This window comes from Nicotiana sylvestris, chromosome 9 (assembly GCF_000393655.2).
Source record: "Nicotiana sylvestris chromosome 9, ASM39365v2, whole genome shotgun sequence".
Taxonomy (NCBI): Eukaryota; Viridiplantae; Streptophyta; class Magnoliopsida; order Solanales; family Solanaceae; genus Nicotiana; species Nicotiana sylvestris.
Window position 1 is genome coordinate 1650892 of NC_091065.1, and position 72089 is coordinate 1722980.

General features: G+C 35.7%; 1 protein-coding gene and 1 non-coding gene across 4 annotated transcripts; one reads left to right on the forward strand and one right to left on the reverse strand.

The window, feature by feature from the left end:
- Nucleotides 1-25383: 25383 nt before the first annotated feature.
- Nucleotides 25384-25466, reverse strand: TRNAL-UAA (transfer RNA leucine (anticodon UAA)). Its single transcript has one exon. It is a non-coding gene; the product is annotated as a tRNA-Leu (tRNA).
- Nucleotides 25467-26574: 1108 nt separating this feature from the next.
- LOC104212034 (splicing factor U2af small subunit B-like) lies at nucleotides 26575-32050 on the forward strand. Of its 3 annotated transcripts, XR_011402296.1 has the most exons (7): nucleotides 26575-26874; nucleotides 29040-29126; nucleotides 29214-29295; nucleotides 29486-29612; nucleotides 29718-30159; nucleotides 30272-30304; nucleotides 31727-32050. XR_011402296.1 is itself a non-coding variant. In XM_009761215.2 (6 exons), exons 1-5 carry the CDS (start codon nucleotides 26638-26640, stop codon nucleotides 30139-30141), a joined length of 957 nt encoding a protein of 318 aa, XP_009759517.1. In that variant the 5' UTR covers nucleotides 26575-26637; the 3' UTR covers nucleotides 30142-30159; nucleotides 31727-32050. The 3 variants fall into 3 exon arrangements, 2 of the variants coding, with proteins under 2 accessions (XP_009759517.1, XP_009759516.1); XM_009761215.2 differs by lacking the exon at nucleotides 30272-30304; XM_009761214.2 differs by lacking the exon at nucleotides 31727-32050 and having other exon boundaries at nucleotides 30272-30665.
- The last annotated feature ends 40039 nt before the right edge of the window (nucleotides 32051-72089 follow it).

The following is a 72089-nucleotide window of genomic DNA, read 5'->3' on the forward strand; positions in this document are numbered from 1 at the left end:
TAAGTAGGCACAATCTTCGTCTCTTTGGCATCCAAATTGATCAGCTGTCACTTTGAAATATAGAAGATCTGTAAATAAATGTCATTAGTCATTTTTTCCATGTAATGTAAGAAAATTAAACTCATAGGTCACGAGTTTGATTCGTGAAACCAGCCAGTGGTACTTGCATTAGGGCAGGTTGCGTACATCACACCAAGGAGTGGTAAATGGACGGGTCGGGTGGGATATGGTTCGGGTCGAAAACGGGTAATGAAAAAATGGATCAATTATCTGACTCGACCCATATTTAATAAGGATAAAAAACGGGTTAATCGGCGGATAATATGGGTATTTTTTGCATATGATCACTTTTGGGAGAATTCTTAGTTTTCCTAACTTGAGAAACCCCCAATTTGAGGCTTTACAAATGTAAAAGTTAGACTCATTGGTTATCCATTTTCTAAATGGATAATATGGTTCTTATCCATATTTGACCCGTTTTTAAGAAGTTAATTATCCAACCCATTTTAGTGGATAATATGGGTGGTTAACTGTTTTCTTTTAATCATTTTGCTACCACTAATCACACCCTTTTGGGGATGAGACCTTTCCCTGACCCTACGTGAAAGCAAAATACTGTATGTACCGGATTACCCTTTAAGTAAGAAAATTAAAAATATAAGTCATGGGTTTGAGCCGTGGAATCAGTCATTGATGCTTCCATCAGAGTAGGTTGTCTACGTTACATCATTTGGGGATGTAATTCTTCCCGAATTCTATGTGAATGCGAAATACTTTATATATCCGATAAAGGTGAGAAAATTAGAGAGAGAGAGAGAGTTACAAACCTATTGCAACAATAAGAAGTGCCATAGTATAAACCAACTTCAAGGATGACTTCTCCATATCAAGAATGCTTATATAGTTATGTTTGCCTTTTTCACTATTGTATAAAATTTTGGACACTTTTATAGTCCAGATAATAGTCTCATTTATGAGAAACTACCTTCATATTTTGAGAAATGTGCTCTTTAATGCTCCATTTACTATTCAAAATTAAATGTAACTCCCTTTTCAGTCCATCGTACTTGTACATAATGGAGTAAAGTTGTACTCGAGGGAAATTAACGTATCATTGTACAAATGAAATTAAGAGTCCGGTTGGATTAGCTGATTATAAAAGTACGGAAACGTATTTTTAATTGCTAAAATTAATTTTTTAAATAAATATTTATGTGTTTGAATAGGAATACTGAAACTGATAATAAGTAGTTGATGCGTTTGGTAGAAAAGTGTTGATAAGTTGTTCTTTTGTTAAAAGAATAAAATATCATTAAAAACTTTTGAAAATATTATAAATTAAAAAGTTTCTTTGCAAAGAAAAGGATGAACAATGAATATGAAATGAAAAGAAAGTTAGAAAATCTATTTTGGAAAAAATATTTGTGAACTAAAAAATATTATTAACGGAAAATGCCTAAAAATGCCACTCAACTTTTAGAAAAGGCCTATCCATGCCATCCGTTAAAAAAATGCTCATTTCATGCCATTGTCGTTACACATTTGGCCCATCCATGCCATTATTGACTAACGGTAGTGGCATGAATGAGCCAAATAAAATTGAGTTGTTAGTCAATAATGGCATAGGTGAGCCATATGTGTAACAACAGTGGTATGTAATGGGCATTTTTTTAACGGATGGCATGGATAGGCCTTTTCTGAAAGTTGAGTGGCATTTTTAGACCTTTTCCGTATTATTAAGGATAAACTAGTAAAAGCCTTGGTCAAACTAAAAGTGCTTATAAGCTGAAAAAACCATAAGTTGGGGTTGATCAACTTATGACTTATGTCTGATTTTAGCTTATAAGTACTTGACTTATAAGCACTCTGGGTATTTACCAAACGTATAGATAAGCCAAAAAATACTTATAAACCAGTTTGACCAGCTTATACGCTTAACCAAACACCCTCTAAATTATAGGTTAGAATATGATTAATTCTCTAATTAAAAATAAGGAGAAAAGGTTAAAAAGAGAAAGAAAATGCTTTAGTTCAAAATCTTTGGATCTGCTTGTCCAGCTATAAGCCTTGATAGCCCAAACTATGGTTGAATAATGTTTTCATTTAAAAGTATACCCCCTCCGGTTCACAATAAGTGTCCAATTTGCTTTTAGCACGCTCATTAAGAAAATACTAAATTCTATACAAAAATACCTAATATGACTACACTACCCCTAATTAAACATTTAATGTGAGGAGTAAGAAAACTTTTTAGGGATATGAATATAGGTGTTATTTTGTAAAAATAAATTGAATTATTTCTTGATTACATAACTTGACACTCATTTTGAATCAAAATAAAAAAATAAATTGAATGTGAACCGGAGGGAGTACCAATTAAATACAAAATTGACAATCTCCCACAAAAGTAATGTGCGTGATTCTCATACACCAACGCAGTGAATTAATAAATGACAAATGGAAAATAACATTAAAAAAACACTCTTTATCGAGCAATTTTTTTCTTCCCCCTTCACTCGTCTTTTTCTTCATCGTTACCACTACAACCTATCGCCATCCTTCACAGTGGCGGATGTAGAGTATACCTACCGGGTTTCCGGGAACCCAGTAATTTTTGCGTATATTCTATATTTTTATTAAAAAATCCATCAAATATTAATAAATATATAATTGTGAACTCAATTATTATTGTATATTAATTTGATATTATAATAGGAACCCATAAATTTCAAATCCTGAATCCGCCTCTGATCCTTTATCACATGTGTTCCTCTTCTTCACTTACTATGCCCTCTAAAAAGAACTCTGCGGACGTTGCAAATATAACCCGAGTATTACGCCCAGGGTCGAATCCATAGAGAGTTAACCTATCAATCACAATCTTTAGACCCACTAAACTCTTCAGAACCAGCTTCCCAAACATTTGAATCACAAGTTGATGGTTTCTTTAGTAACTAAAATTGCAAGTAAATTAAACAGTTGTAAACTAAAATGCTAAGGTTGTAAACAATGATGAGAAAAAGCTAAGGTAAAGATTTCCCCTATTGATGGAATCCCTTCTGTTTATGCTTCATACAAATTTACCAACACACCTTCTACCAATCATGAACGCTCGTCTTACCGTAAATCTCTCCCGAGTAATCACAGTAATATACTATTGCACTCTCCCGAGATACACTAGCTAGCTTTAATTAACACAGTTCACTTAAGATTGCACCCAAGGCTTCGTTATCCCTAATCCCGCCTTTAAACCCGCAGTTATAGATTCCTCTTATACTTTAGGAGTGGTGTTATTCAACAATAACCTAAATATGCACTCTCTCCCGAGTTATGCACACTAAATAGGCACAGCTAATTGAGGATCCTGTCAATTAACTACAACCATAAGTAAGTGATTTTTAACTCATTTCTTTCACTCTTTTACTTCTTTTTACAAGATTTCATCCTAGAATCTAGGGTTTTCATGATAGAATTGGGGATTTTGGGTAGACTTAGGAATTTCGAAATTTAGGGATTTAGACCTCAAATTGAGGTCGGATTCCAAAACTAATTGTATATCCGGGCTCGGGGGTGAATGGGTAAACAGGTTTTGGTCCGAATTTCGAGTTTGGACCAAGTGGGCTCGGGTCTTGACTTTTTTTTTTAAAAAAAAAGGCCTAAATTGAATTCTTTACTATTGTGGGTAGTTCCTAAGGCTTAGATTGAATCGTTTGGTTGGTAATTTGCTAGACTCTATTGGTCCGGAGGCTTGTGTGAAGGGAAAAGTTGTGATTGTGCTTTGAGTTTGGCTATTGGAGCGAGGTAAGTGTTGGGTATAACCCTGGCTTGAGAGATTAGGTATTATTTGCCTATTTGCTACGTGTTTTGATGTTAAGTACAACGTATAGGTAAGGTGACGAGTACCTATGTGTTGTTGTCGGGTCATAGCATGCGAGTTAATCTTATTCTTGTAACTGTTGTACTCTTCGATCATATATTTTATGTTTAGACTTGTTATTCCATATGTTGATCAACTCTTATTATGTTTTATGGAGTTTGGTATTGATTGAGTATTGACTGAGAGTTGAGGCTGGTATTGTGAATTAAATATTGAGGTAATGTTGGTTTTGATATTTCTATCTCCCTATTGTTATTGTTCATTGTTTTGGTAAGGGAGAGTGTTAAAGCACGAAGGGTGATGTCGTGCAATATTTTGTGATTGAGTGATAATGCACGAAGGGTGATGTCGTGTCATACTCTGTGATTGATAATGCACGAAAGGTGATTCCGTGCCATATTCTGTGAGTGATAATGCACGAAGAGTGATGACGTGCCATGTTATGAGAGTGTTAATGCACGAAGGGTGATGCTGTGTTGCTTCTATTATTTCTTATGGTGAGGATAAAAGTAAAAGCATGAAGGGTGATGTCGTACACTTGTTTACTATGTTTATTAATTTTGTTGGTGCAAGCATGTTAGTTACTGCGTTTCTTTACTGTACTATTTTCAGGATTTCATATTCTCCTCAACATGTTTTCTCCCTTCCCGTTATTAACTGCTTAATTTCTACTTGTTTTATTTTCTCGTATATGATTTAAATGCACGGGTTCATGTTATTGTCTTGTCCTAGCCTTGTCACTACTTCACCGAGGTTAGGCTCGGCACTTACTACTACATGGGGTCGGTTGTACGGATACTGCACTCTGTATTTTCTGTGCAGATTTTGGTACCGGCCTAAGTTGATCCTGAGTCCAGCTGCTGGCTTGATCTGTTTGGAGACCCAAGGTAGTCTTTTTGGTGTCTGTAGGCCTTGGCGTCCCCTTCTATGCATTTCCTTTACTATTCATTTGTATCGAAAATAGCTATAATTCCTTCAGATACCTTACTTGTAGCTAAATCTTAGTAGTTCGTGAATTGTGACACCAGTTTCGGTAGTCATGTATAAGTATTTGGGAAATTATAAACTTCCGCACTTTATTAATTTGTGATGTTTTAAATTATTGTCATTTAGTGAATTCCTTAACGAGTTATCGTATTTAATTTCTATATGTTGGCTTGCCTAGCAACCGAAAGGTTAGGAATCATCACGATCCCAACGGTAAAAAATCCGGGTCGTGACACCAGGCTAGTCCCATTTTCGCTTCTGTGCTTAGCCAGCCGCACCTGCGGCATTGCACCTGCGATCAAAACCTTCGCAGGTGCTATCACACCAGAAGGTTCACAACTTCAAAAATGCTTTAAGTCCCATTATCAATCCATTAACCATATGAAATCAACCCGAGGTCCCCGGGACCTCAACTGAACATGCCAGTAAGTTCTAAAATACGATACGAACTTAGTTGAGGGCTCTGTTAAGTTTAGAATTTTAATAGTAATCAATAACCCTAAAGAAGCTTTGACTAAAAATATATTCTTGTATGCAGATTCCCATTCTGGTAAATAATAGCTTTGCTAATAAGAAGGATGATCTACTCAACATCTAGATAACCTGAATTGGAAAGAACATCAATCAAACCTAAGAAGAAGGAAATCAATCAGGATTGACCAAGATTCTATCAATCACAGACGACAATCAACATTGGAATGAAGATTATGTAGAAGGTCAAGAAGGAATCTATCCAACAAAATTGGAATGAATAAAACAATCAACCAAGACTGTCTAAAATCAAGGAAGATTGAAGGAGTCAATTCGTAAGGAATATAGATGAATCTAGCTATCATTCTAAGCTGGATTCACGAGGAAACCCTTGGGTAATTCTCTTAGATATATATGCCTCACAAGGAAAGGACTCCTAGAATTGCTGCAATATTATCGCAGAAGACAAGGAAGCAAAAGACTCAAAAAGGCTATAAAGGAAGAAACAGAAGAACTCAGAAGGCACGCAACTACGCAAACTATTTTCTAAGCCTTTCTAGTTTGTAGTACAAATACTGCATTCTTGAGTCTATACGTGTAACAAAAGATAGGAAGAGTTAGAACATAAAAGAGAGTTGTGTCAACATACAAATGATCATTGCTGCTGAATATCGTTGATGGTGAACGAACTAAAACCATCACAGTTGTAATCCTTTATCAAAGATCTAAGAGAACCCTTATGACCCAAGGGAACTGGACGTAGGTACCACACCGGTATTGAACCAGTATAAACATTGTTGCGCCTCCTTTACTTTTTTGTCAATTTATCTCATTCTCATTGAAGTTGTTTATTGTTCAAAACTAGTCGACTAAACTCACACTTAGTCGACTAAGATTTTAAATTGACTACAATCCCCCCCCCTCTTGTATTTTCAGCCTCAAATCACATCAAACAACATCAAAAATACGAATCCCGCCTCAATTCAAGCCTAATGAAAACTAGATAATTCTAACTTCTATAATTGATGCTGAAACCTATCAAATCAAGTCCGATTGACCTTAAATTTTGCACACAACTCATAAATGATACGACGAACCTACTCCAACTCTCGAAACCAAAATCCGAGCCCGGTAACCACAAAGTCAACCCTTGGTCAAACTTCTCAATTTCCAAAACTTCTAATTTTTCAACTTTCACCATTTCAAGCCTAAATAAACTATGGACCTCTAAATCACTATCCGGACACGCTCCTAAGTCCGAAATCATCCAACAGAGCTATTAGAATTATCAAAATTCCATTCCGGAGTCGTTTATGCATAAGTCGACATCCAGTCAATCTTTACAACTTAAGCTTCCAACCTTGAGACTAAGTGTCTCAACTCCTTCCGGAACATTTCCGGATCCGAACAAGCTACCCCGGTAAGTCAAATAGCAACAATTAAGTATGAAATAAATAGTAAATAGGGGAATGGAACTACAACACTCAAAACGACCGGCGGATCGTTCCAAGATTAAAGCAAAAGAAAAACCCAAAAACATTTAGGTAACCTATGATAGACCATGCACCAGTTAGCTTTAATTTAGGTAACCTATGATAGACCATGCACCAGTTAGCTTTAACTTTTTACAATTTTGAGAATAACTTTTAGTGAGCTTTTTATAATTTAAGTTTTCTGGGCAACTTAATTACTCATGAAATTTACACTTCCATCATGAAACTAAGAAATATAATAAAAAATACATGATATGGGAGCCTGAAGAAAATGTGTTGAACACTGTGTCATGTTAGCAGTACATATTTTATATTTAATTAAGATATTTTCAATTAATTTCCAGTGTTCAATAGGTAAAGCCTTTAAATAAGACGTTCAAAATGAAAAACAAAGGGAACAAATTTAAGAGGCCGTCTATGTATTTCACCTCCAATTAACGAGTTCTCAACTTCCAAATTCAAGTTCTGCTGTTTCAACTTTCAACTAGATGAATCATATTGCTCAAAACAAAAAAAATAAAAAAAATAAAAGGGAAAGTATTGTAACATTCTTGATATTTTTGGACAAATAATTAAAACTAAATCGAATAATATGGCAAGTGTTCGTTAATTTAGTTGAGATAGATGAAATAGAAGTAGATGAAAGTGGTACAATTAATAACTTCTCATATCAAAAAGATAAATAAATAATCTTCAAAAAGTTAAAAAATAATTTTCAATATTAATGTACATGAATTTTATATATAAAAAAATAGCCTCTTCTTAAATTTTGTTTTATTATACCATCTTTATTGCGCCGCCAATAATATTATCGTCTAATTATGGTCAAATGATATGTACTGTCACTTTAATTTTAACTATTAAAATTAAATTATTTAATATAGTGTGAGCATTGAGTGCATGTAAGTATTTATTTTTTCTCTTTCTTTTCTTTCTCATATATCTTTATCGTCTCTTTTTTCTCCTATTCCAACCTAAAAACCTATAACCCCAAAACCCTAACTCTATCCCTAAAATCACAAATCGACTACCCATTTCACATTATGAGCATTTGAAAGGGAGGCATTATGAGAGAATAATTTACGTCTGAGTGTAGTAGAATCAAACTTTCATAGATTTTTCTATACCCTTGTGTACAAAATTCAGTGAATAACAATGGAGAATATGATTATTCTCTTTGTAGAAAGATAAAGAAAACATAAGGGAAACAAAAATTAAACGGGGGATATATTTTTTTCGTCGTCTGTATTTGTAATATCATGATCTTCATCGGTATATGGATAACAATCACAAAATTCTCCCATATCACAATAAGGTCTACAATGATGACCTACGGCTAAGTAGGCACAATCTTCATGTTTTAAGCATGCTAATTCACTTGCTGTCGCTTTAAAACATAGGAAATCTGTAAAAAAAATATCGTTAGTCATATATATTCTATATATATAATTATTATATAATATTTAGTGGTTGGAAACAACAATATCGACCGACTATTTGTGTAAAGATCCCAATAAAATGAGAGTAAGAGTCCCAAACCTATTGCAACAATAAAAAGTGTCATAGTATAGACCAATTTCAAGGATGACTTCTCCATATTTAGAATGCTTATGTAATTATGTTTGCCTTTTTCACCATTGTATAAAATTTTAGACACTTTTATAGTCGAGACAATGGTCTCATTTATGAGAAACTGCCGTTATATTTTGAGAAATATGCATTTTAATGTTCCATTTACTATTCCAAATTAAATGTAACTCTCTTTTTAATCCCTCATTCTTGTACATAATGGAGTAACATTGTATCTCAAGTTTTTTCTCGGAAATTAACGTATCATGAATTAGTATGCTTTAACTCAGCAAGGAACAATTATTGTACTGATGAAATTAAATAATAGGTTAGAACAAGATTAATTCTCTAACTAAAAATAAGGGGAAAAGGTTAAAAAAAGAAAGAAAACGTTTTAATTCAAAATCTTTGGATCGAGCACGGACCTATAATGGTTTCCTAATTCTACTAGCGCAAACTATTGTTGAATAATGTCTTTATTGACCCGAGAATTTGCTCACCAAAACGATAATTTCACTAAGGAAATTAAACGAAGTTTTAATTAAATCCTATGTTTCTCAAAAATACTTTTAAAGAAAGTATTTCTCGTAGAAAGCAGTTTGTATTTTGGCTAACTAACTTGAAAAACACTTTCAAACAACGATTAGTGTTTGACCAAACTTTTAAAAAGTACTTTTAAGTGCATTTTTTTCAGAAGTACTTTCAGGAAGAAGTTACTTTTTTTAGCTTATCAGAAACTGCTTGTACTTCTACTCAAAAGTATTTTTTTCTTTCGAAAATGTGATGATCCGACAAGTCATCTAGAGTTTTAAACCTTAAATCTGTGTTTCGAAGCCTTCGATAACTTCTTTAAATTTTTCTCGATTTGCGTGTGCAGTCCGACGCCTAATTCCCACCCAAACCTCAGATTTTCGATTGGGAAATTTTTCCCCCATTTTTCAAACTTCCACCCTCAAGTTCCTCAATTAAATGAAGAATACAACAATAGATTAATGTAATATGGTCAAAATCGAGTTAGGATTAGTTACCCAATAGCTCTCCTTCAAAATCTCTCGAAAAATCGCCTTCCACCGAGCTCCAAATTGATTTTTATTATATGAAATTTCCACCCTCGAATCTGCCTTTTTCCTGTACAGGGATTTCCGCTTCTGTGTTCCTAGGACCGCATCTGCGGTCCCGCTTCAGTGACAGGGACTCCGCATCTGCGAGTTTTCATTAAAATCTAGAGTCTGCACCTGCGCTCCTTCGTCCACATCTGCGGATGCGCTTCTGCGACTATCACTGCCTCTGCGATTCCTTGTCTGCAGGTGCGAGTCCACTTCTGCGGTACCTTCACCACACCTGCGACCACTGGCTACCTAGACCAGGGCCGCATCTGCGATCTCATCCCTGCTTCTACGAGGCCGCACCTGCGAGCCTTCCATCGCAGCTGCGAAAACACCAGATGACTGATCTCTTCAATAACAACTCAACTTCAATATTTGATCTGTTAAACATCTGAAACTCACCAGAGGCCCTCGGGACATCAACCAAACATATCAACCAATTCTAACACAACATACGAACTTAGTCGAGCCCTCAAATCACCTCAAACAATGCTAAAAATACAAATCACCCTCCAACCCAAACTTTAAGAACTTGAAACTTCAAAATTCTACAACCGATGTTGAAACCAACCAAACCACGTCTGATTGACCTCAAATTTTGCACACAAGTCATATTTAACACTACGGACCTACTCCAACTTCCGGAATCGAATTGCGACCCTGATATCAAACGTTCCACTATCGGCCCGAAACTCCAAAAATTCAATTTTTGCCAATTCAAGCCTAAATAAGCTACGGACCTCCAAAACACAATCTGGATACTCCCCTAAGCCCAAAATCACCCTACGGACCTAACAGAATAGACGGAATTTCATTCCGGAGCCGTTTTTACACTGTTCCAACTATGGTCCAAATTCTAAGACTTAAGCTCTCATTTAGGAACTAAGTATCCCAAAACACTTCGAAACTCAAAACGAACCCTCCCAGCAAGACACAATAGCAGAAATAGATACGGGGGAAGCAATTAACAGGGGGATCAAGGCTTTAACTCTCAAAATGACCGGCCAAGTTGTTACACAAACGGATACGAATCCATATTTTGATAGTCCCGGTGGGTCCATATCGTGGTTTAGGACTTGGGCGTATGGCCGGAATCGAATTCGAAGGTCCCTAGCTCGAGTTATCACTTTTTGTAGAATTTTGAAATTTAAAGGCTTAATGAATTCGAAGGTTTGACCAATGTTTGACTTTGTAGATAGTGGGTCCATATTTTAGTTCTGAAACCTGGTATAGGTCCATTAGTTTATTTATGACGTGTATGTCAAATTTGGTTTGAAACGGAGTTGGTTTAACGTGATTCTGACATCCGATTATTAAAATAGCAATTCTAAAGTTTCTTGAAAAAATATCATTTGATTTGGTATCTAATTCATAGTTCTAGCTGTTATTTTGACAATTTGATTGTGTGAGCAAGTTTGTATGATGTTTTGGACTTGTATGCATATGTGGTTTGGAGCTCTGAGGGCTCGGGTGAGTTTCATATAGGTTGTAGAGTGAATTTGGACTTAGAAAGATAGGTGGTGCGCTTCAGTTCTGGTGCAAGCCTCTAATCTCGCAATTGTGAGGTCAGAGTTCGCAATTGCGAGGAACCCAGGTTTCTGTCTTGGTCACAATTGTGAAGATGGCTGGCTCACCATTGGATCGCATTTGCGATCAATGGGTCGCATTTGCGGGAAGGACACTGTTCGCAATTGCGAACAAATTATCATAACTGCAATTATAGTAGAAAATGTTGGGACTTCGCATTTACGTAGAAAAGCTTTCATTTTCGGGTTCACAATTGCGAACCCCTGGTCGCATTTGTGACATCTGCAACTTGTCAAATCTAAGTTCGACAGGATGTTCTCTCATTCTTCAAATTTTCAAAACTAGAAAACCGTAGAGGCGATTTTTCCAACATTTTTTCTTCCCTAATTCATTGGTAAGTGATTCGAACATATCTTCTTTCGATCTTCCATTACATTCTATTAGATTTTAACCTAAAATCTAGGATTTTTATGGTAGAAATTTGGGGTTTGGAAAGAATTAGGGATTTTTGTAAAAAATAAAATTTAGACCTAAAATTGAGGTCGGATTCTAAAACAAATTATATAACCGGGCTCGGGGTTGAACGGGTAATCGGGTTTTGGTCCGAATTTCGGGTTTGGACCAAGCGGGCCCGGGAGTTGACCTTTGTTGACTTTTTCAATAATGACCTAAATTGAACCTTTTCATTCGTAGGCAGTTCCTAAGGTTTATTTTGAGTCGATTGGTTGATAATTTGCTAGATTTGGTTGGTTCGGAGGCTTGTTTGAGAGGCAAAGCCATAGTTGAACTTTGAGTTGGTCTTTGGAGCGAGGTAAGTGTCGTGGTTAACTTTGAACTAAGGGATTAGGACTTGTTTGTCTATTTGCTACATGTCTAATTGTTGGGTCCAACGTATATGTGAGGTGACGAGTACTTATGCGTTGTTGGGTCAAAGCATGTAGGTGGGACTTGTTTCCTGTAAATTATTTCTTTTTTTGAACATGATATCCATGTGTTAGAAACTGTGCGTTCACCAGACTGTATAGAGAACCTGGTTCTCTATGTGTTTCCTCTGAAAATACTGATGAACCAAAGTGTATAGCGATCTGGTCCTATATCAATTTGGTACAGTGCTAAGTTTGTGTGAGTCCAACAATTAGTAGAGTACCTGGTCCTTTATGGGGTTCTACTATGAATGCTAGTAAAGTTATATATAAATAAGGCAGATGATTTTTACGTGAAAAAATCTCACACAAGGGGATCAAAAAATCACGACCTACACATGTAGTCTTTTAACTTCACTAACTTGTAATCTCCCTATTACAAGCCACTTTACAATAACCCTATGGCAAAGACTTCAACTAAATTGTGATGCTCTCATCACAAGCCACTCTATAACTATCCTAGTTATAAAGGCTTTGATTAACTTGTGATGTTTCGACCACAAGCCACTTTGTCACACTACGGTTACAAAGGCTTTGACTAACTTATGATTTTTTCACCACAAGTCATTTTGTCACACTACAGTTACAAAGGCTTTTGCTTATGACTAAACCTAGCCACAACATAAACTCAGGGAGTTTATGGATTTACAAGTTTCCTAATCAACGCTTCTAGGAAAGCTGGATAGGAGTTACAATGAAGAACACATAACAAAGACTCAACAACCCTAAGGACTTAAGATATCATCAATCTTGGATCAGGTCCTTGAGGTTGCAGCAGCTTTGTTCTTGAGAGAGGTTCTTGAGCACTTGAGAGAATTTTCATTTTTTGTATTTGCAAGTGTTGAACCTGAATGTTGTGACTTGTATGAGGTTTATACTACACAAGACATCCTTAGTGATGTCCAATCTCAATGGGAAGTGATTGTTGCACTGTCTGCTGCACTGTTGCAGGCAGTCACTTTCTGCAGTTGCTTTCTAGCTGTAGTTGACTTGTACTTCTGTCAGAGAACCCTAAGGGACCAGGTCCCTGTTGTGTTCCTCTTTGTACAGTTGCGGAGAGTCACTTTCTGCAATTGCGTTCCAGTTGTATAGTTGACTTGTACTTCTGTCAGGGAAGCACTAAGGGATCAGTTCCTAATCTGGTTCTTATGCACACTGCCCAGATTGTCTTGAGTTGAGTAACTTGAATGATGTTTTATATAAACTCATTGCAGGTACACCTTGATCACATCGCTTGAAGTGATGTGAGCACTTTAGTTGGTCAGAGAATGAGTGGGCGTTAGAAACAGTGCAGTGCGGCAGAATCTTCATTACCAGTTGTGTCCAATTGACTTTGTACTGCCGTGAGGAACCCACAAGAGTATCAAGTCCTTGTTTGGGTTCCTACCTCCTGAAGCTGTAGTAAGTTCACATTTGGCTGGAATCCATTAAATACAGTGTAATCTAAGTGAGTCAGGTTCCCTATTTGGTTCTTGACATTAAGTTTGTTAGATCATCAAAATACAAGGCAAAGATATTGAAAACCTATTAATTTCTCCCTTTTTGATGATGACAAACTTAACATTGAAAACGAGGAGTTAGAGTTCAGAGAACCAGATTGAATAACATGAGACCACAGGTTCCCCCTGACTTTATGCCCTTACTTACACATATTTCCCCATATGTTCCCCCTGACTTTTTATTATCATTCTTGGTCTTTTATCTGGTTCCATACAGAAAGTTTGTTAGATCGTCAAAACACAGATTAAAAGACCTTAAGCCCATCACCATGCTTAGACTAGTTAATTACTAAATTGATCATTCTTTTCGTATTTATGAGCTATTTGAGATAATTGAGTATTGTTTCCAAAATTGAGGTTGGTATTGTGGAATTATTATTAACGTAAGGCCTGTTCTTGCTTATTTTGTCTCCCTTTTATTATATATTTATTGTTACATGGTAAAAAAGAGTGTTAATGCACGAAGGGTGATGTCGTGCCATATGTGAGTGTTAATGCACGAAGGGTGATGTCATGTCATATGTGAATGTTAATGCACGAAGGGTGATGACGTGTCATATGTGAGTGTTAATGCACGAAGGGTAATGTCGTGATGTGTCTATTGATTTATGATGAAAGTGAGAGTAAAAGCATGAAGGGTGATGTCGTGCCGTTATTATTGTTTCATAGTAAGGTTGAGAGTAAAAGCACGAAGGACGATGCCATGTAGTTTTATTCATTATGTTTTGTTCATCTTGTTGGTTAAAGGTTTATTGATTGTCTCTTATTATCATTACTTGTTGTTGTTACCGTATCTTGCATCGCTTATCGCATATCCCCTCCCAATAGTATTTGTTAATTACTTAATTGTTGTTATGTTGCTACTATATTTTTGTCCGTACTGGTTTATTTACGTGGGTGTCATGTCATAGTCTCGTCACTACCTCGTCGAGGTTAGGCTCGACACTTACGGAGTACATTGGGTCGGTTGTACTCGTACTACACTCTACACTTCTTGTGCAGATTTTGGTACTGGCCCAGCTGTCCGTGAGGCGTTTCAGCTCGGATTTGCTTTTGGAGGCTCAAGGTAGATTTGCTAGCGTCCGTAAACTTTGAAGTCCCCTTCCACTTTTCCCTTATTTACTGTTCTTATCATTCGAGACAATTGTACTTATATCAAACTCTGTATGTAGAAACTCTAGAATCTCGTGAATTATGACTCCATATGTGGGTTTTACTTAGATATTATTGGTTTTTATGTTATTTCGCACTCAGTATTAACTTCAGTTCGACTTAATTGATTTTACTTACTGAAAATGAATAAAAATTGGCTTAAAAAACCTCTAACGTTGGCTTGCCTAGCAAGTGAAATGTTAGGCGTCATCACGGTCCCGAATGTGAAAATTCCGGGCCGTGACAGAAAAACTTGACCAAACACTTTTCTCAAAATTGAAATAAAGTCTATATAATTTCTCATAATCAGTTCCCAATTGTTTTGAGTTCTTAATAATTTGATTTTTATAATAGTTCTCAAAATCAATTTTAATTTGTGTCCCAAAAATTTGATTTTAAATGTCAGTAGATTGTGAATCACCATCCGCAGGTTCAATTCCCGTTGTTAGCTCATACTTCATAATATTAGATAAATGAATAGCTACAAAAGAATTTTTTTGATGTCGAACATTCTCAAATTCGTTCTAATTATTTGAGAAATTCTCATTGGCTAACAAAAGGAGGTGAAAAAACTACCCCTAGAACCCCAGGTGAATGCACTTTTGCATGGATATTAAAGCAAAAGAAAAACTCCAAAATGATTTCAGTAACCCATGATAGACCATGCACAAGATAGCTTTAACTTTTTACTATTTTTGAGAATAACTTTTAATGGTTTTTTTATTATATTAGCAGTACATATATTAGATTTAATTGACATACTTTCATAACCCAAAATCCTTCCGAAAGAATCGTGATGACACCTAGTCGCTAAAACTAGATAAGTCTAACATTAAACTGAAATAATGACAATGTTTACTAATATCGAACAATTTCGAAATAGAAATCTCTATGCAATTTTCAATCCCAAAACCGGTGTTACAAGTCATAAGCCTTTTCAGGAGAAATTTTACATAATGAATACTTTCACTGTTCTAGAACAAAAAGAAACAATGAAAATAAATATAATAGAAGATAACTTCGGAGCCTGCGAACGCCCATCGGATGTACCTTGAAATCTCCAGCCTCATCAAGCGTAAGTTTCAAAACCAACTCGATCTGAAGTACCTGGTTCTACACAAAAAGATATGCAGAAGTGTATCATGAATATACCACGGTGGTACCCAATAAGTATTAAGCCTAATCTCGGTAGAATAGTGGCGAGGTCAGGTCAAGATACTACCGAATACATAACCTGCAGGATATGACCTAAATCTAGCAAGAAAGGGCTATCAAAGTAATACCAATAGCAGAAGGATATCAAATTGCAAACAATATTAACGATAAGAGGAAAACACGAATGGCAACGAGAATTAATCAAGTAATTAAACAACAACATAGTTGGGGTTCGGATGAAGCATAAATGAGATCAAGTAGGGAAAACAATGTTAACTCAACCAATCAAATCGTTTATAATACACAACTCCAACAATCCCAATCCTCGTAATCGCATGTCAGAATCACAACTTCCAAAGCTTTAACACACATGGCACCTTATGCCCACATATTTCTATCTCACTTTACACGGCAAAATCTACGTGCCACTCAGTATATAATATCTGTGTCACATGCTAATTAAGGTGTCCAAGAGATTTTTTACCTATATATTATAAAATAATAGTGCAGTTTCTAGACCAAATAGAAAATCAGTGAGAAAGAAGAGTTTATTTTAGAAATCATTTAAGTGAAGAAAAATAACATTGACAAATAAAATACAACATCGAATAAGCTATTGAATTTAATATAGAGTTTATTAAATTAATACATAATAAAGGTTCCTTTTTAAGTGAAATAAAAACTTCAGACAGGTTAAGAATATTAAGTTGAGAAATCAATTGAAATAAAATATAACAACTATTAAAAATATTAAATGTTGAAATATACGGCGAGTCTTAACCTAGAAGTCACACGATGTGGCATGATATTAATTCTTTTATTTTAAATTACTATATTACTAACAACTCAACAGGGCAAGAGATAATGACTCAACGTAGTAAAATTTCACTTTGAAAATCAATTCACCAGAATAATAGTATTAGGAAAAGAGCTCAAGAAATAATGGCGAGGCAATAAGTCAATGATAATAACTCGATCCTCAGAACGCAATGAAAACCAAAAGTACAGATAATCAGAGTCTCGTACGAAGGAACTGAAACCACTACAATAAAACAGGGGATACCAAAATACAAGATATGTTGCGGCACAACCGGATCCCACCATATAATATCAATATCATAAATCACTCTTATTCCACCATATCAATTCACCCTTATTTCACCTATTGCGGCGTGCAACCCGATCCCGCCGTACAATATTAATGTCATAACAATAAACATATATATGTTGCGGCGCGCAACCTGATCCCACCATATAATATCAATATCATAATTCACCCTTATTTCACTATAATAACCACCCTTATTTCACCTGTTGCGGCATGCAACCCGATCCCACCGTACAATAACAATATCACAATAAGAATATCCTCCCTTATTCCACCACCTCCCTTATTTCACCTGTTGCGGCGTGTAACCCAATCCCCCGTACAACAATTTAAATCAACAACAACAATTCAATAACTAAATTTACCAAAATTTCTACCATCAAGGGTATGAGTATACAGCAACAAGGGAACCACATAAAATCAAAAGAATACAGCAACCTTTACAAAATGACAAGACATGTAAGGCATGTGATAACTAAGAAGAAAATCACAACAATTTGGACAAGTAGCAGATATACACATACTCATAGAAGAACTCAACAATTAAGAGGTAACAAGACAATAAAGAATGCAATGACTTCAACCAAGTCTTATAAGGGCCAAATAACGAGTAAGAGGTAAGTAAGTGCTGACAATATCATATAGAGCATATAAGAGTAATCTAACAACGAGATACCATATATTATGACAATTTAATCAAAAGCATGGAAAGAGACTAGACAATCTAAACCGGTCAATACCACATATAGATTGTGTACCGACTCGTCACCTTGTGCCCACTGCTTTCACATAATAAAATAACAAAATTAACTCAATTCCTAAGGAGTGGTTCCCCCCCCCCCCTCACAAAGTTAGACAAGACACTTACCTCAATTCGGCCAACTCAGTACTCAATTTAGTTTTTCCTTTACCAATTCACCAACGCTCGTCTCAATATAGCCAAAGACGACTTAAATATATCAAATAATGCAAGAGAAAATAATTTCAATTAACAAAGCTATGATCCTTATAAAATTTGTAAAAAGTCAACAAAAGTCAACCCTCCGGGCCCGCACCTCGGAACCCGACAAAATTTATAAAGCCTGAATATACATTCCGATACGAGTTCAACTATACAAAAATTATCAAGTTCTGATACCAATTCGTCCTTCAAATTATCATTTTACATTTTTGAAAGGTTTTACAATTTTTCCCAAATTTTCCTTTAGATTATCATAAAATTGATATTAAATCTAAGGTATAATCACAAAATATAATTAAAAATTGATTAGAGGTACTTACCCAATGATTTGATATGAATATCCTCTCTCAAAATAGCTCACTCTCGGACCTAGGGTTCAAAATATGATAAAATGAAGCTAAAACTCAGAATGCCCAGCTATTAGCAAGTTGCAGATGTTGCATTTGCGACATGGGGTTCGCAAATACGAGCCCTGCAAAAGCGTCCATTACTTCGCAAAAGCGAAAATTGAATTGCCCTGCCTCTATCGCAAATGCGATGAAACAAACCGCAAATGCGAAAATGGGGCCTTTACAAAAAACGGCCCAAACATTCGCATAAGCGAACTTCCACTGCCCAGTTCACCATCGCATTTGCAAGGTTGGCTCCGCAAATGCGAAGCCTACCAATCCCCAGCCTCTTTTCAAATGCAATCCCACGTCCGCAAAAGCGTTGGTCGCAAATGTGACCCTCAACTCACAAATGAGAGATCAGACATCAACAGTTCTGAGCCTTCTTCCAAACACTCCGAAACACGTACGACATTCATTCGAATCCTCGGGTCTCCAAACCAAACACCCATAGAAGTCTGAAAACATAATACGAACTCGCTCACGTGACCGAAATACCAAAATAACCTCTAGAACCATGAATCGGATGCAAAAACACATGAAAATTACCATGAACTTCAAGAACTTCTAGAATCGCAACCAAACGTCTAAACCATATCAAATCAACTCCAAATGACACCAAATTTTGCAGGCAAGTCCCAAATGACATAACGGATCTGTTCCAACTCTCGGAATCGCATTCCGACCCCGATATCACCAAAGTCAACTCTCGTTCGAACTTCTCAATCTTCCAAAACTTCAACTTTCCAATTTTCGCTAAAATGCTTCAAATTACCCTACGGACCTCCAAATCCAAATATGAATGCAAATCTAAGTCCAAAATCACCACCCGATCCTATCGGAACCATCAAAACTCCAATCCGGTATCAATTACTCAAAAGTCAAACCTTGGTCAATTCTTCCAGTTTCGAGCTTCTCAAATGAGAGTCACTCCTAAAAGACCTTTCCGAAACATTCAAAAATACGAATCGATGATGCACGCAAGTCATAATACACTGTGTGAAGCTACTTGTGACTTCAAACTGCCAAACCGGACACAATTGTTCAAAACGACCAGTCAGGTCGTTACACATACTTTTGATTAACTTCAAATGTTCAACAGGTAAAGCCTTTAAATAAGATGTCCAAATGAAAAAAAAAAACCGAACGAATTCAAGTTCTGTTGTTTTAATTTTCTTCTTTTAATTGGATTTTTTGTTCTTTAAAAATTTTATTTTGCTGATATACATGGTTTTTTGTTATATGTTAGTATATATAAATATGTTAACTAGATGAATCTTATTGGTCACAACTAAAAAAATTATTAAAGGAAAAGTATTGTCACATTCTTGATATTTTTTGGAAAATAATAAAAACTAAATCGAACAATATTATGGCAAGTGTTAGTTAAATGAACAAGTTTTTAATTTAGTTGAGATAGATGAAAAAAGATTATTAGATGAAACTGGTTATAAAAAATTAATTAATCAATTTACATTTCAAAAGTTAAAAAAATAATTTTCAAATATTAATCTACATGAATTTTATTTTTTAAAAAAAATCTAAAAGCCTCTTATTAAAATTTTGTTTTAATCTACCATCATTGTTGAGCCGCTCATGATGTTATTATTTAATCATGATCAATTGATATATATTGTTACTTTAATTTTAACTACTAAAATTAAATTACCCATTGAAAATGAGGCGTTGAGACTTGGGAGAGAATAATTTACATCTGAGTGTAGCAGAACCAAATTTTCATAAATTTTTATGTCCCTTGTATACAAAATTCAGTGAATAACAATGGAGAATATGATTATTCTCTTTTTAGAAAGATAAAGAAAACATAAGGGAAACAAAAATTAAACGGGGGATATATTTTTTTCGTCGTCTATATTTGTAATATCATGATCTTCATCGGTATATGGATAACAATCACAAAATTCTCCCATATCACAATAAGGTCTACAATGATGACCTACGGCTAAGTAGGCACAATCTTCATGTTTTAAGCATGCTAATTCACTTGTTGTCGCTTTAAAACATAGGAAATCTGTAAAAAAAAAAAATATCGTTAGTCATATATATTCTATATATAAAATTATTATATAATATTTAGTGGTTGGAAACAGCAATATCGACCGGCTATTTATGTAAAGATCCCAATAAAATGAGAGTAAGAGTCCCAAACCTATTGCAACAATAAAAAGTGTCATAGTATAGACCAATTTCAAGGATGACTTCTCCATATTTAGAATGCTTATGTAATTATGTTTGCCTTTTTCACCATTGTATAAAATTTTAGACACTTTTATAGTCGAGACAATGGTCTCATTTATGAGAAACTGCCGTTATATTTTGAGAAATATGCACTTTAATGTTCCATTTACTATTCCAAATTAATGTAACTCCTTTTTTAATCCCTCATACTTTTGCATAATGGAATAACGTTTTCTTTCTTTCTTGAAAATTACCTATCATGAATTGTATATTTGTTTAACCAAAAAATAAATTTTAAAATAAACAATTGAATTTATATATAAAGCTACTAGCAAAATGTGACTGTATTGAAATAGACTACAGCCCCAGTAAGAGATAAATTGTTATATGTGATAAAATGAACGAAAGAGATAAAATTTTGTTGTCATCATTAGTGGCGAAACCAGAAATATTTTTTAGGGTATTCAAATTTAAAAGAGCTAAAAAAAATTCCCGACAAAAGGGTATTTAATAGATATTTTATACATCTAAAATCAGTATTTTATTTATATATAGTGTGAAATTTTTCTTCAACGCTCTTTAAGTTTTAACGCAACACTCAAGAGGCCACTGTTACAGTGTCCAGCAATCAAAGTATTATAAGACATAACTCATGTATATGAGTCCTAAATTTTGATTGGTTGACAAAGTTTTTTTTATGCCTTAACAGTGTGTTTAGTAAAACCCAATTCCGCTTATTAATAATAGCAAGTAATTTAGATTTTGGTTTTTAAGTCATGTAGTGCCATTTATGACTGAAGTACGATGGCATCGATAATTGGCAATCGTGTAGTATTAGATTAAAAAAAATCCAATTCGTTTCTGGATTCAAGAACCAATCCTAATAGATATGGTTTGCGAGTCTAATTTCTTTTAGGTTCAAGTATTTAGGTTAGAGGGGTTGCTCTAATGATAAACAAGCCCCACTACGAGAAAAATACAAATTTCTCAAGGAAATTTTCCACAAATATATTATCAGTGACAATTCCCACAAAAAAAAATCAGTGGGAAATGGAAATGATTTCTTTTACCCTTTTTTTAAAAACGTTCCCACAGACTATAGGTGGGAACTAATTGGTGCAAAAAAAAATGCGTAATTTGTTTTCCACCAAATGTCACGACCCCAAATCGGACCCGGCCGTGATGGCGTCTATCGTGAAACAAGGCCAACTGACACAAACCCTCAATCTAATTAACAGTTATAATAATTTATAATTAAGTCATTAGTAGGTGATAAATCCCAAAATAGAGTGAAATAGAACAAATGCGGAAACAAACACAACCCGACATCGGGGTGTCACCAGTCATGAGCATCTAAAATCCGTCTAAGAGTATGAAAAGACAAGATAGTCTAATACAAATCTAGAACAAAGTGAAATAAAGATAGGAAGGAGAAGCACTGGGCTGCGAACGCCGAGCAACTACCTAGTCAACTCCGATCAAGCCTGCTGGAAAGCAAATCGACACTTGTTAGCGTGACCCGAGACTCCTGGATCTGCACACAGGGTGCAATAAGTAATGTGAGTACGCTAACTCAGTAAATAATAAAAGTAAAGGCAGTTGAGCGATAAGAAAACACGTAAAATACAACAAAATGCTACAAAGAGACAGTATAAAACCAGAACAAGGAAATAATCAGTGAAAACTCATAGAATCACCTTACTACAGTAAAAACCACTTTAAAACATCTTTTAGCAGTTCAAACGAGTGAACGAAAATAGGGAGAAAAGATAGAAACATAAATCAACCCCTCGGGCTATCTCACAATGACTCGTATCAGCCCCTCGGGCAATAATATGAAACAACATCAGCCCCTCAAGCTATATCACATCTCACACTAGGTATCCGCGCTCACTCGGGGTGTACAGACTCCGATAGGGGCCCCTTACGGCCCAAGCGCAATAACAAGCCATCTCGTGGCATAATCAAACAGGCTCTCGCCCTCATATCAAGCCACTTCGTGGCGCAACAAAATAGGCCCTCTACCTCATCATCATGAATCAGTACCACACTGCTACGGCGCGCAGCCCGATCCCAAAATATCCTCACAACACAAGCCCTCGGCCTCACTCAGTCAGAAATCTCTCAAGCCACTCGGGCAACAGTAAAACATGATTCTCAACCCAAAATATTATTTAAAATATCAAAACGGAGTAAATTTTGACCTGAAATTCCAAATTCCGCTTTTGATCAAAAAGTCTGTCAAACCACATCCGAATGACCTGAAATTTTGTACACACATCCCAAACGATACAAAGGACCTACTGCAACTCCCAGAATTCCATTCTGACCCCTATATCAAAATCTCACCTATCAACCGGAAAACGCCAAAATTTCAACTTCGCCAATTCAAGCATAAATCTACTCTGGACCTCCAAAACACATTCTGATCACGCTCTTAAGTCCCAAATCAACTCCCGAAGCTATCTGAACCATCGAAATTCACATCTGAGCCCTTTTCCACATAAGTCAATATCTGGTTGACTTTTCCAACTTAGGTTCACTCAAAAGAGACTAATGTCTCAAACCTTACCAAAACCTTTTCGAACTCGAGCCAACTAACCCGATAACCCATAACACAGATGAACAAAGCAATAAGAAGCTGAAATAGGAGAAACGGAGTGATAACTCATGAAACGGCTGGCCGGGTCTTTACATCCTCCCCTCTTAAATAAACATTCGTCCTAGAACAAGTCAAGAAACATACTTGAAGCCTCAAATAGGTGGAGATATTTGCTCCGCATCTCCCGCTCGATCTCCCAAGTAACCTCAACTTTCATTGAAGCTATATCCTTTGACCTCAACTTTCGAACTTGATGCTCCAAAATAGTTACCGACTACACATTATAAGTCAAATCATCATCTAACTGAACCGTGCTGAAGTCCAAAACATGAGACGGATCACCAATATACTTCCGGAGCATAGAAACATGAAATACCGAATGCACACTCGACAAGTTAGGTGGCAAAGCAAGCTCATAAGCCACCTCCTCAATCCTCTGAAGTACCTCAAAAGGCCCAATAAATCGAGAACTCAATTTACCTTTCTTCCCAAATCTCATAACACCCTTCATGGGTAAAACCTTTAATAGAACCTTCTCACCAACCATGTAGGACACATCCCGAACCTTTCTGTTAGCATAACTCTTTTGTCTCGACTACGCTGTACGAAGCCTCTCTTGAATCACATTCACCTTATCTAAAGCACCATGCACCAAGTTTGTACCCAATAGCCGAGCCTCACCCGGCTCAAACCAACCAACTGGAGATCTATACCGCCTCACATATAAAGCCTCATATGGAGCCATCCGAATACTCGACTGGTAACTATTCTTATAAACAAACTCTGTGAGCGGTAGGAACCGATCCCATGACCCTCCAAAATCAAGGACACAAGCGCGCAACATGTCCTCCAATATCTGAATAGTGCGTTCGGATTGTCCGTCTGAGGGTGAAAAACTGTGCTCAGCTCCACCTGAGTACCCAAATCTCTCTGCCCGGCTCTCCAAAACTGCGAAGTAAACTGAGTATCTCTATCTGAAATGATGGAAACTGGGACACCATGCAAACGAACAATCTCCCGGATATAGATCTCTGCCAACCGCTCTGAAGAATAGGTAGTACATACAGGAATGAAATGTGCGAACTTGGTCAGCCAATCAACAATCACCCAAATAACATTGAACTTCTTCAAAGTCTGTGGGAGCCCAACTACAAAGTCCATGGTGATCCGCTCCCACTTCCACTCTGGAATATCTAACCGCTGAAGCAAGTCATCCCATCTTTGATGCTCATATTTCACATACTGACAATTGAGACACCGAGCTACAAATTCCACAATATATTTCTTCATTCTCCTCCACTAATAATGTTGTCTTAAATCCTGATACATCTTCGCGGCACCCAGATGAATGGAATACCGCGAGCTATAGGCCTCCTCTAGAATCAACTCCCGAAGCCCATCTACATTGGGCACCCATATCCGGCCCTGCAATCTCAATACCCCATCATCACCAATAGTCACATCTCTGGCATCGTCATGTTGAACTCTGTCCTTAAGGACAAGCAAATGAGGATCATCATATTGGTGCTCTCTGATGCGATCAACTAAAGAAGACCGAAAAATTACACAAGCCAATACCTAACTGGGTTCCGAAATACCCAACTGGAAGAATAGAAATGGGCTGAGTGTCCGGAACCTTTTTCTCTAATATAAGAAAAATAAGGTGAAAAGGTTAAAGAAAGAAAGAAGAGGTAACTGCATTTTCGGGCTATGAAAGAGACGTCACATCACCTCTTTTATGGATCAAATTAATATACTAGGTAAATATTCAGATGGTAATGCTTAAGAGTAATTCTTTTGTTTAATATATCAAGAAAAGAAAAGAAACAAAAGGGTAAATATTTTCTTTACAGTTTCCCTAGAAACTAAATTTTAATTTATAATTTTTTTTCTTAATCCCATATTATTAAGTTAGTAATCAATTTATCTTAAGTAGGGCGTTTACGGAGAATACTTTTTCATAGCCACCTAGTAAAACAGCAAAAGATTTTACTAGAAAAATATTTAAATATGATTTTGTAAAGATTATGTTAATATATAGCAAAATAAAAAATTCTTTCAATTATATATGCAGAAAGTTTAGACAACGCAAAAATTTCCGCACATACCAATTGTATGGGAGTTTCCTATTGGCACCACTAGACTGTAAACTTTAATGGTATAATTGTAAACTTTTTAGAATAATAGTATTAAAATAATATTAGAATTATACGAGTTAAAAATAAAAGTGTACCTGGAATTATCTTAGATATAGAGGGATCAAATAATTCTCTTAGGTTAATTAAAAAATTGCCTAAAATAAATAAATAAAAAAATAAAATAAAAAAGAGAGGAGCAAAAATGAAACAAAATATAATGGAGGAAATGGTGGCTGTGGGGTTCGAACCCACGCGCACTTATGTGCAGAAGATCTTAAGTCTTCCCCCTTAACCACTCGGGCAAACCACCTGATGGTTTGTAAGCCTGCAATTTAGCTTTAATATCTTATTAATGTTATTTTTATAAAAACAAAAACCCTTTTTTCAGCTCAAATAGACTTTAATATTGGTATGGGTTCAAAGTTCGAGGTTCAACATATTTAATTTTTAAAAAATGGATTAAGGGTGTTTTTAATATGAACGAAAATGAGTTCATGAGTAAAATATTTTTTTTAAAAGAAAATCTAAAATATTATTTGTTTGTGAAATATGATCATGTTTTAGAAAGAAAAAAAATCAAAAATTTTCAAGTTCCCAAAAGCTAGTTTAGGGCAGTTTTTGGGCGAAAAATTTTCTTCCGCTCATAAAACTTTAACTTTTCTTCAAATAAAATGCATGTCCAAATACAACTTTAACTTTCAAGAATTATTTTTTCACATAATTTCAAAAACTCTCTTTTCAAGTTTCAATCAAATCTATGTCCAAACGCTAGTTATAGTTTTTGAAAACTATTCTCCTTATGAACTTATTTTCTGTTTAAATGAATGGAAAAATATTTTTCAAAACTCTTTCTGACTTTTCCAGTTCTATTCTCTATCTTACAACCCCTTACCCCACCCCAGCCATCCCTCACTCTCTCTAACATTGCCATGACACTCTGATCCCTAGACCCCTACCTCTCCGCACCCTTACTCATATAGTCTTATATAGTATTTCTTTAACTTACATATTTTAAAAATATTTTCTGAACAAGAGGGGTTGCTCTGATGGTAAGCAACCCCCACTTCCAACCAAGATGTTGTGAGTTCGAGTCACCCCATGAGCAAGGTGGGAAATTTTTGGTGGGAAGGATGCCGAGGGTCTATTTGGAAACAGCCTCTCTACCCATGGTAAGGGTAAGGTCTGCGTATACACTACCTTCCCCAGACCCCACTAGTGGAATTATACTAGATTGTTGTTGTACCTAATCAAACATTGAAAATTTAAAATAAAAAAGAAAATTACTTATTATTCAAGAAAACAATTTCTTTGTGCCAAACACACCCCAACAGGAATAACAGCTCAGCGCTGTAGAACTATCCAGAAGGAGCAGATACCGAAACTTTCTTCATTCCATATAAATTCTCCTCCTCCTCCATTTTATCCCATTTTGATACCAAAAAACCCTAGAAGAAGAGACTTAACAATCCAATTCTGTAATAATGGCGGAGCACTTAGCATCGATTTTCGGTACAGAGAAAGACAGGGTGAATTGTCCATTTTACTTTAAAATTGGTGCATGTAGACATGGAGATCGTTGTTCTAGACTTCATACAAAGCCCAGTATTAGCCCAACGCTTCTCCTTTCGAATATGTATCAAAGGCCCGATATGATTACTCCTGGTGTTGATGTTCATGGTCAGCCCATTGATCCTCGCAAAATGCAGGAACATTTTGAGGTAAAAAAAATTATGAAATTTTTTACTACTTGTTTGTAGATTTTATTGAGTTATTTTGTGGTTTATTGAAATGGAGGCGTGGTTGATGAGTTGATATGTAGTGATCTTATTGTTTTTAGAACTAGCAAAATGTCTGCTCGTTTGCGTATTTGATTTTGAATTATTTGCTATGCTTTAGCAAAATGTGGTCGAATAGAGGGACAATTATAAACAATTTATATAGTCTACCTCAACTAATTTGATTGATATGCTATGATCTATATGTTTTTAAAACTTGTGAATTGTTCTGCTTGTTAGTGAATTTCGTTTTACTTTATGATTCAGTAGAAAATATAGCGAACTTCTACTACTTTCTATTTTTATTTTTATAATATTAGCCTGAAATGAGTTTATATGGAGTACTATGTTCAATGAGGATTCATATACCCGAATCTGACTTGTTTGTGGTTGAGGCATAGTTGTTGTTGGTTTGAATAGAAGGGAATGATGCAGCGGATTTATGTAGTCGACTTAAACTAGCCTCTGGATTTAGACATAGCTGGTTAATTAAATGGTCAATTTTTTGTGGTTTTACTATGATCAGCAAATCATGCTGGATTTGATTGAGATGTTTTATGAACTAGTTTCTGGGCACGTGCATTGTCCGTGTAACCCCAAATGATATTATAAAATTTGCTATCTAAAAGTAGTAATTTCTTCACTGCATATATATTTTTTCTTTAAAACATTTAGGAGTTATAAGATATAAAAGACACAAATTTAGTTAGGAGTTATAAGATATAAAAGACACAAATTTAGTACAATGTTGCGTATTTATTAGATATCTGATGGATGATGTGAGGAGTATCTGGTTTTTATTTAGACTTTTGTATGTCTTTTGCATGAATCATCACATATATCCCTGTTAATTGGTATCCATTTTATTTTATTTTTTGCATTTTTTCATGTTAGTTTCTGTACAATTATCAAAAGGAATTTGGTCTTTACTAAATCTTTAAATGTGACTTCTCATATTCTTCCCTTTTTAAGAGTACCAAATAGGAGAGGGCCTACTTTTAGTTTTGCAGGTTTGTATATTAAGAAATAAATACTTGTTAAAGGGCATAATAGTCTATTAATCTACATGGGTATTTTAGTCTTTCAAATTCTCACTTTGTGCTTCAGACTTATAATATAGTATGATTAGTGAAATGGGTAACAGACGAGGGATATATAGGATTTATATGGTTAAGCTCAATTAGTTTGGAATTGCAATGCTGCTGATATAATTAATCATTGATTATTTATGATTGGCCCCTTTGCGAGCTGTTTTGGATTCATTGAGTTTTTGGTAGTGATACAGGTCCAAATTAAGAGGAACAGATATAGAGGATTTATATGGTTGAACTGAGTTAGTTTGGGTTGAGGTTTAGTTGTTTGTGATATTTTAAGGATTGGATATTTCAATTCTGGAATATTTTGAAGTAAAGCTAGGAAATCTATTTGGTCATTTCTGGATTTCTTTCAGTTAAATTATGATTTAGTGAAACGGGTCTGTATAATACAACAACAACAACAACGACCCAGTATAATCCCACAAGTGGGGTCTGGGGAGGGTAATATGTACGCAGACCTTACCCCTACCCCGAGGTGTAGAGAGGTTGTTTCCAGGAGAGAAACGGGTCTGTATAATGTGGAATGGAATATAGGATTATTGACATACTTGGCTTCAACTACTTTGGTTACTTGAGTGATCAATTGATGTTTGATGATTTGGACGTTTTTTGGTATTGGAGTTACAGAATCCCCAGAAAACTAGCTTAATATTTCTGCTTATCTGTCAATTTAAGTTAGTTATTTTAAGAATTAGTGAAATCTCCCCGAATGGAGTGAAACAGATGCAGAATGTTTATATCTAAAGATCCCAAGTGGTTTGGGACTCGGATGGTGTTGATTAATTGATTGAGTAATGATTTCTGTTTGGATGTTTCTAGGGCTTGGAGTTGCATAATCCCTAGAGAACTAGCAAGTATTTCTGTTTGTTTTTTCTCCAAAATTCTATTAAGTATTAGATAAAAAAGACTAACTTTGTGAGCTGGTTCATGCTTCATGTGTTGGTAAGTGTTTTATCGGTTGGTCATTAGTCGGAAGTTTCGAGGCATATGCTTATTATGGTGTTGTTGCAGGATTTTTATGAAGATTTATTTGAAGAACTGAACAAGTACGGAGAGATTGAGAGCCTGAATGTTTGTGACAATCTGGCGGACCACATGGTAAGCTTTCTGTGCTTTAGTTGAATTTATTCCACTGATTTAGATTATTGGTTGGTATTTTAATTTTTGCATTATGTGTGCATGCAGGTGGGCAATGTCTATGTTCAGTTTAGAGAAGAAGAGCAGGCTTCAAATGCTCTTAAGAATCTTACAGGGAGATTTTATGCTGGTAACTTTCTCGTTTAACTAATGCGTTCCTTGTTGAAGTTTTGGACTTTAAGTGGGATTTCTTAAGGGCTGAGAACCAGTTTGTCTGTATTATGGTTAATGGGCTTGTCAATACCTATTATTTGTTTTTTCCCTGGTTTAGATATTTCAAAGTATGATCCTCAAACTTCTGCTGGTAATAAACACTGCAGGGAGGCCCATCATTGTTGATTTCTCTCCTGTAACTGATTTTCGTGAAGCCACCTGTAGACAGTACGAAGAGAATAGCTGCAACCGCGGTGGATACTGTAACTTTATGCATCTTAAGAGGATCGGCAGGTTACTGCTATTCATTTTATTTGGAGAACTTGTTAACCATTTGTTCAGTAAGTCTTACAAATTGAATTGTTGCTGACTTATTTTTTTTATGCTGACAATTTTTAGGGAGCTAAGACGCCAGTTGTTTGGGCGGTATAGGAGAAGGCACAGCCGAAGTAGAAGTCGAAGTCCTTACCGGCATCGTAGCTATGAAGAGCGCTCTCACAGGAGTCATAGTAGAAAGTATGATGATAGAGATTATTATCATGAAAGCCGGAGTAGGAGGCATACTACAAGTCCTGGACATAGGAGGGGTAGGAGCAGGAGCCCTCATGGCAGGAGTGATCGAAGTCCAACTCGGGATAGTAGTGAAGAGAGGCGTGCAAGAATAGAGCAGTGGAACAGGGAAAAAGAAGAGGCAGAACTTACTAACAAGACCAATGCAGTTGGTATTAGTTACAACGACGAAAGCAACGAGCATGGATATGCACAAAATGGTAATGGGTATAATGATCAGCAGCCATCACAACAGGATGGTTATGGAAACTAATGAGTATATTCTGGATAGGTTGGTTCCTAGTTTCTTATGGTTGATCTTTTGATTTATCCCAAAAGTCATTGTCTTTTAAGAAAGGCCACCTGCCATGAGATATACCTTACTACCATTTTCCACTGTGCAGGTGGTGCAGGTTTTCAATTCTGTGCTATCAAATGTGAAATTTCAACCCTTGTTTTATGCTTTTCTGGTTCTCACATGTTGTTCTGTGCATCATGCATTTTATCTGTCATATCGTTATCCTTGTAACCTTTCTGCCACTTCTCCTGTCAAAATTTTATTTTGGTCGTCCTTCCTTCAGTTCATTACTTCGCCCTATGAAGCTCTTTGCTTGTTCATGTCTTTTGACAAACTTGTCCTTTTTTTTTTTTTTAACACGGTGACTATACCTGCTTTGTGGCTGTCTGGAACAGTTTTTTGGTTATTAATTCTGATCTGTTGAGAGTTCAGTAATAAGTATTCTTCAAGGTCTAAGAGTAACATTTCTGATCTGACATTATAGTGGTCATAAATTAAAATCACATTAGAGTTCTGTTATATTTCTGGCCCATTCTGATTCTCACCATCCATCTTCATTATTATGTGACGAGAAGATGTTTTATATGGTTTTATTATTGGAAGAACATTTTAAAATTACAGAATAATAGTATGAGCGTAGTAAGTCTACGTGTACCTCATAGTATACTGGTTAATACTAAGTACTAACCATAATTTATATATTTTTGTCAAATACACATAATGATATTACTCTCTGGGTACTTGAGATGCTTATTTGTTGTAGGTTCTTTCGGTCAGCCTATCACTTATATGTGCTGCCACGCTACTGTAACCTTATCCAGTTGAGTCAATACTTGTTCCCCGATGTTAAGTCCTGGAAGTGTCTGTATTTTCCCCTAGTAGGAAAATACATTGTAATGTTTTGCTCTTTAAGAGCTTTATCTTTTACTCCCTTTGTTTCATTTACTCGGTGTTTGATTGAGCGCGGAGTTTAGAAAATAAATAAGGACTATTGGTATATACCAAAGGTACCCCTTAGAAAGGTGCCGGTCTTTCTGTAACAGACTAAAATGAAAGAAGTGTTACATCAAATGGAACCAACGGAGTAAATTATTCTAAGCCTACCATTTTCACCTCACACTTTTCCATGATTATTAGGACTTTCTGGTCAGATTGCCATTGCTGTTGTATATCACTGAATTGACTCACTTTTGTGCCAATCTTAAAGTTTGTTTGTCCCGGTCTTTTTCTAGGTTGTCCCTCCCAAGTGTTTCTTTCATCTTCTTGGGGGTTGTCCTCTCTTTTTGATTTTGGGGTCTGTTTAAGAATGTCTTATAATGAGAACCGCATGCATCTATAATATGTTAAAATTATCTTGCAAATGTGTTAATGCTTGTATATGCAGTCAGGTTCTTTGACCAGAGCACATCCAGGCTAGTTGCTTTCCCAACTATTCTTTGTTTTGAAATTTGCTTATGGAAGTTAGTCTTACAGGTTTTATGAGTTTTGCAGGTCCAGGTTTCCCTGCATATAAGGACTAAGAGCATGATTTTAATTACAACTTACCATGAACTGTATACAGGTGGTTGGAGCCGCCAACTCAAAGGATTTGTCCCAACAGGTTTGCTTTAACAGGCATTTGCAGGAAAGAGATGGAAGAACTTTTAAAGGCTTCTCCTAAGTGAGACTATTATAATTCTTCTTATGTCTAATTTTGGAGTAATGCAGCTTAGAAATAGGCCATTGCGGGTATTGCGTCGTCTATATGACTCTTGTTGGATGTAGCTGTGGATCTTGGTAAACTTGTTCTTTCTAGAAGACTTCTGTTAGCTTTGATAAGTGTTGTTCGACTTGTTGGAGACACTCTTGAAGTTTTAGCAATGTAGTTTGTAACTTTTTGTTTTTAGTATCTTGATCTTTAGTCGTTTCATCTATTTTACAATGATGCGGTCTATTATTAGTAATGTAATGTCCATTTTGTCTCTTCTGGGGTAGGGGTAAGGTGTGCGTACACTCTACTCTCCCTAGACCTACTCTACTCTCCCTAGACCTACTTATGAGATTTTACTGGGTTGCTGTTTTAATGTCCATTTTGTGTTTGAAAGTTTTGCTTGCTTGGTGCATGAGTACCTCTTGTGTTCAGACTTTAGATCCACATATGTAGTTCAGTTTTGCCCTGTCATGCATCTATAAGGAATTGTTAATTGTGATTAGTGAGCTAAAATGTTTGCTGTTTATTTTTTATTATATTCATCATGAGGACATGGCCGTTAGGTTTTCTCTATAGTAAGTTTTATCAGTATGAGGATAAACAATGCATTGGCTAACTTGTACATGCACTTGAACCGAAGTCATATAGGCTATAGAGATTGTTTAGTATGGTGTTTGGATGTTGGATATTCCATATTTGCACATAGAGGGGCAAGTGCATATATATGCTACTCCCTCTGGTCCATAATAAGTGATCAATTTGCTTTGGACACACCCATTAAGAAAATATTAAATTCTAGATTAAAATAGTTAGTGTGATTAAATTACACTTCATTAAATGTTGCACAATAGTTATAGTAGTACTTACTTCTCTCCTCAAAGGTGAGGAGTAAATGACTTTTTAGAGATACATAAGGGTAATTTTGGAAAAATAAATTGAATTTTTTTTATTATATAAATGGACATTTATTTTGGACTAAAATAAAAAAGTAAATTCGTTACTTATTATGGACTGGAGGGAGTATTTTGGAGCCACCATTAAAGTCATGTTTGCGGTGTATAAAAATTAACAAGTTTACATGCTTTGGAATACACTTCAAATATACGGAACTGAAGTAACAAAATTCGTATATGAAGTTTGGGAAACTTCAGACATCTGTTGCTTCAAATGTGGCCTTATCAAGGTCAAACTTCGGATATGATCCACTTCAGAGATTTTTTTACTGAAATTTTGGCCTTGACAAAGCCTAACTTCAGACATTGCTTACTAAAGTTGTGGCTTTGGCAAGATCAAACTTCATACATTTCCACATCTGAAGTAAGCTTGTCAAAGCCTAACTTCAAACATACATCTTGTCTTTATCGTATTGTGCACTTCAAATATATAAATGGGCAACCATAGCACCAAGACAAGCCATTACCAATGGCTTATTCAACATAATTGATATAAAAATTTGAGAAATGCATATTTTTAATTGTTCCCAAAAATAATAGTAGCATATATATATATATTTGCTCTGATGGTAAGCAACCCCCACTTCCAACCGAGAGGTTGTGAGTTCGAGTCTCCCCAAGAGCAAGGTGGGAAGTTCTTGGAGGGAAGGATGTCGGGGGTCTATTTGGAAACAGTCTCTCTACCCTAAGGTAGGGGTAAGGTCTGCGTACACACTACCCTCCCCAGACCCCACTAAGTGGGATTATACTGGGTTGTTGTTGTTGTTGTATATATATATATATATATATGAATACAATTAGTTTCGACCGATCGGCCAATTTTGTATTCTTCCCTAAAAAGAATAATCCCTCCGTTTCAGTTTATGTGAATCCATTTGACTGGGTACGGAGTTTAAGAAAAGAGAGAAGATTTTTGAACTTGTAGTGTAAAATGAAGCACATATATTTTATGTGGCTATAAATCATTGCATAAAGGTAAATTGTTTCCAAATAGGGAAAGAGGTCATTCTTTTTTGCACGGACTAAAAAGGAAATAGGTTCACATAAATTGAAACGGAGGAGTATGAATTTTGGTGGCTTAGGAGAGAAGAAGTGGAAGAAGTGAAATGACTAAATAGGAGAAGCAGAAGAAAAAAAGAAAAGAGAAAAGCGTGCATTTGTCTGAAATTTTTAATATTAGGTACCACTTAAACAATTTTAATACATTGAGTACAAGTTAAATGACTTGCGCCGTGAAATTTTTACCACGAAGAGTCAGTTTCACGCTAAGAAAAATAATGAGATTTCTCTATTCTTGTTTGTTTAGGAGGTCTTAATTTTACATTCCTATGTCACATAGGAAACTATATTACCCTCAATATTTAAGGTTTGATATAATTACATTTAGTATACCTAATTACTAATTCTATATCATAATGTGTTTTAATGCTACATTAATTGTATTGTATATCACTTCTAAATTAATGGTACCATATATTCCTCCAAATCATCCCCACGATTTCCTCTTCTAAAACCGCCGAAAATTTGTAACCCTCCACCATTGACAACCATTAAAAAGTTTTGAAGCTTTGAATTCGAATTTGGGTTTTCAAAAGACATTGTTTGTGGGGATTGGATGTTGTTGCAAAGAATTGAGAATACTCTCTACGTTTCTCTTTATCTCTGAATCCCAAATTTCAGTAATATAAGAGGAAAGGAAAAGAGAGCAGCAATTTCACTATTGACAGCCATTAAAAAGTTTTGAAGCTTTGAATTCGAATTTAGGTTTTCAAAAATCATTATTTGTTTGGATTGGGTGTTGTTGCAAATAATTGGGAATATGGTTTGGAGTTTATATCTCAATTTTGAGGGGTTTTGGTGAAGATTAGACTTGATTTTGGCTGAATTTCATATTGAAACTCGATGAAGAAGAAGAAGACATGACATACATTATATTGCAGAAATTGTAGATAAATTGTAGAAAAAATGTATTCTGTTGTTTATTTATTTTTGAGCTTTGCGCTTTTGTGTTAAAAGTTTTGATGGGAACTTGTTATTCCACTTCGTCTGTCTTGGAGCTAACTTGTGCAGAGGAGAAGATGTTTTTTAAGTTATATATATTTCTATACCTTTAAATTCAAGAAAATATGATTGTATTGTATTTAAAGAGGCGTGAATTTGTAGAATAGGTTGAATGTGAGGAATGAGTCAAATAAGACTCACAATGGATTGTTTTCTACATTTATTCTACAATAAAACTACATATCATTTGAAATATATGAAAATATAGAATTTCAATGTTTCTACAAATTATCTACAAACTGTTCATAACAGAATTTATCTTTATTTTCATGCAAGTTCGTTTAGAACACTAAAGTTACTCGATATGCCAACATCTCCCGTTATAGAGGAATACAATTTATCTACAATTTTCTACAACTTTCACATATTATTTCCATCTAGTTAAATACAACTACAATAACATAAAACTTACATACAAAATTTATACAATATATCTTTTGTATATTTTGTATCTAATTTATACATAGTAAATATAATTTTCATACAACTAATTATATATTATACAACTTATCTACAAATTATCTACAATTTTCGTACATTATTTCTACGGAGTTATATACAACTACAATATAATACCACTTGTAAGCACGTGATTTTTGCCCTATATGAGAATTACTCCCAAAAATTCAAAATAAAATGATTTTCCTTGGTGTGAAATTTTGTGAGATTTTGTGATATTTTGGATAATTATTTGTATTTGTCTGTGTTTGTTTATTTGTTAAATTAATAAAAAATTACAAAAATATGTCGCATTTGCATGTAGGATTTAATTCTATAATTGTTACTAATTAAATTTGTTTACAAAAAATGAAAATTACAAAAATAGGCATCTTTTGCATTTTTAGCATTTAATGCCCAAATATACAATTTTATGCTTAATTATTACTTAATTGTGCGTTAATTGTTATTTGGAGTTAATTTGCACTTTTATAACTTAATTTAGTTCTTAATAATAGTTTAAGTATTTTTATAATTTAGTTTTAGAGAAATAAAAGAAGAAAAGAGAGCGAAAATATAAAGAAAGTCGGAATTGGGCCTCGTCTTCGATTTCAAGCCATAGGCCCAAAAAATGGCCCAATCTTCCCTACGACCCAGTCCATTTCGAACTGGGTCAACCCAGTCCATAACCCAAAAGACCCAATACCCCTATCTTGCATTTCAAAGACACAAAACAAAAAAAAAACCAAAAAAAAAACCAAAAACCCTAAAAAATGACCTAACTCATCCGCCCCCCCTCTCATTTTTTTTCATCTTCTTCTCCAAACCTTCCAAACCCCACCTCCCATGGCTGCCCTTCATCCTCACCATGGACGACCCAGCTGCGCCTTCAGCTTCACCAATGTTCATGCCTACTCCTCCTCCTTCGTTCTTCGTCAAGCTCGAGCTTGAGCTCGACGTTCATGGCTACTCCTCCTCCATTTTGTTTCTTTTGCTTCTGCTACGACCAAATGACCCTTCTACTTCCATCTTCTCCGTCCAAGAAACCAAACGACCCAGCTGCGTCATCCATGGACGACCACTGCTTCTCTAGCAGCCATGGCTGCATTCCTCGAGCACCCGAACCACCACCAAACGACCATCGTTGTCATGCCCCTTACTGCTGTGCCGTGCTACTGCTTTTGCTTCCTTCGTCGAGTTGATGCCGCCCGTTTCTGCCACTGCTGGGACGTCGCCGCTGCTGCCTCGTCGCAACAGTGACGCTGCCGCTGCTACTCCTTCCTCCGCCGTTGCTTCTGCTTCTCGACGTCGTGCCGCTGCCCGTCACGGCAGTAGCTGCGGCTGCTTCTACTTTTTCTTCGTCTTCGTCGTCCTTCGTTCAAGCTTTTGGTCGAGGCTCGGACAGATTTGCTTACAATAAAAGTGCGTCGTTGGTTCATCTCCGGTTAGTAGATTTTTGAATTTTATTTTGTCCGTATTTTGTTTTGATATTTTTCGAATCTAAAATCGGCGAATGTTTGTTTTATTCATGTCTATGGTTAGATATTTGATTTTTTGGTTTTGTTCATGTTCATGTTGATTGTTAAATTAATTTTCAGATTTTAAAATGGAAGTTTAATTAGTTGTTTTCATGTTTATTTCATGTTTGTATTATTGTTTAAGTAAGTATTTGTTAGTTTGATGTTTGTTAGATTCAAATTGAAATTTAATCAACTATTTCTTCAATTTGTTTCATGTGTTTATGTATTGTTAGAAATTGTTAATATTGTTAAGTTCGAGTTTAAGTTCATAATTGTTTCTTCGTCGATCTTGTTATTTGTTTAAAGAATTTAATTGTATTAAAGGAATATATTGTTTTAATCGTTTAATCCGTCATGTTTGTTGTCTTAAAATAGATTCATTCATGTTCATACTTTGTTTGGATGATCTTGAATCCGAATTTTGTATAGTTTGATTTCTTGTTTACCATTTATGATTATTGCTTGAATTGTTCTCATAATCTTGTTTTAAGTTTAATATAAGAATTGTTTGTTGTAATGTTGTTAGAGTTGATTTTAAGTTCAATATGATTGAATTAGAAATGTTCATACTTTGTTTGTTGTTGTTGTTGAATCCGAAAATAGGATTGTTGTTGCTAAAATATTGTTCAATCAAATTTTAGTTGTTCTTTGTTGTTCAATTCGTGTTCATGTGATTTGTTGTTGAAATGTTGTTAAAATCGTGTTCATGTGATATTGTTGTTATGATGTTCATCCATGTTCATATTGTTGTTTGAACATTGTTAGAGATTGATCATATTGTCTATATTTTGGTTATGTTTGATTAAATGATGTGTTATAGCTGATGGGTAATTTGGTAAATTTGTAGTACGTTCAGGGGTAGTTTGGTAATTTCAGTAAGGTCGGAAGGGGTAGTTTAGGAATTGTACATTTTGAAATTGTTTATTTGAAGCATGGGGGACAAAATGAAATGGGGTGGGTTGTGATATGATTATTTAATATAAAGGGGGGACAAGATTTAAATTAAAGGGGAATCTTGCATTATTTTAAATAAAGCATGGGGGACAAAATATAATGGGGTGGTGTGATATGTTTATTTAATGTAATGGGGATGAGTGGAAAGATAATGGGTTGGGTAGAGAAAAAGTATTGATTTAATTGATTAAAAGGTTTATGGGATGTGTTATATATATGTGAAGTCTTGAACACAAATAGGAAGAAGAATACAGACAGAGAGAAAAAAAAACGGACAGAGAATAGAAGAGAGAAAAATTCCGAAAAATATTTAAGTTTTCAAAATAAGAATAAAACTAAAAAAAATCTATTGCTTTCTTTCTTTGTTAGAAATTAGTATTAATGGTTGTTGTTTCATTTAAAGCTTAAAGCTTTTGTTTTTGGGATTACTACTCCACTGGTCTGTTACTGGGTTGTTACTGTTGCTGGGCAGTTGTTGCTATTGTACTGTTATTATTGCTGCTGATTCTCATCATCATTTTCTTTTGCTTCCAATATCAGGTACATATCTGAAAATTCATGTCATGAAAAGCTTCAACATGGCAAGTAAATGAAGTTTGATTATAAGGATGTCTTCTACTCATTTAAATTTTATTAGTTTAAGTTTCAGTTTTGTTTTAGTTGGTTAATATAGTATTAAATCAATTGGTAGATTAGTTCTCTTTCTTAATAACAAATGGCTTAGTTATTTTAGGAACGCGATCAACTCATTTCTTTTAATATATGAAATAATGTCAATGATTTTTTACAAAATATAGAGTTAGTGTTTGCAAATATTCGCATAGGCAGAATATAAGAATTGGTTTATTTATCTCAAACCCAATCTTCGTAAGCAAAATTAACCAAACAATTATAACTTTGGACTAAAAACAAGTATATGAGAAGGATATGGGATTTACAAGCACGAATTGCAACATTTTATGTCAAGGATATGTAGAAATAGAATTCGCATTAAATGTAACAATAAAAGTTCTGCAGAAACTATTAATTTGTTTATCAAATTAATTCTTTTTCCAGTTTTATATGCGATTCAATTTTTGGATATGTTAATGTTGTATCCACGATAAAAATGGTAGTATTTTTAGTTACATGTTGTTTGTTTCTTTTTCATATCATTAATTCTTTAAAATTTGAATAGTTTTGAGGTATATAATTCATACGCGTAAAATAAGACTTGTAGCAACGCCTAATAAATTTTGAATTCTTTGTCAAGAAATTTGGTGGCATCCCAATCGGTAATTCTCCACGATTCTTACATTTAAAAATAGATAGATGCAATAAACATTTATGGAAAATCTATACTACTATTAAGAATCTTTTGCGTGATTAGGGATGCGTTCGCGTAACCTGATTATATTTCTAAAAGCAATTCGGATTATGCGTTCGCGCAACTTCGAACGAACATTTAATAAAAAGGGGGCTCTTCGGAGAATATCAATATTAATTTCATATAACTCGAGATGTGCGGTTCAATATTTAATTATACAAGAGCGACGAACGTTCTTAATTTTATTTTTAGCACAATTTCGAACTTAAGTCTTCTTTTTTATATAATAAAAAATTTCGAAAAAAAAATAAAAATAAATAAATAATAATTATTATATTGTGTATACGTACGCGTGACACGATTTTCACGTTAAAAAATATTAATATATAAAACGAATACACGTACGCGTGATTCGATTCGAAGAAGGGTCTTTAATTATAAACAATTTAAATAGAAGCGGTAACAATAAAATCATGCAATAAAAATGTATTTAATAAATCAAAATAATCAAGCCAAATATAACAGTTGAGCGACCGTGCTAGAACCACGGAACTCGGGAATGCCTAACACCTTCTCCCGGGTTAACAGAATTCCTTATCCGGATTTCTGGTTCGCAGAATAATAAACAGAGTCATATTCTCCTCGATTCAGGGATTAAAATTGGTGACTTGGGACGCCTTAAAATTCCCAGGTGGCGACTCTGAAACAAATAAATAAATCTCGTTTCGACTGTCCTTTAATTGGAGAAAACTCCCCACGCGCCCCGCGGGCGCGGCAAAAAGGAGGTGCGACAGCTCTGGCGACTCTGCTGGGGAAATAACCCAGAACCACTGGTTCAGGGTTCAAGAATTCGAGCTTAAAATAATTGTTATAGTTGACTTTATTTATTATCTGATTTTTTTTCTACATGATATATGCCCAATGTGCTAAATGACAATTTTACCGCTTTAATATTATTTAAATTATGAATATATACAACTGCTACGAAACCCCCTTCTTTCTGAGTCTTCTAAATTTATGGTGCACACGTGCGCGTGGCCCACCTTTCTGTTAAAGTCATACCAAATAAGACGAAGTTGGGACAAGTAACTAGGCCGGGTAGACTTTCGTGCTCCCGGTACGTTGCCCCCGCTTCGGCTCAAACTGTCCGTTTGGGTAAGCCAGGGCTAGATCAATATGCCTCAGGTTTTTTCACTTAGAATAACTCAGCTTCATGCCGGATCCCTAGTAGGAGCGATTGTTTGCATCACGTGCATTTAACTTTGGAGATTCAACACAGGGGTTGGGTCTGTCTAGGACAGGTGTACCAAAAATAATGACCATCCTGATGCATCTTACTTGCTGCTACTTGCGCATTTATTTGATCCGGATTTGTGTGTTGACTGACTTTTGAATATCATGAATAATATTTTAAAATTGAAAAAAAAAAGAAATAGCGGTTAGGGAATTGACTGTTTATTTTTGAAAAAAAAACCAATGCCCAAATACTGTCAAAACTCTGCCGAAATTTTGAGAAAATGAAAAAAAAATGTTTTATTTTTGTTTTATTAAAACCAAAGAAAAAATAGAAAAAAAAATCGTTGTTCTGTCTTATTTTTCAAAAAATTAAAATAATATATATATATATATATATATATATATATAAAGGAAAATAGTTTGTCTTCCCCTGAAAATGACAATGAAAAAGAGTCTTACTTTTAAAATAGTTTTTTTTATTCGTTTCTGAAAAATTCAAAATAATAAAATAAAAAGAGTCGCGTTGAAGGTGGTTATTTGTTGAAAATATATATATATATAAAAATCCAAAAAGTTTTTCTTTATTTCCAAAAAATGTATATATATCTTTATTTGATGCAAAAAATATTTGTCCTGCCCAAAAAGTCTGGAAAAGTTTTTTTTAGACTTCCAATTTTCAAAACAAAAAAAAAATCCAAAAATATTTTTCATTGACTTCTTTAGAAAGTCTTTTTAATTATTAAAAAAAATATATATTATAAAATAAAACAAATTCGAAAATATTTTCCTTCTTCTTTAAAAATTGAAAAGAAAATTCAAAATTCAAGAAATATTTTTTTTAGAAAGCATTTCTTTTATTAAAGGTAAAATTCAAAAAAAATATATATATATTTTCTTTCTTCTTTAGAATAAGAGAAAACAAATGAAAATTCAAACAAAAAAAATATCTTCATTTTACTTTTGAAATTCTCAAAGTTCGAATCAAAAGAAAAGGAATTCTTAGAAGTCTTTCTTTCAAAAAGAAAATCAATCAAAAATCCAAAAAAAATAAAATATATATATATACTTCCTTTCTTCTTTTAAAGCAGTTCTTTTACAAATTCAAAAATAATCATAATTTAAAATCAGTTTATTTACTTTATTCATGACTGGTCCGAACTACGCAAGGTCTGATTCATGCGGGGTCATGATACGTAGGCAATCTCTATAAGATTCGACCACCACTGAAAAAGAAAAAAAAAGGGAAGAAAGAAAAATAAAGGAAAGCGCAAGTGCATCGCATTTCTGATAGAACAGTTTAACTGCTTAGGTGCATTGCATCTCTAATATATGATTATCTGTCAAATGCCCTGACACTAATGTGCTGGCTTCCTTTTGTTGTGTTCATATATAGAAAAGTGGTTGGTTGTGGTAACTCCTCCCTGCAAAGCAAATGACACAGAACATCAAAACAGGATGGGTCGGTACTGATGACCGACAACAATTGGTCGAACAGAACAACGGGTTGGTAGAAGAAGTGAAAATGCTTAGACAACATGTGGCAGACATGTATCAGGCATGGATAACTGGGAAAGCACCACCCCCACCACCGCCAAGCTTTTCAAACTCTGGCATTACCCATCCCCCATACTCTCCATCCCAACCCACTTATGACAGCTTTCCTAGCTACCCGAGTAGCTCCATCACTCGTCCACGCTACTCCCCTCCCCAATGCTACTTCTCTCCACGAGGTTCCCAAAGATGGGCTTCACTTTCCAAATACCCAGCTCCACAGAAGGCCTATCCACCCTCACAAGCCTACCGGAAGCCCCCTGGATCAGGTTTCCGGCCCAATCAAGCATTTAGGAACGAAAGGTTGCTGAAACGAGGAAAGGCTCTCACCCCTATCGGAGTATCTTATGCAAGTCTGTTTGAAAGGCTAAAGCATGCTGGCTTGATTGAGCCGCTCCCCGCATATACTCCAGATCCACATGCAAGAAAACTTTGATCCGGCAGCGCAATGCGCGTACCACTCCAATGTCATAGGGCACAACATTGAGAGTTGTCGTAATTTGAAAAGGGAAGTAGAGAAAATGATTCAAGAAGGGCGGATTGTGATCGATAACAGTAACATGGAGCACTCAAACCCTATCGAGAACTTGTTGACGGAGGTTGATAATATGGAAGCTGATAATGGTCTTGGCAATACTAATGCAAAGCTTAGTGGCTAAGATGCCAATTTTGATAAAATGGGAGGACACTCCGTTCCTTGGTTAGCAAGAGAGAATTTGTTGGTGGTTTATTTTGTTGTCATTTCTGTTATCCGGATTATTCTTAGGGTTGTAATCCGAATATTGTCTTGTGTCAAACCTTCTTATCTTTCCATTTTTGTCGTATTAGTTTGTTTAAGTCTCGTTGATGTTGTGTTAAGATTTTATTCTGGTTGTTTTGTTTGATTTTCTAACCATTTCGCCGGAAGTCAAATACAAAAGCCGGTCTTTTATTATTTCCAGTCATCTTTTTATTTAGTCCTTTTGTCATTTTCGTTCAATGCCGATTCTAGGGACATGACATGCGCACACAGTTTGGGCCTAGTCTTTAAAGTTAATCATAAAACCCTGGAGAGGTGATCAAAGCATTTAAGGGAAATAAGAACAGTTTGATATTATTTGAAACCCGAGCCATGTGGAACTGGGGCAAGTAAAACATAAAGAAAACCGTTAAATGCAAGATTCGCCAAATTGGCATGAGGGTCGTGCATGAGAGTGAGAGTGTCGCCCAGCAGTGCTTTAGAAATGACAAATGAAAAAGCAAGTGTTTAACATAATTGTCAAGTCCAGCACCATCGGAAGAGACTATAAATCTATGTTCAATTGTGTTGTTTGCACTTGGCATGTTTTGAAGACTGGAATGACGAAGGCATTTTGTTCTGCTACCTAAACACTTTATCCTTCGTTACCCCTTTTGAGCCTTATTTATTTTCTTTCATACCCCTCGTTCGGAATCAATAGCAATGACTAGGAAATACGAGCCTGGAAGGTAAAGAAAAAATCAAAAAAAAAAAAAAACGAAAAAGAAAAATGAAAAAAAAAGAAGAAGAAAGAAAGTCAAATGAAAAAGAGGAATTGGGAACTACGTTTGACCTGATTCCTCAAAGAGGATACGTAGGCGCCTCACGGCTCGGTCATGGTGTAAAAAGAAATTAAAAATAATAAATAAATAATCCCCAAGCAAGAAACTGGGGCAAGAGTTGTACTCGTTGTAAGCAAAATTGGTTCCGAAGGTTGTAATTTTAAAACCCCAAATTTATTTTGTTTGTGAGCCTTTAATACCCTTTCTTTTTAAGCCTATCCAAAAAAATCCACATTACGGTCCAAAGAAAGACCTTCTGATCAGTCTGCAAAAGATGCCAAGTCAGACAAATGAGAATCTTACCGACGAACATAACATTCTGTTCCACAGCAGAAAGGACTCTAATCTCCAGCAGAGAGAGTCATACCGGCAACACTCCAAATCCCCAGCTGGAAAGCGATACAAATGAGAGAGTCTTATCGGTGAAAATTTTTACGGACACCATAAGGCGACGCAAGCTGAGAGAAAAACCAAAATGAGAGAGGCTTGATAGTGAAAACTCTTCGGGCACTACAGGTCGAATAAGATTGGGAATCAGAGGGGGGATAGTAAAGGGAAGACCTCGAAAGACGATTGATGACAAAGGATAGGCCACATATGCATGTCATGACCATTAGAGTTAGTGTTTTCGTTTGATAGATTTTTATTTATAGTTTCTTTTGTTAAAGAGTCATTTTTTTTCCTTTGTCTTTTATTCTGTTCCCTTTTATCTTTTCCTTTCATAGAAATTTCCCCAGTAGAGTCTGTTTGGTCAAGACCAGTGGGAAATGACTTCAAAGTAGACCATCAGCTTTCCAAGATAAGATCTGACTAGTACATCCAAGTGATATAGTCAGGAAGGAACAAGCGCGAGGCCAGTGTCAAGAAAGATATCCCCAGCAAAAGGATTGACGAGTGTCAAGAGGGATATCCTTGCCGAAATCAAAGGTTATTAAACCTCAAGACCAGAGCCCGTGGACAAAACAAGAAAAACAATAAGCATGATTTGGGAAATTCATGCGAGACTAAAAGGTCGGGAAAATGCAAGTTTCCGAGCCATGCCACGAAAGAAGAGGGATATCCCCAGCAGAAAAGGATTATCCCCAGCAAATAATATCATCCCCAACAAGTTGTGGAACGCAGAGCAAGGAAGGGAAAAGGGAAAACCATCCCAGTGGGAGTATCACAACCAACCACCGCGTTTTAAACTAACAAATTTTGTTTAAATTGAAACAGGTAAAGGAAGTGGCATTGATGACAGAGATGCAGGCCATAAGGGAGACTGTCAAACTGGGGCAGAAAATTTTCCTTTCATTTGGAAAATTTTCTGGAAGTCAGATACCCATTCAGGGTAAAATGAATATAGCATCAGTCTCAAGGGAAGTGGTCTTTGAACCAGTTTTACCCCCAGCATAACAAGTTTTAATAAAAGAAGTTGTTCCCCAGCAAACAGAACAAAGGGATGACATTTGTGCTCAGAAAAGCAAACACCATTATCATCCTCAGCAGCTTCCAGAAGAATGAAGCATCGATTTGAAGGGATAAAATTTCCCAGCAGCATTATCCTCAACAACGTTATCCCAAGAAGATAACACTTTTATCCCCAACAGTGTTGGAAAAAAAAAAAATGAATTTGAAGGAGGGGAAGAAAGGAGACTCCCACAGTGGTATTATCCCCAGCAAGCAAGAACAAAGTAGAGCGAAGGAAAAAGAAAAGAAAAGAAGAAGTCAGGCGTCCACCTGGAGAATGAGGATGAAAAAATTGAAGAAGAAATCAGGCGTCCACCTGGAGAATGAGGATGAAGAATTTAAGAAGAAATCAGGCGTCCACATGGAGAATGAGGATGACGAATTAAAGAAGAAGTCAGGCGTCCACCTGGAGAATGAGGATGAAGAATTTAAGAAGAAGTCAGGCGTCCACCTGGAGAATGAGGATGAAGAATTTAAGAAGAAGTCAGGCGTCCACCTGGAGAATGAGGATGAAGAATTTAAGAAGAAGTCAGGAGCCCCCCTGAAGAACAGAATGACGATATATTGGTTGAAGTCAGGAGCCCGCCTGAAGAGAGGAATGGCGATTATTTTCAAAGTTGTTGTCAGGAGCCCGCCTGAAGAGAGGAAAGGCGTTTTAAAAAGTTGTTGAAATCTTGCCAACCTAAAGAAAGGAATGACGATGTATGGTTTGAAGTCAGGAGCCCGCCTGAAGAGAGGAAAGGCGTTTTAAAAGAGTTGTTGAAATCTTGCCAACCTAAATAAAGGAATGGCGATGTATTGTTTGAAGTCAGGAGCCCGCCTGAAGAGAGGAATGACGATTATTTTCAAAGTTGTTGTCAGGAGCCCGCCTGAAGAGAGGAAAGGCGTTTTCAAAAGTTGTTGAAATCTTGCCAGCCTAAAGAAAGGAATGGCGATGTATTGTTTGAAGTCAGGAGCCCGCCTGAAGAGAGGAATGGCGATTATTTTCAAAGTTGTTGTCAGGAGCCCGCCTGAAGAGAGGAAAGGCGTTTTAAAAGAGTTGTCGAAATCTTGCCAACCTAAAGAAAGGAATGGCGATGTATGGTTTGAAGTCAGGAGCCCGCCTGAAGAGAGGAATGACGATTATTTTCAAAGTTGTTGTCAGGAGCCCGCCTGAAGAGAGGAAAGGCGTTGTCAAAAGTTGTTGAAATCTTGCCAACCTAAAGAAAGGAATGGCGATGTATGATTTGAAGTCAGGAGCCCGCCTGAAGAGAGGAATGGCGATTATTTTCAAAGTTGTTGTCAGGAGCCCGCCTGAAGAGAGGAAAGGCGTTGTCAAAAGTTGTTGAAATCTTGCCAACCTAAAGAAAGGAATGGCGATGTATGATTTGAAGTCAGGAGCCCGCCTGAAGAGAGGAATGGCGATTATTTTCAAAGTTGTTGTCAGGAGCCCGCCTGAAGAGAGGAATGGCGATTATTTTCAAAGTTGTTGTCAGGAGCCCGCCTGAAGAGAGGAAAGGCGTTTTTAAAAGTTGTTGAAATCTTGCCAACCTAAAGAAAGGAATGGCGATGTATTGGTGGAAGTTAGGAGCCCGCCTGAAGAGAGGAATGGCGAATTATTTTCAAAGTTGTTGTTGAAGTCAGGAGCCCGCCTGAAGAGAGGAATGGCATTCATTTTTGTTGTTAAAGTTGGGAGCCCGCCAATAGAACAGAGGCATACATTTCAGTCTTTAATTTTCAAGCATTGAACTTGGGAGCCCGCCCAGATAACAGAGGCATACATTTCAAGATCAAGTCAAAGAACAATAAAACAGAGGGTTACAATAGGAATCCCCAGCAGGAAACAATAAAATTCCCCGGCACCGGGAAACAGAAGGTTGCAACAAGAGGTCACAACACAAACTCAAGTGCATATGTCAAAAGAAGAAAAAGTACCGGAAGAAATGCAAGCAGACAAGGAAGCAAGGCAACAAAAACAAATTGCAGTATAGCTTAGCTTCTTGTTTTCTTTTAAGCACGGTGTAACAAGGAGATCGGTAAGCAGTAGTAATAGCATGCAACAACAGTAACATTGCAGTCCAACGGTAGTCCCAGCTACCAAAATTTCCCGAACTACATTGACCTGATTCCTGTTTAGCCCAGGATATGTAGGAAACCTTTGAAGCAAAGGTTCGGTCAAATCTTTTTCAAAAAATGCTTCAACGGAGTACTCGGATGGGCAAAAATCGCTCGCTTTATCTTTGCACGAAAACCCTTCGTGTCTCCGGGCAAAGAGGGGCAGCTGTAAGCACGTGATTTTTGCCCTATATGAGAATTACTCCCAAAAATTCAAAATAAAATGATTTTCCTTGGTGTGAAATTTTGTGAGATTTTGTGATATTTTGGATAATTATTTGTATTTGTCTGTGTTTGTTTATTTGTTAAATTAATAAAAAATTACAAAAATATGTCGCATTTGCATGTAGGATTTAATTCTATAATTGTTACTAATTAAATTTGTTTACAAAAAATGAAAATTACAAAAATAGGCATCTTTTGCATTTTTAGCATTTAATGCCCAAATATACAATTTTATGCTTAATTATTACTTAATTGTGCGTTAATTGTTATTTGGAGTTAATTTGCACTTTTATAACTTAATTTAGTTCTTAATAATAGTTTAAGTATTTTTATAATTTAGTTTTAGAGAAATAAAAGAAGAAAAGAGAGCGAAAATATAAAGAAAGTCGGAATTGGGCCTCGTCTTCGATTTCAAGCCATAGGCCCAAAAAATGGCCCAATCTTCCCTACGACCCAGTCCATTTCGAACTGGGTCAACCCAGTCCATAACCCAAAAGACCCAATACCCCTATCTTGCATTTCAAAGACACAAAACAAAAAAAAAACCAAAAAAAAAACCAAAAACCCTAAAAAATGACCTAACTCATCCGCCCCCCCCCTCTCATTTTTTTTCATCTTCTTCTCCAAACCTTCCAAACCCCACCTCCCATGGCTGCCCTTCATCCTCACCATGGACGACCCAGCTGCGCCTTCAGCTTCACCAACGTTCATGCCTACTCCTCCTCCTTCGTTCTTCGTCAAGCTCGAGCTTGAGCTCGACGTTCATGGCTACTCCTCCTCCATTTTGTTTCTTTTGCTTCTGCTACGACCAAATGACCCTTCTACTTCCATCTTCTCCGTCCAAGAAACCAAACGACCCAGCTGCGTCATCCATGGACGACCACTGCTTCTCTAGCAGCCATGGCTGCATTCCTCGAGCACCCGAACCACCACCAAACGACCATCGTTGTCATGCCCGTTACTGCTATGCCGTGCTACTGCTTTTCCTTCGTCGAGTTGATGCCGCCCGTTTCTGCCACTGCTGGGACGTCGCCGCTGCTTCCTCGTCGCAACAGTGACGCTGCCGCTGCTACTCCTTCCTCCGCCGTTGCTTCTGCTTCTCGACGTCGTGCCGCTGCCCGTCACGGCAGTAGCTGCGGCTGCTTCTACTTTTTCTTCGTCTTCGTCGTCCTTCGTTCAAGCTTTTGGTCGAGGCTCGGACAGATTTGCTTACAATAAAAGTGCGTCGTTGGTTCATCTCCGGTTAGTAGATTTTTGAATTTTATTTTGTCCGTATTTTGTTTTGATATTTTTCGAATCTAAAATCGGCGAATGTTTGTTTTATTCATGTCTATGGTTAGATATTTGATTTTTTGGTTTTGTTCATGTTCATGTTGATTGTTAAATTAATTTTCAGATTTTAAAATGGAAGTTTAATTAGTTGTTTTCATGTTTATTTCATGTTTGTATTATTGTTTAAGTAAGTATTTGTTAGTTTGATGTTTGTTAGATTCAAATTGAAATTTAATCAACTATTTCTTCAATTTGTTTCATGTGTTTATGTATTGTTAGAAATTGTTAATATTGTTAAGTTCGAGTTTAAGTTCATAATTGTTTCTTCGTCGATCTTGTTATTTGTTTAAAGAATTTAATTGTATTAAAGGAATATATTGTTTTAATCGTTTAATCCGTCATGTTTGTTGTCTTAAAATAGATTCATTCATGTTCATACTTTGTTTGGATGATCTTGAATCCGAATTTTGTATAGTTTGATTTCTTGTTTACCATTTATGATTATTGCTTGAATTGTTCTCATAATCTTGTTTTAAGTTTAATATAAGAATTGTTTGTTGTAATGTTGTTAGAGTTGATTTTAAGTTCAATATGATTGAATTAGAAATGTTCATACTTTGTTTGTTGTTGTTGTTGAATCCGAAAATAGGATTGTTGTTGCTAAAATATTGTTCAATCAAATTTTAGTTGTTCTTTGTTGTTCAATTCGTGTTCATGTGATTTGTTGTTGAAATGTTGTTAAAATCGTGTTCATGTGATATTGTTGTTATGATGTTCATCCATGTTCATATTGTTGTTTGAACATTGTTAGAGATTGATCATATTGTCTATATTTTGGTTATGTTTGATTAAATGATGTGTTATAGCTGATGGGTAATTTGGTAAATTTGTAGTACGTTCAGGGGTAGTTTGGTAATTTCAGTAAGGTCGGAAGGGGTAGTTTAGGAATTGTACATTTTGAAATTGTTTATTTGAAGCATGGGGGACAAAATGAAATGGGGTGGGTTGTGATATGATTATTTAATATAAAGGGGGGACAAGATTTAAATTAAAGGGGAATCTTGCATTATTTTAAATAAAGCATGGGGGACAAAATATAATGGGGTGGTGTGATATGTTTATTTAATGTAATGGGGATGAGTGGAAAGATAATGGGTTGGGTAGAGAAAAAGTATTGATTTAATTGATTAAAAGGTTTATGGGATGTGTTATATATATGTGAAGTCTTGAACACAAATAGGAAGAAGAATACAGACAGAGAGAAAAAAAAACGGACAGAGAATAGAAGAGAGAAAAATTCCGAAAAATATTTAAGTTTTCAAAATAAGAATAAAACTAAAAAAAATCTACTGCTTTCTTTCTTTGTTAGAAATTAGTATTAATGGTTGTTGTTTCATTTAAAGCTTAAAGCTTTTGTTTTTGGGATTACTACTCCACTGGTCTGTTACTGGGTTGTTACTGTTGCTGGGCAGTTGTTGCTATTGTACTGTTATTATTGCTGCTGATTCTCATCATCATTTTCTTTTGCTTCCAATATCAGGTACATATCTGAAAATTCATGTCATGAAAAGCTTCAACATGGCAAGTAAATGAAGTTTGATTATAAGGATGTCTTCTACTCATTTAAATTTTATTAGTTTAAGTTTCAGTTTTGTTTTAGTTGGTTAATATAGTATTAAATCAATTGGTAGATTAGTTCTCTTTCTTAATAACAAATGGCTTAGTTATTTTAGGAACGCGATCAACTCATTTCTTTTAATATATGAAATAATGTCAATGATTTTTTACAAAATATAGAGTTAGTGTTTGCAAATATTCGCATAGGCAGAATATAAGAATTGGTTTATTTATCTCAAACCCAATCTTCGTAAGCAAAATTAACCAAACAATTATAACTTTGGACTAAAAACAAGTATATGAGAAGGATATGGGATTTACAAGCACGAATTGCAACATTTTATGTCAAGGATATGTAGAAATAGAATTCGCATTAAATGTAACAATAAAAGTTCTGCAGAAACTATTAATTTGTTTATCAAATTAATTCTTTTTCCAGTTTTATATGCGATTCAATTTTTGGATATGTTAATGTTGTATCCACGATAAAAATGGTAGTATTTTTAGTTACATGTTGTTTGTTTCTTTTTCATATCATTAATTCTTTAAAATTTGAATAGTTTTGAGGTATATAATTCATACGCGTAAAATAAGACTTGTAGCAACGCCTAATAAATTTTGAATTCTTTGTCAAGAAATTTGGTGGCATCCCAATCGGTAATTCTCCACGATTCTTACATTTAAAAATAGATAGATGCAATAAACATTTATGGAAAATCTATACTACTATTAAGAATCTTTTGCGTGATTAGGGATGCGTTCGCGTAACCTGATTATATTTCTAAAAGCAATTCGGATTATGCGTTCGCGCAACTTCGAACGAACATTTAATAAAAAGGGGGCTCTTCGGAGAATATCAATATTAATTTCATATAACTCGAGATGTGCGGTTCAATATTTAATTATACAAGAGCGACGAACGTTCTTAATTTTATTTTTAGCACAATTTCGAACTTAAGTCTTCTTTTTTATATAATAAAAAATTTCGAAAAAAAAATAAAAATAAATAAATAATAATTATTATATTGTGTATACGTACGCGTGACACGATTTTCACGTTAAAAAATATTAATATATAAAACGAATACACGTACGCGTGATTCGATTCGAAGAAGGGTCTTTAATTATAAACAATTTAAATAGAAGCGGTAACAATAAAATCATGCAATAAAAATGTATTTAATAAATCAAAATAATCAAGCCAAATATAACAGTTGAGCGACCGTGCTAGAACCACGGAACTCGGGAATGCCTAACACCTTCTCCCGGGTTAACAGAATTCCTTATCCGGATTTCTGGTTCGCAGAATAATAAACAGAGTCATATTCTCCTCGATTCAGGGATTAAAATTGGTGACTTGGGACGCCTTAAAATTCCCAGGTGGCGACTCTGAAACAAACAAACAAATCCCGTTTCGACTGTCCTTTAATTGGAGAAAACTCCCTTGCACCCTCGCGGGGGCGGAAAAAGGAGGTGCGACAGCTCTGGCGACTCTGCTGGGGAAATAACCCAGAACCACTGGTTCAGGGTTCAAGAATTCGAGCTTAAAATAATTGTTATAGTTGGCTTTATTTATTATCTGATTTTTTTTACATGATATATGCCCAATGTGCTAAATGACACTTTTACCGCTTTAATATTATTTGAATTATGAATATATACAACTGCTACGAAACCCCCTTCTTTCTGAGTCTTCTAAATTTATGGTGCACACGTGCGCGTGGCCCACCTTTCTGTTAAAGTCATACCAAATAAGACGAAGTTGGGACAAGTAACTAGGCCGGGTAGACTTTCGTGCTCCCGGTACGTTGCCCCCGCTTCGGCTCAAACTGTCCGTTTGGGTAAGCCAGGGCTAGATCAATATGCCTCAGGTTTTTTCACTTAGAATAACTCAGCTTCATGCCGGATCCCTAGTAGGAGCGATTGTTTGCATCACGTGCATTTGACTTTGGAGACTCAACACAGGGGTTGGGTCTGTCTAGGACAGGTGTACCAAAAATAATGACCATCCTGATGCATCTTACTTGCTGCTACTTGCGCATTTATTTGATCCGGATTTGTGTGTTGACTGACTTTTGAATATCATGAATAATATTTTAAAATTGAAAAAAAAGAAATAGCGGTTAGGGAATTGACTGTTTATTTTTGAAAAAAAAACCAATGCCCAAATACTGTCAAAACTCTGCCGAAATTTTGAGAAAATGAAAAAAAAATGTTTTATTTTTGTTTTATTAAAACCAAAGAAAAAATAGAAAAAAAAATCGTTGTTCTGTCTTATTTTTCAAAAAATTAAAATAATATATATATATATATATATATATATATATAAAGGAAAATAGTTTGTCTTCCCCTGAAAATGACAATGAAAAAGAGTCTTACTTTTAAAATAGTTTTTTTATTCGTTTCTGAAAAATTCAAAATAATAAAATAAAAAGAGTCGCGTTGAAAGTGGTTTTATTATTTGTTGCAAATATATATATATATATATAAAAATCCAAAAAGTTTTTCTTTATTTCCAAAAAATGTATATATATCTTTATTTGATGCAAAAAATATTTGTCCTGCCCAAAAAGTCTGGAAAAGTTTTTTTTTAGACTCCCAATTTTCAAAACAAAAAAAAAATCCAAAAATATTTTTCATTGACTTCTTTAGAAAGTCTTTTTAATTATTAAAAAAAAATATATATTATAAAATAAAACAAATTCGAAAATATTTTCCTTCTTCTTTAAAAATTGAAAAGAAAATTCAAAATTCAAGAAATATTTTTTTAGAAAGCATTTCTTTTATTAAAGGTAAAATTCAAAAAAAAAATATAATATATATATATATATATATATATATATTTTCTTTCTTCTTTAGAATAAGAGAAAACAAATGAAAATTCAAACAAAAAAAATATCTTCATTTTACTTTTGAAATTCTCAAAGTTCGAATCAAAAGAAAAGGAATTCTTAGAAGTCTTTCTTTCAAAAAGAAAATCAATCAAAAATCCAAAAAAAATAAAATATATATATATACTTCCTTTCTTCTTTTAAAGCAGTTCTTTTACAAATTCAAAAATAATCATAATTTAAAATCAGTTTATTTACTTTATTCATGACTGGTCCGAACTACGCAAGGTCTGATTCATGCGGGGTCATGATACGTAGGCAATCTCTATAAGATTCGACCACCACTGAAAAAGAAAAAAAAAGGGAAGAAAGAAAAATAAAGGAAAGCGCAAGTGCATCGCATTTCTGATAGAACAGTTTAACTGCTTAGGTGCATTGCATCTCTAATATATGATTATCTGTCAAATGCCCTGACACTAATGTGCTGGCTTCCTTTTGTTGTGTTCATATATAGAAAAGTGGTTGGTTGTGGTAACTCCTCCCTGCAAAGCAAATGACACAGAACATCAAAACAGGATGGGTCGGTACTGATGACCGACAACAATTGGTCGAACAGAACAACGGGTTGGTAGAAGAAGTGAAAATGCTTAGACAACATGTGGCAGACATGTATCAGGCATGGATAACTGGGAAAGCACCACCCCCACCACCGCCAAGCTTTTCAAACTCTGGCATTACCCATCCCCCATACTCTCCATCCCAACCCACTTATGACAGCTTTCCTAGCTACCCGAGTAGCTCCATCACTCGTCCACGCTACTCCCCTCCCCAATGCTACTTCTCTCCACGAGGTTCCCAAAGATGGGCTTCACTTTCCAAATACCCAGCTCCACAGAAGGCCTATCCACCCTCACAAGCCTACCGGAAGCCCCCTGGATCAGGTTTCCGGCCCAATCAAGCATTTAGGAACGAAAGGTTGCTGAAACGAGGAAAGGCTCTCACCCCTATCGGAGTATCTTATGCAAGTCTGTTTGAAAGGCTAAAGCATGCTGGCTTGATTGAGCCGCTCCCCGCATATACTCCAGATCCACATGCAAGAAACTTTGATCCGGCAGCGCAATGCGCGTACCACTCCAATGTCATAGGGCACAACATTGAGAGTTGTCGTAATTTGAAAAGGGAAGTAGAGAAAATGATCCAAGAAGGGCGGATTGTGATCGATAACAGTAACATGGAGCACTCAAACCCTATCGAGAACTTGTTGACGGAGGTTGATGATATGGAAGCTGATAATGGTCTTGGCAATACTAATGCAAAGCTTAGTGGCTAAGATGCCAATTTTGATAAAATGGGAGGACGCTCCGTTCCTTGGTTAGCAAGAGAGAAGCTGTTGGTGGTTTATTTTGTTGTCATTTCTGTTATCCGGATTATTCTTAGGGTTGTAATCCGAATATTGTCTTGTGTCAAACCTTCTTATCTTTCCATTTTTGTCGTATTAGTTTGTTTAAGTCTCGTTGATGTTGTGTTAAGATTTTATTCTGGTTCTTTTGTTTGTTTTTCTAACCATTTCGCCGGAAGTCAAATACAAAAGCCGGTCTTTTATTATTTCCAGTCATCTTTTTATTTAGTCCTTTTGTCATTTTCGTTCAATGCCGATTCTAGGGACATGACATGCGCACACAGTTTGGGCCTAGTCTTTAAAGTTAATCATAAAACCCTGGAGAGGTGATCAAAGCATTTAAGGGAAATAAGAACAGTTTGATATTATTTGAAACCCGAGCCATGTGGAACTGGGGCAAGTAAAACATAAAGAAAACCGTTAAATGCAAGATTCGCCAAATTGGCATGAGGGTCGTGCATGAGAGTGAGAGTGTCGCCCAGCAGTGCTTTAGAAATGACAAATGAAAAAGCAAGTGTTTAACATAATTGTCAAGTCCAGCACCATCGGAAGAGACTATAAATCTATGTTCAATTGTGTTGTTTGCACTTGGCATGTTTTGAAGACTGGAATGACGAAGGCATTTTGTTCTGCTACCTAAACACTTTATCCTTCGTTACCCCTTTTGAGCCTTATTTATTTTCTTTCATACCCCTCGTTCGGAATCAATAGCAATGACTAGGAAATACGAGCCTGGAAGGTAAAGAAAAAATCAAAAAAAAAAAAACGAAAAAGAAAAATGAAAAAAAGAAAGAAGAAAGAAAGTCAAATGAAAAAGAGGAATTGGGAACTACGTTTGACCTGATTCCTCAAAGAGGATACGTAGGCGCCTCACGGCTCGGTCATGGTGTAAAAAGAAATTAAAAATAATAAATAAATAATCCCCAAGCAAGAAACTGGGGCAAGAGTTGTACTCGTTGTAAGCAAAATTGGTTCCGAAGGTTGTAATTTTAAAACCCCAAATTTATTTTGTTTGTGAGCCTTTAATACCCTTTCTTTTTAAGCCTATCCAAAAAAATCCACATTACGGTCCAAAGAAAGACCTTCTGATCAGTCTGCAAAAGATGCCAAGTCAGACAAATGAGAATCTTACCGACGAACATAACATTCTGTTCCACAGCAGAAAGGACTCTAATCTCCAGCAGAGAGAGTCATACCGGCAACACTCCAAATCCCCAGCTGGAAAGCGATACAAATGAGAGAGTCTTATCGGTGAAAATTTTTACGGACACCATAAGGCGACGCAAGCTGAGAGAAAAACCAAAATGAGAGAGGCTTGATAGTGAAAACTCTTCGGGCACTACAGGTCGAATAAGATTGGGAATCAAAGGGGGGATAGTAAAGGGAAGACCTCGAAAGACGATTGATGACAAAGGATAGGCCACATATGCATGTCATGACCATTAGAGTCAGTGTTTTCGTTTGATAGATTTTTATTTATAGTTTCTTTTGTTAAAGAGTCATTTTTTTCCTTTGTCTTTTATTCTGTTCCCTTTTATCTTTTCCTTTCATAGAAATTTCCCCAGTAGAGTCTGTTTGGTCAAGACCAGTGGGAAATGACTTCAAAGTAGACCATCAGCTTTCCAAGATAAGATCTGACTAGTACATCCAAGTGATATAGTCAGGAAGGAACAAGCGCGAGGCCAGTGTCAAGAAAGATATCCCCAGCAAAAGGATTGACGAGTGTCAAGAGGGATATCCTTGCCGAAATCAAAGGTTATTAAACCTCAAGACCAGAGCCCGTGGACAAAACAAGAAAAACAATAAGCATGATTTGGGAAATTCATGCGAGACTAAAAGGTCGGGAAAATGCAAGTTTCCGAGCCATGCCACGAAAGAAGAGGGATATCCCCAGCAGAAAAGGATTATCCCCAGCAAATAATATCATCCCCAACAAGTTGTGGAACGCAGAGCAAGGAAGGGAAAAGGGAAAACCATCCCAGTGGGAGTATCACAACCAACCACCGCGTTTTAAACTAACAAATTTTGTTTAAATTGAAACAGGTAAAGGAAGTGGCATTGATGACAGAGATGCAGGCCATAAGGGAGACTGTCAAACTGGGGCAGAAAATTTTCCTTTCATTTGGAAAATTTTCTGGAAGTCAGATACCCATTCAGGGTAAAATGAATATAGCATCAGTCTCAAGGGAAGTGGTCTTTGAACCAGTTTTACCCCCAGCATAACAAGTTTTAATAAAAGAAGTTGTTCCCCAGCAGACAGAACAAAGGGATGACATTTGTGCTCAGAAAAGCAAAAACCATTATCATCCTCAGCAGCTTCCAGAAGAATGAAGCATCGATTTGAAGGGATAAAATTCCCCAGCAGCATTATCCTCAACAACGTTATCCCAAGAAGATAACACTTTTATCCCTAGCAGTGTTGAGCGAAAAAAAAAAAAAAAAAAAAATGAATTTGAAGGAGGGGAAGAAAGGAGACTCCCACAGTGGTATTATCCCCAGCAAGCAAGAACAAAGCAGAGCGAAGGAAAAAGAAAAGAAAAGAAGAAGTCAGGCGTCCACCTGGAGAATGAGGATGAAAAAATTGAAGAAGAAATCAGGCGTCCACCTGGAGAATGAGGATGAAAAAATTGAAGAAGAAATCAGGCGTCCACATGGAGAATGAGGATGACGAATTAAAGAAGAAGTCAGGCGTCCACCTGGAGAATGAGGATGAAGAATTTAAGAAGAAGTCAGGCGTCCACCTGGAGAATGAGGATGAAGAATTTAAGAAGAAGTCAGGCGTCCACCTGGAGAACGAGGATGAAGAATTTAAGAAGAAGTCAGGAGCCCCCCTGAAGAACAGAATGACGATATATTGGTTGAAGTCAGGAGCCCGCCTGAAGAGAGGAATGGCGATTATTTTCAAAGTTGTTGTCAGGAGCCCGCCTGAAGAGAGGAAAGGCATTTTAAAAAATTGTTGAAATCTTGCCAACCTAAAGAAAGGAATGGCGATGTATGGTTTGAAGTCAGGAGCCCGCCTGAAGAGAGGAATGGCGATTATTTTCAAAATTGTTGTCAGGAGCCCGCCTGAAGAGAGGAAAGGCGTTTTAAAAGAGTTGTTGAAATCTTGCCAACCTAAAGAAAGGAATGGCGATGTATTGTTTGAAATCAGGAGCCCGCCTGAAGAGAGGAATGACGATTATTTTCAAAGTTGTTGTCAGGAGCCCGCCTGAAGAGAGGAAAGGCATTTTCAAAAGTTGTTGAAATCTTGCCAGCCTAAAGAAAGGAATGGCGATGTATTGTTTGAAGTCAGGAGCCCGCCTGAAGAGAGGAATGGCGATTATTTTCAAAGTTGTTGTCAGGAGCCCGCCTGAAGAGAGGAAAGGCGTTTTAAAAGAGTTGTCGAAATCTTGCCAACCTAAAGAAAGGAATGGCGATGTATGGTTTGAAGTCAGGAGCCCGCCTGAAGAGAGGAATGGCGATTATTTTCAAAGTTGTTGTCAGGAGCCCGCCTGAAGAGAGGAAAGGCGTTGTCAAAAGTTGTTGAAATCTTGCCAACCTAAAGAAAGGAATGGCGATGTATGATTTGAAGTCAGGAGCCCGCCTGAAGAGAGGAATGGCGATTATTTTCAAAGTTGTTGTCAGGAGCCCGCCTGAAGAGAGGAAAGGCGTTGTCAAAAGTTGTTGAAATCTTGCCAACCTAAAGAAAGGAATGGCGATGTATGATTTGAAGTCAGGAGCCCGCCTGAAGAGAGGAATGGCGATTATTTTCAAAGTTGTTGTCAGGAGCCCGCCTGAAGAGAGGAATGGCGATTATTTTCAAAGTTGTTGTCAGGAGCCCGCCTGAAGAGAGGAAAGGCGTTTTTAAAAGTTGTTGAAATCTTGCCAACCTAAAGAAAGGAATGGCGATGTATTGGTGGAAGTTAGGAGCCCGCCTGAAGAGAGGAATGGCAAATTATTTTCAAAGTTGTTGTTGAAGTCAGGAGCCCGCCTGAAGAGAGGAATGGCATTCATTTTTGTTGTTAAAGTTGGGAGCCCGCCAATAGAACAGAGGCATACATTTCAGTCTTTAATTTTCAAGCATTGAACTTGGGAGCCCGCCCAGATAACAGAGGCATACATTTCAAGATCAAGTCAAAGAACAATAAAACAGAGGGTTACAATAGGAATCCCCAGCAGGAAACAATAAAATTCCCCGGCACCGGGAAACAGAAGGTTGCAACAAGAGGTCACAACACAAACTCAAGTGCATATGTCAAAAGAAGAAAAAGTACCGGAAGAAATGCAAGCAGACAAGGAAGCAAGGCAACAAAAACAAATTGCAGTATAGCTTAGCTTCTTGTTTTCTTTTAAGCACGGTGTAACAAGGAGATCGGTAAGCAGTAGTAATAGCATGCAACAACAGTAACATTGCAGTCCAACGGTAGTCCCAGCTACCAAAATTTCCCGAACTACATTGACCTGATTCCTGTTTAGCCCAGGATATGTAGGAAACCTTTGAAGCAAAGGTTCGGTCAAATCTTTTTCAAAAAATGCTTCAACGGAGTACTCGGATGGGCAAAAATCGCTCGCTTTATCTTTGCACGAAAACCCTTCGTGTCTCCGGGCAAAGAGGGGCAGCTGTAAGCACGTGATTTTTGCCCTATATGAGAATTACTCCCAAAAATTCAAAATAAAATGATTTTCCTTGGTGTGAAATTTTGTGAGATTTTGTGATATTTTGGATAATTATTTGTATTTGTCTGTGTTTGTTTATTTGTTAAATTAATAAAAAATTACAAAAATATGTCGCATTTGCATGTAGGATTTAATTCTATAATTGTTACTAATTAAATTTGTTTACAAAAAATGAAAATTACAAAAATAGGCATCTTTTGCATTTTTAGCATTTAATGCCCAAATATACAATTTTATGCTTAATTATTACTTAATTGTGCGTTAATTGTTATTTGGAGTTAATTTGCACTTTTATAACTTAATTTAGTTCTTAATAATAGTTTAAGTATTTTTATAATTTAGTTTTAGAGAAATAAAAGAAGAAAAGAGAGCGAAAATATAAAGAAAGTCGGAATTGGGCCTCGTCTTCGATTTCAAGCCATAGGCCCAAAAAATGGCCCAATCTTCCCTACGACCCAGTCCATTTCGAACTGGGTCAACCCAGTCCATAACCCAAAAGACCCAATACCCCTATCTTGCATTTCAAAGACACAAAACAAAAAAAAAACCAAAAAAAAAACCAAAAACCCTAAAAAATGACCTAACTCATCCGCCCCCCCCCTCTCATTTTTTTTCATCTTCTTCTCCAAACCTTCCAAACCCCACCTCCCATGGCTGCCCTTCATCCTCACCATGGACGACCCAGCTGCGCCTTCAGCTTCACCAATGTTCATGCCTACTCCTCCTCCTTCGTTCTTCGTCAAGCTCGAGCTTGAGCTCGACGTTCATGGCTACTCCTCCTCCATTTTGTTTCTTTTGCTTCTGCTACGACCAAATGACCCTTCTACTTCCATCTTCTCCGTCCAAGAAACCAAACGACCCAGCTGCGTCATCCATGGACGACCACTGCTTCTCTAGCAGCCATGGCTGCATTCCTCGAGCACCCGAACCACCACCAAACGACCATCGTTGTCATGCCCGTTACTGCTGTGCCGTGCTACTGCTTTTGCTTCCTTCGTCGAGTTGATGCCGCCCGTTTCTGCCACTGCTGGGACGTCGCCGCTGCTGCCTCGTCGCAACAGTGACGCTGCCGCTGCTACTCCTTCCTCCGCCGTTGCTTCTGCTTCTCGACGTCGTGCCGCTGCCCGTCACGGCAGTAGCTGCGGCTGCTTCTACTTTTTCTTCGTCTTCGTCGTCCTTCGTTCAAGCTTTTGGTCGAGGCTCGGACAGATTTGCTTACAATAAAAGTGCGTCGTTGGTTCATCTCCGGTTAGTAGATTTTTGAATTTTATTTTGTCCGTATTTTGTTTTGATATTTTTCGAATCTAAAATCGGCGAATGTTTGTTTTATTCATGTCTATGGTTAGATATTTGATTTTTTGGTTTTGTTCATGTTCATGTTGATTGTTAAATTAATTTTCAGATTTTAAAATGGAAGTTTAATTAGTTGTTTTCATGTTTATTTCATGTTTGTATTATTGTTTAAGTAAGTATTTGTTAGTTTGATGTTTGTTAGATTCAAATTGAAATTTAATCAACTATTTCTTCAATTTGTTTCATGTGTTTATGTATTGTTAGAAATTGTTAATATTGTTAAGTTCGAGTTTAAGTTCATAATTGTTTCTTCGTCGATCTTGTTATTTGTTTAAAGAATTTAATTGTATTAAAGGAATATATTGTTTTAATCGTTTAATCCGTCATGTTTGTTGTCTTAAAATAGATTCATTCATGTTCATACTTTGTTTGGATGATCTTGAATCCGAATTTTGTATAGTTTGATTTCTTGTTTACCATTTATGATTATTGCTTGAATTGTTCTCATAATCTTGTTTTAAGTTTAATATAAGAATTGTTTGTTGTAATGTTGTTAGAGTTGATTTTAAGTTCAATATGATTGAATTAGAAATGTTCATACTTTGTTTGTTGTTGTTGTTGAATCCGAAAATAGGATTGTTGTTGCTAAAATATTGTTCAATCAAATTTTAGTTGTTCTTTGTTGTTCAATTCGTGTTCATGTGATTTGTTGTTGAAATGTTGTTAAAATCGTGTTCATGTGATATTGTTGTTATGATGTTCATCCATGTTCATATTGTTGTTTGAACATTGTTAGAGATTGATCATATTGTCTATATTTTGGTTATGTTTGATTAAATGATGTGTTATAGCTGATGGGTAATTTGGTAAATTTGTAGTACGTTCAGGGGTAGTTTGGTAATTTCAGTAAGGTCGGAAGGGGTAGTTTAGGAATTGTACATTTTGAAATTGTTTATTTGAAGCATGGGGGACAAAATGAAATGGGGTGGGTTGTGATATGATTATTTAATATAAAGGGGGGACAAGATTTAAATTAAAGGGGAATCTTGCATTATTTTAAATAAAGCATGGGGGACAAAATATAATGGGGTGGTGTGATATGTTTATTTAATGTAATGGGGATGAGTGGAAAGATAATGGGTTGGGTAGAGAAAAAGTATTGATTTAATTGATTAAAAGGTTTATGGGATGTGTTATATATATGTGAAGTCTTGAACACAAATAGGAAGAAGAATACAGACAGAGAGAAAAAAAAACGGACAGAGAATAGAAGAGAGAAAAATTCCGAAAAATATTTAAGTTTTCAAAATAAGAATAAAACTAAAAAAAATCTACTGCTTTCTTTCTTTGTTAGAAATTAGTATTAATGGTTGTTGTTTCATTTAAAGCTTAAAGCTTTTGTTTTTGGGATTACTACTCCACTGGTCTGTTACTGGGTTGTTACTGTTGCTGGGCAGTTGTTGCTATTGTACTGTTATTATTGCTGCTGATTCTCATCATCATTTTCTTTTGCTTCCAATATCAGGTACATATCTGAAAATTCATGTCATGAAAAGCTTCAACATGGCAAGTAAATGAAGTTTGATTATAAGGATGTCTTCTACTCATTTAAATTTTATTAGTTTAAGTTTCAGTTTTGTTTTAGTTGGTTAATATAGTATTAAATCAATTGGTAGATTAGTTCTCTTTCTTAATAACAAATGGCTTAGTTATTTTAGGAACGCGATCAACTCATTTCTTTTAATATATGAAATAATGTCAATGATTTTTTACAAAATATAGAGTTAGTGTTTGCAAATATTCGCATAGGCAGAATATAAGAATTGGTTTATTTATCTCAAACCCAATCTTCGTAAGCAAAATTAACCAAACAATTATAACTTTGGACTAAAAACAAGTATATGAGAAGGATATGGGATTTACAAGCACGAATTGCAACATTTTATGTCAAGGATATGTAGAAATAGAATTCGCATTAAATGTAACAATAAAAGTTCTGCAGAAACTATTAATTTGTTTATCAAATTAATTCTTTTTCCAGTTTTATATGCGATTCAATTTTTGGATATGTTAATGTTGTATCCACGATAAAAATGGTAGTATTTTTAGTTACATGTTGTTTGTTTCTTTTTCATATCATTAATTCTTTAAAATTTGAATAGTTTTGAGGTATATAATTCATACGCGTAAAATAAGACTTGTAGCAACGCCTAATAAATTTTGAATTCTTTGTCAAGAAATTTGGTGGCATCCCAATCGGTAATTCTCCACGATTCTTACATTTAAAAATAGATAGATGCAATAAACATTTATGGAAAATCTATACTACTATTAAGAATCTTTTGCGTGATTAGGGATGCGTTCGCGTAACCTGATTATATTTCTAAAAGCAATTCGGATTATGCGTTCGCGCAACTTCGAACGAACATTTAATAAAAAGGGGGCTCTTCGGAGAATATCAATATTAATTTCATATAACTCGAGATGTGCGGTTCAATATTTAATTATACAAGAGCGACGAACGTTCTTAATTTTATTTTTAGCACAATTTCGAACTTAAGTCTTCTTTTTTATATAATAAAAAATTTCGAAAAAAAAATAAAAATAAATAAATAATAATTATTATATTGTGTATACGTACGCGTGACACGATTTTCACGTTAAAAAATATTAATATATAAAACGAATACACGTACGCGTGATTCGATTCGAAGAAGGGTCTTTAATTATAAACAATTTAAATAGAAGCGGTAACAATAAAATCATGCAATAAAAATGTATTTAATAAATCAAAATAATCAAGCCAAATATAACAGTTGAGCGACCGTGCTAGAACCACGGAACTCGGGAATGCCTAACACCTTCTCCCGGGTTAACAGAATTCCTTATCCGGATTTCTGGTTCGCAGAATAATAAACAGAGTCATATTCTCCTCGATTCAGGGATTAAAATTGGTGACTTGGGACGCCTTAAAATTCCCAGGTGGCGACTCTGAAACAAATAAATAAATCTCGTTTCGACTGTCCTTTAATTGGAGAAAACTCCTCACGCGCCCCGCGGGCGCGGCAAAAAGGAGGTGCGACAGCTCTGGCGACTCTGCTGGGGAAATAACCCAGAACCACTGGTTCAGGGTTCAAGAATTCGAGCTTAAAATAATTGTTATAGTTGACTTTATTTATTATCTGATTTTTTTTCTACATGATATATGCCCAATGTGCTAAATGACAATTTTACCGCTTTAATATTATTTAAATTATGAATATATACAACTGCTACGAAACCCCCTTCTTTCTGAGTCTTCTAAATTTATGGTGCACACGTGCGCGTGGCCCACCTTTCTGTTAAAGTCATCCTCTTCCTCTTCTTCCTCTTCTTCCTCTTCCTCTTCTTCCTCTTCCTCCTCCTCTTCCTCTTCCTCTTCTTCCTCTTCCTCGTTCTTCCTCTTCCTCTTCTTCCTCCTCCTCCTCCTCTTCTCCTCCTCCTCTCCTCCTCCTCTCCTCCTCTTCTTCTGCTTCTTCTTCTTCCTCCTCTTCTTCCTCTTCCTCGTTCTTCCTCTTCCTCCTCCTCCTCCTCCTCCTCCTCCTCCTCCTCTTCTTCTTCTTCTTCCTCCTCCTCTTCCTCTTCCTCTTCTTCCTCTTCCTCATTCTTCCTCCTCCTCCTCCTCCTCTTCTTCTTCTTCTTCGAGTTTCAATCTGAAATTCAGTCAAAACCAAATCTAATCTTCATCAAAACCCCTCAAAATTGAGATATAAACTCCAAACATATTCCCAATTATTTTCAATAACACTCAATCCAAACAAATAATGATTTTTGAAAATCCAAATTTGAATTCAAAGCTTCAAAACTTTTTAATGGTTGTCAATGGTGGAATTGCTGCTCTCTTTTCCTTTGCTTTGTATTACTGAAATTTGGGATTGAGAGATAGAGAGAGACGTAAAGAGAATTCTGGAAACAGAGTGTATCGCAAAACAGAGTATGGAAAATTTGAACCGAAGCAGGCGATAATTATGAATGTACGTGATTTGCGTTGTGAAAGATCTGGAAGAATATTTAATTCCCCAATTTTAGCACGCATAAATAAGGAATCCTACAGCTACACTAATTCCTTATTTAATGCATTGTCTATATTTTGTAAAAATACTATTAGCATGAACGATAATATGCAAACTATGAACATATTTGATAATATAGCTTCTTATATGGTATAGGAACGAAAATTTCCCATTAAATATAGTCAATGTATTTCCATATTCCATTTTGAAAGATTTTGTTTGAAAATTTTAAGAGAAAGAATGTTATTATATCAATGGATGCATTTAGATGTCAACTCGTATACTCTTATTCAGATTTCTGAGTATCTTCTGTTGGACTAACACTTGACTTTCTTGACAACCTACCTTTTAGCCACTTTAATTTCTACGTTTCTCATTGAAAAGGAACGTCGAAACAATTTCTTTTATTTCTTATAAAATTTTAGTAATTTATAATTCCAAAATGGTTCACATGTAAGTCGTTTGGTAGAATGCATTAGATAAGCTAATATATGCATTGACTTTGTATATTAATAATATATTGTTTGATAGATATTTTGAACTTATGCATTAGTTATGCCGACATTAGTTATACATCCTATTTGGTATTATCCTATGCATAACAATACATAGAAAACAATGGTATTAGCAATGCAATGGATTTTAATGAGTCTCTTTTGGGTGTTCCATGTACCTGCTAACAAGACTAACAAAATATATTATGTCAGGTCTGGTGACTGTTGCATACATTAAACATTCCATGATCTGCTTATAAATAGTGTTGTCAATTTACTTTCTTATAGAATTCTTCTCCAATTTCAGTCCCAATTCTGCTGGTGTAGTGACAGAATTGCAACTTTGCAATTTGAACCTTTCTAATGTTTCTGGGACATATTTCTTTTGTGAAATAAAAATTCCACGGTCAGATTGCTTAACTTCAATACCGAGAAAATAGTGCATCAAGCCAAGATCAGACATATCAAACTCAATCATTATTGATTGCTTAAATTTTCAAGTAATACAGAATCATTCCCAGTATAAACCAAATCATCTACATATAGACATACAATAACAATCTTTTAACGCTCAGGGGTTGGCCTGGTGACAATTGACTTGAGTCTCGGGGTTTGCTCCCTTTCAAGGTCTCAAGTTCGAAACCCACTGGGTGCAAACAATTTCTGAGGGCCATCGGACTGGGTAAAACCTGAATTAACCGTGGTGCACTCGTGGGAAACTCGTTGCCGAAGGCCTGTGCACCCCCGGGATTAGTCGAGGCTCGAAGAGACTCGGACACCCGGTCCAAATAAAAAATTCCATATTGAAATAAGCGTCAATGCGGCTGTACCAAGTTCGGGGACCTTGTTTTAGCCCATATAATATATTTTTCAATCTATAGACCTTATGTTCACTTCCATGCTTCATATAACCAGGAGGTTGATCAACATATACCTTTTCTTATAACTCTCCATGTAGAAATGCTTATTTGACTTCCATTTAATAAATTGGCCATTTGTTTTGAGCTGCCAATGCCAACACCAATTTGATGGTATCAAGTCGGACTAACGGAGCAAAGACCTCCTTATAATCCACACTATACTCTTGCTTGTATTCTTTGGCCACCAAGCGAGCCTTATACTTGTCAACTTCACCATTCTCATTGAGTTTGGTTTTATAAACTTATTTGACTCCAAGCGACTTTTGCCCTTCTGGAAGATCAATAAGTTCCCAAGTATTATTCTTTTCGATCGATGCAATTTCAACATCCACTGCTTTCTGCCACTTCAAATCTTTTTAGGCATCCTCAACTTGTTACGTGTTTGCCATAATTTTCTTACTATATTTAGTTTTCCTATTTGTTGGATGAAAGGGCAATATAATTACCTTAATTGAGTTTTTCCTTTTTGTAGAAGGAAATTATAATTCTCCTAGTCATTTTTCTTGTAGGAAAAGGTTTGGAGTTATATAAATTGAAGACTCATCCTTCTCATTCAGTAGCATCCACAATGAAGCTATAGAGGGCTTGAGAGTCGTGTTTAGGGAGAGAACTTTATGGGACAAGTGTTCGTGTGTCACTTGTATTTGCCTCTTTGTGAGGTTGTTCTCTCGATATTTTGTACTCTATTTTTATATAGTGGATTGCTGATCTCCGTGGTGGACGTAGGTCAGTTGACCGAACCACGTTAAATATTTGTGTCTCTTTTGATATATTTCTCCTTTATTGTATGATTTATCGTCGCTCAAGATTTGCTTTGCTAGCTTCCGTATGACACTTTATTTTTACGGTCCTGACACAAATCTTACTAGATCACAATCAGAAAATAAAGCTACACAGGTAAGCGAATCTTCATTTTCAGATTGATGAATTCCACTAACCTCATAATTTGCTATCCATGCTGGTATTCTTCGATCTCGTTGAAGTCGGGAATTAATGCCTTCTTGAAACCTTCATTTTCAGTCACTGTTTGCTCTTGCTCCTTGATTCCATCATCAAGATCCAAAGAAAGTTGTTGGTTGCTTGAATTTTCTTTCCATGGCCAGAAATTATCTTCGTCAAATACCATATCATGATTGATAATTAGCTTCTTGCTAACTGGATTGTACAACTTGTAGGCTTTTGACTCCTTGCTAACACCAAGAAGAACACAATTGTTGGCTATATCATCTAGCTTTGTTCTTTTTTTATCTAAAATATGATCAAATGCAGCGCAACCAAACACTTTAAAGTGTTGAACATTTGGTTGTTGGAATATCAAAATCAGGAAGACCAGAAACTATCTTGTTCTGCTGCAACAGTTTTAGTCCACCAAAATTTAGATGTCAATATCCGTAATGTCATGCTTGACTATCCAACTTTGTTGAAAAACAAAAATTGGTAGAGCCAAACATAAAGCAGGAAAAGTTTATTTTCAGTCATCTTAGCTTCAGCAATCAACCCAAGATTAGAATCTATGATTCTATAAATTCTATACGTGATAGACACTTCATAGTCGTTCTCTTGAAGTTGATCCACGCTAATAAGGATTTTCTTTAAATCCAGTACAAAGAACACATCAGAAATAACATGCACAAATGAAGATTTTGTTTGAACTTTTACCTTCCCTTTTCCTTCGACAGCAAGTCGGGAATTGTCACATAACTTGACTGTTGTGTGAAAAGTTTCATCCAATTCAGAAAATGCAGTTTTGTCTCCACACATATAGTTGCTACAACTTGAATCTAAATACCATAAATCTGTGTGGCGTTCTTCTGTCGATTGAGACACCATTAACAAAGAGACCTCCTCAATTGTCTCAGTCACTTCTGTAAAATTAGAGTTTTCTCCACGTACATTTTTCAAATTTGTTCGATATTCAGAACGATAATAGCCATACCTGTGACACCTATAACACTCAATGTGGGACTTATCTGCAGACTTTGGCTTCCCATTTGACGAGTGTTGTTGATCTATGTTGACCATTCTTTCTGTGAGTTCCCTCTTCAGCTTTGTTTAAGTTTATTCCCTTCTACTTGTTCATTCGACAAACAGCATCTTTGGAAGTTGTGACTGCTTGCAAGGTTTGCTCCTCCGTATCTTGCTGAATAATTTTCTGCTCATGAACCATCAAAGAATTTTGTAGTTCATCAAGCGAAAGAGTATCAAGATCTTTCGACTCTTCAATGGAGTAGATAACAAAATTAAATCTAGGCAACATGGACTGCAGGATCTTCTCGACGATGGTAACATCTGCAAGCCTCTCTCCATGAATCTGCATCTTGTTTGCAATCTCCATTGTGAAGGATTGCGTATAGGTGTTCGTAGCACGCACCGAAAGACAATAACAATCCTAGGTAGATCTTTTCGTGTTTAAAATTTATTTACATGTCAATAGATCGGATCTAAGACGTACATGTTAAAGAAAGTCTCGTTTCAAATTCTTCGATAGTGCGAAGACTTTATGCGTATCCACACCGAGACCGATCCTTGCCGCGAACAAATTGAACAAAAAATATTGTGTTGAAATTTTCTCAAAAATCTCAACTCAATATTAGAAGAACAAGAAACACTTTTCTTGTAATTGTATTTTCTCTCTTGGCTTTGTATTGTACTCTTACTTTCACAAAGTGGTTTTCTTCTCAAGAATTAATAATATGAAAATTTTTCTCCTCACCCTTTGTATAGTAATAATTTACTTAGGTTAAAAGTTATTCCAAAATAAACTTCGTAGAATTTTTCTAAAAAGAAATCGAAAACATTCTTAGGAAGTTTGAATCTGCCTAATTTTTACATGGACTTTTCCATGAAGTCCAACGTAAAGTTGGATTGTAATAGTGACAAATCCAATTCAATATTGGATTTTCCTTATAAGTCATTAATTATATTTTGCTAAAAACAAAGTTCAAATCCCATAACAAATAGATTTGGTGATGTAGACGTCTCTTATGGGATTTACAATCCAATTTCAAATTGGATACTTTATTAATATTTATAGATCTCCTATATATAAATAAATATCAATTATGACTACTTAATATATATCATATATATTCAACCAAGAGATAATTTAATTTTCTATTCTAAATAGAAAACTTTAATTTGTTCACCATATTAATTATATTGTCTGTGCTAGCAAAGAATATAATAATATTTCATTCGGACTAATAACTAAATTTATTTGACTAATTAAATTCTTTAATTTAATTATCAAATACTAAAGTAATTAATCCTTTAGCAAATATCAGAACACTCGTTAGTGTGCGACCCCATAGGTTCAATACTAAGCCGGTAATAAATTGACCACATCAATATACTAATCAAGGGTGGCGTCTAGCAACACCCCTTAACGACCAGATAGCATGAAGTATACAATTTACTCTCAAGAACTAGTAGAAGAATAATGTAGTAATTCCTTCTGTCTTTATAGCTCTGGATCACCCTAGGATATGGTTCAACTGTCAAATCCTAATAGGCGACTAACTATGTGTTCATGTCAAATATAATCGACCACTGAATGACCTAAGAAACTCATTTCTTCTTTCATTCAATTGCCCTGACCAAGGTCTTAGTTTGGTCGTTTATAATTCATGACAACATGGAGCTTAAACTCATTACCAAGAGTTAACATATTCCATATTGATCCATCACTAATTCTACAAGTATTTAATAATACCCAATATCCTTTCAACTATCGCCCTAGGGCCATATGTGTCTAGTATCAAAGCACAATAAATAATTTATCAATTACTATGACGATCTCAGTTCAAAGGAAACTCTTACATCATATTCTTCAAGAGAATATCCTATTGACAGTTTATGATAATTCTGACCATTAGGAATTATCCAATGAGTCGGTTCAATGACCATATCTCTATATGCATCATCTATCTATGTAATTTAGTTAATGAGATCAACTAATCTTTATCCCATAAAGACGATCACATAAATATTGTTCTAACTGGATTACTAATGTCCAAATTAATAATCCTACGATCAAGAACAAATCTAGATTAAATTGTAAGAGACTTTGCTCTCATTATCATGATCTCTATCACGATGACAAGTCTCAAAATTTAATCAAGAACCTTATCAAGTTAATCAAACAATTAAAACTAACTATGATAAAAGAATATCTAATGCCATATATTTCTATATCAAATAATGTTCACAAAAATATATTCAAATCATCAAATATGATATTGGATCTAGGGCATATCTACTATATCTCTGACACATTGTGCATGAACATCATTTGTTATGGGAATTTTGAACATCATTTGTTAGTGGGCTTTGCAAGACAGAGACGAATCTAGGATTTTAGTTTTATGGGTTCGATGTTTAAGTAGATATGGATTCATATCTACTATTCATTATAATTTTAGTAGTTTTTTACACATAAATATATGCTCCACGTCGAAAGTATTGGGTTCAGTTGAACCTGATAGTTGTATGATGTATCCGCTCCTGATGCAAGGGCATCCAAAGCATATTTTTTTATCAACAACAAATTATTTTATCTTATATATAGCAGCCCCGCAAAACATCTTAGCAGAAGATACTGCTCAATTTTTCTTCTCGACATTGTCAAACATTGGGGCCTGCCCAAAGACATTGTTAGTAGGCGCGACTCACGCTTCACTAACAACTTTTGGACACATCTCTTCAGGTGCTTTGGGTCAACATTGAGTCACAACTCAGACATTCATCCACCATCGGATGGCCAAACAGACCGGTTCGATGACATGCTGGAGGAATATCTTCGCAACTTTGCAACCAGATCACAGAAGCATTGGGTGAAGCTCTTGGATGCTGCTCAACTGTGTTTCAGTTCTCAAAAGAGCCATCATACAAACAAAAGCCCTTTTGAAATTGTTACCGAACAACAACCGCTTCTCTCGCAAACGGTGAATGCATCAACCATGTCAAAATCTCCTCGAGCTGCCAACTTCTCAAGCGAATGGGAGCGCAACATGGGGATAGTGCGGAGCTATCTCGTCAAAGCCCAAGAGCGGGCAAAAAGATTCACCGAACAAAATCTTTGCTTTTCCCAACATCAAACAGGGGACAAATTAATGCTATGCATCCCAAAGCGATACTTGTTTGCAGAAAGGACCCATGACCCTCGCCTGCAACAAAAATACATCGTACCTCTGCCCATTGAAAAATGCATTGGGAAGTCCATATACCAGGTGAAAACCCCATCCTGGTAGAAGATCTATCCAGTCTTCCATGTCAGCTGCATGGAATCATTGTATCGCTACAACAACAAGCTCAAAAAACAGAGGGGCGCATGTAAGCACGTGATTTTTGACCCTCCCCGAGAATTTTCACATTTTTAGCGTGAATATGTGAAATTGGGTCTAGTATAGCTATTTTAGCTATTTTTACTTTATTTCGTTGCAAAAAGAAAAATTTCAAAAAAATATATATATATAAATCTTAGTTTATGTATCTCTCATAAACTTGAAAAATACAAAAATTGCACTTTATTTTTTACTTTATATAATTTCGAAAATTACAAAAAAAAAATAGTTTTATTAATATTCTATTGTCATTTTTAACTTTGAAAAATACAAAAATATTATCTCATATTTAATCTTAATATTTAAAAATGAAAATTACAAAAAATATAGTTTTATTAATATTTTGTAGCTATTTTAAATCTTGAAAAATATTCAAAAAGATATAGTTTTGTTTAAATACTAGTCTTATTTTTGGTAGTTATTTTGCTTACATAGGACTAGTTAAGCAACGTGTTCCTATTTCTCGGGTCCGGGCAAAAGAATAATATTCGGGTTCAAACTACCCGGTTTTAGGCCTAATTTTCGGACTTAGCCCATAATAAACCGTGTCCAGGACACGTGGGGAACCCCACCACGCGTGGGGGACATATGCCTCGAACCCCACCACGCGTGGGGCTCATTTTCATGGGCATTGCATTACAAAAACACGGACTGGGAATTTTTTGGAAGGACAACGACTGTTGGTCTTTCTTCTTGATAAAGAAGAAAGAAGGGAAATTTTTAAAGGAGAGGACTACTGTTCCTTCTTCTTCTTCAAAGAAGAAAGTGAGAAAAACCAACTCCACCGTCTGAACCCCCCCCCCCCCCCCCCCTCAGCTCCTGCCCAAACTCCATCTCCATCCCATCGACCACCCGCCAGCAGACCCCTCCATTGTTCGAGCTTCTTCTTCCTAAAGAAGAAGAAGCAGAAAACCTAAAACCATCGTCCAAAACCACCGGTAAACCCCCCACGTACCAGCTCCGTCGAGTTGCTGCTCGCTGCATCGCCACCCCCCACGACCAGCTTCCTCC

Excerpts from the sequence above, each read along its gene's own strand:
- LOC104212034 (XM_009761215.2), top strand. The coding sequence starts at position 26,638 with ATGGCGGAGCACTTAGCATCGATTTTCGGTACAGAGAAAGACAGGGTG. Across the intron at positions 26,875-29,039 it reads AAATGCAGGAACATTTTGAG|GATTTTTATGAAGATTTATT; the intron begins GTAAAAAAAATT and ends GTGTTGTTGCAG. Across the intron at positions 29,127-29,213 it reads ACAATCTGGCGGACCACATG|GTGGGCAATGTCTATGTTCA; the intron begins GTAAGCTTTCTG and ends GTGTGCATGCAG.